At 36.4% G+C, this 71,878-nt stretch overlaps 5 protein-coding genes across 8 annotated transcripts; 2 read left to right on the top strand and 3 right to left on the bottom strand.

Moving 5' to 3' along the window:
* Positions 1 to 2,740: 2,740 nt before the first annotated feature.
* On the top strand, positions 2,741 to 6,718 carry LOC104611921 (uncharacterized). The gene is made up of 2 exons (XM_010279205.3): positions 2,741 to 4,219; positions 6,161 to 6,718. The coding sequence occupies exons 1-2, from the start codon at positions 3,754 to 3,756 to the stop codon at positions 6,208 to 6,210; spliced, it is 516 nt and encodes a 171-aa protein (XP_010277507.1). The 5' UTR covers positions 2,741 to 3,753; the 3' UTR covers positions 6,211 to 6,718.
* A 5,116-nt stretch (positions 6,719 to 11,834) lies between these two features.
* On the bottom strand, positions 11,835 to 15,128 carry LOC104611970 (uncharacterized). Of its 2 annotated transcripts, XM_088896505.1 has the most exons (3): positions 14,980 to 15,128; positions 12,455 to 14,317; positions 11,835 to 12,375 (listed from the first exon to the last, which is right to left on the bottom strand). In XM_088896505.1, the coding sequence occupies exons 2-3, from the start codon at positions 14,229 to 14,231 to the stop codon at positions 12,062 to 12,064; spliced, it is 2,091 nt and encodes a 696-aa protein (XP_088752631.1). In that variant the 5' UTR covers positions 14,232 to 14,317; positions 14,980 to 15,128; the 3' UTR covers positions 11,835 to 12,061. The 2 variants fall into 2 exon arrangements, with proteins under 2 accessions (XP_088752631.1, XP_010277579.1); XM_010279277.2 differs by having other exon boundaries at positions 12,455 to 15,091.
* An 11,052-nt stretch (positions 15,129 to 26,180) lies between these two features.
* LOC104611922 (protein NETWORKED 2D-like) lies at positions 26,181 to 31,459 on the top strand. Of its 2 annotated transcripts, none has more exons than XM_088890590.1 (2): positions 26,181 to 26,599; positions 27,995 to 31,459. In XM_088890590.1, the coding sequence occupies exons 1-2, from the start codon at positions 26,538 to 26,540 to the stop codon at positions 31,263 to 31,265; spliced, it is 3,333 nt and encodes a 1,110-aa protein (XP_088746716.1). In that variant the 5' UTR covers positions 26,181 to 26,537; the 3' UTR covers positions 31,266 to 31,459. The 2 variants fall into 2 exon arrangements, with proteins under 2 accessions (XP_088746716.1, XP_010277508.1); XM_010279206.3 differs by having other exon boundaries at positions 26,185 to 26,599; positions 28,006 to 31,459.
* A 1,244-nt stretch (positions 31,460 to 32,703) lies between these two features.
* LOC104611923 (nicotinamidase 1-like) lies at positions 32,704 to 35,352 on the bottom strand. 2 transcript variants are annotated; one of them, XM_010279207.2, is made up of 6 exons: positions 35,199 to 35,352; positions 34,766 to 34,913; positions 34,172 to 34,355; positions 33,948 to 34,081; positions 33,629 to 33,814; positions 32,704 to 32,957 (listed from the first exon to the last, which is right to left on the bottom strand). In XM_010279207.2, the coding sequence occupies exons 2-6, from the start codon at positions 34,904 to 34,906 to the stop codon at positions 32,865 to 32,867; spliced, it is 738 nt and encodes a 245-aa protein (XP_010277509.1). In that variant the 5' UTR covers positions 34,907 to 34,913; positions 35,199 to 35,352; the 3' UTR covers positions 32,704 to 32,864. The 2 variants fall into 2 exon arrangements, with proteins under 2 accessions (XP_010277509.1, XP_010277511.1); XM_010279209.3 differs by lacking the exon at positions 35,199 to 35,352 and adding an exon at positions 35,060 to 35,183.
* Positions 35,353 to 36,867: 1,515 nt separating this feature from the next.
* On the bottom strand, positions 36,868 to 68,508 carry LOC104611924 (Homeodomain-like superfamily protein). Its single transcript, XM_010279210.2, has 6 exons — positions 67,799 to 68,508; positions 67,311 to 67,503; positions 64,769 to 64,855; positions 58,537 to 58,920; positions 38,697 to 38,844; positions 36,868 to 38,149 (listed from the first exon to the last, which is right to left on the bottom strand). Exons 1-6 carry the CDS (start codon positions 67,867 to 67,869, stop codon positions 36,996 to 36,998), a joined length of 2,037 nt encoding a protein of 678 aa, XP_010277512.1. The 5' UTR covers positions 67,870 to 68,508; the 3' UTR covers positions 36,868 to 36,995.
* Positions 68,509 to 71,878: the final 3,370 nt, after the last annotated feature.

Genomic DNA, 71,878 nt, shown 5'->3' with positions numbered 1-71,878 from the left:
TAATTAAATAATATTGTAAATAAATAATTCTCAAATACTTTAAATATCAAACAATTAATAGCTAGATTATATTTTATATATTATTTCAAAAACAAAAAAGGTTAAATAATGACATCATTTTATAAATTTAAAAAATTATCCAAAACACAAAAATTATTGTAATAGATTTAATAATATTTTTTAATAAGAATATATAATATAAATAGTTTAAAAAATTACCAAATAATATTTTAAATAACTTATTTTTAAATGTTCTAAATATAAAAAAATTATTATGAAATTATATTTTAAACATTATTTAAAAACACAAAATATATTAAATAATGAAATTATGTTATAACTTTAAAAATTTATCAAAGAAAAAATTAATTATAATAGATTTAATAATATTCGACAATGAGTATTTAAAATATAAATAATTGATAAAATTTAAATATTATTAAAATAGTGAAGGTAGATTAAATAACTTAAAGGTATTGAAGCTTTATTAGTTATTTATTGTATTTTCACTATAAATTTTAAATAATTATTAGAGATTAAACTCTTGTTATTTGTTAGAGATTGGACTATCAATTTAACTGAAATTATGAGTGTTCACTAGGTGGTTTAGATCGGTTGCAGATTGTTTGGCCAGCCAAACTGATTTGGTCAAGTTGGGGAGTTGGTTACTAAATGACCAACTCGAGTTGTATTGGTAAATGTCCTAAAAACCAACCTGAAGACCAACCTGCTTTTGCATATGGATTGTGGTCACCGGTCCAACCATCCTGGTCAAACAGGTTTGACCATTCCACGTCTACACTATATATTTAAATAAGTATATATTTATATACATATATTTATGTGTATATATGTACGTATGTGTGCAAATACATATTTTATATATAAATAGTGTATAATTGTGTTTAACATATAATATATGTATTATTTTATATTTTAATTTGATTTTATAAAAAATGTTAAAAATTGAATTTAAGGACAAAAAATGGTCTTTTCGCAAAAATAGCAAGGCAAGGCACCTACAACACCTTAGGACACATAGATCTTGAAAAGTTATGTAAAATAAAAAAAATCACTTCATTCAAATATCGGAGTGCAAAGTTATGGCCTCCGGAAGTTTGCACATGCATTAGGTATGCAACCTATAACCCAGTGACCGGGTCAAATGGGTCAATAGTTGAACCCTCCAGGTTGGGCTGTTTTTTACCAAGTCAACGATTTTTGACCAAAGGGCAGTTTTCAAGGTCGGGTGGCAATTCAAATGGTTCAACCTGTCGGGTCAATGGCAGGTTGAAAACATTGGTATCGATTTTGGCTGGTTTTCAATTTGATTGGTCGGTTCAAAAGATTTAAACTTAAAAAATCAGATTACATTTAAAAAATATGATGATATTATTGAAAGAATAATTTAAAATTTTAAGTTTACAATATAAAATATTTTAGACTAAGAAATGTGGAAATTTTCTTACTTTTATATTAAAAAATTATATTTTAAATGTAAAATATATATATATATATATATATATATATTTATAATTGGTTTGGTTCAATTTTGATTGATTTATAAATGGCCAAACCAAAACTAATCTAATTTGGTTGGGTTGGGAAATTGCTGAACCAAATTTGGCCAAAAATACTAAAAAATAACCAACTCGGATCAAGTTAGATCAATTGCATCAATTAGATGAACATCCTTAAATGAAATCAGTCTGATGAACACTTTAAAAATATTAAAAATAATATATAAAATATAAATAATTATTAATTATTTAAAATTAAATTATAAAACAATTATCTATTCTTATCTATTTCTATTATTTAACTTTCGTTTAACATAATTCCTGCATCGCACGAGTCCTCCCTAATTTACAATAATAAATCTAGGGCAATATAAATGAATATTGTTCTCTCTTTAAAAGGAGTTTTGACGATAAATGCCATCACGAAAGGGAGGTTATGTGACTAATCCCGTCCTTCTATTAAGCAATAAATGAGATCACATCTGTGCCCCCACAGAGGGCGCCCCACATGCACATCTCAGCGTGCATTGTGACCATCTCCCAAAATTGTCAATGGGAGATGTTTTCAATACACGGCTGAGATATGCTATAGGGCGTTTGGAGCGGAGATGTGAATTCGCAATAAATTTACCTTTTTAAACACATATAATAAGTTAATTAAATCCTCATACAAAAATTTTAAATATACGGTAATATCAAGCTATCTCAAGTGGGTCCCAACTGCCAACTGTCAACTGCCGTTAATCTGGGCCCCGTGCACAATATTCTAAATATACGGTATGAGATGGATTTGTAAAGCTCAGGATTTACCCAAAAGGAGCACTAGGTTCTTACTGAGTGGAAGGCAGATAAGATTGTCACCCAGGGAAAAAAAAAAAGAGGAACTCTGGGAACCAAAAACTAACGGCCGATGTACCGTACTATACACGTGGCATTTACTTGCACCGCACACACGCAATGATTGGGCACGGGTAACCCCACGTCAGCAAATCCTCGTGGCAGATATAATTTCCTTCTTTTTCCTTTTATTTTCTCCCAATAATCCAAATAAATAAATTCCGTATGAAATAAAATGTCCAGTATTGGAGAATCGTGGAACTATCAGAGGGTTCCAAATGTCAGATGTGGAGTACGAACGATGTCAGCCGTTCGATGTGCCTTGATGAAAATACAAAATAACAGGGCCTATAAATAATATTTAGTCAAGTCGACGAGCTGTCAACTGATAGAAAAGATCAGAGATAGAACAGGTTCAACAGAAACCAGAGAGCGAGAGGAAGGGGGAAAGGAGCAAAACTAGGGTTTCGACTTTCGATCTCTCTGTGATTGTATACTTTTCGGATAAATGTTACTATTCTGTTTGGTGATTTCGAGGACGAGATCACCATTGCGCCTTGGAGGAACTCTCCGTTAGTCCCGGTTTCAGCTTGAACATCGCCGGGTTCAAGCATTCATTTTTTGCTTCGATCTTCGCATCTCGTTCGAAGTTCTTTGGAACGAGCCAAAGAGGAAGTAGCGTGTTTTGCTACCTGGATTTGGGCAGTTTTTAGGGAGGGAATGATTTGAGGACCTCAAGGGTTCCGTTTCTAAGAAGAAACGCGAAAGTTTTGATTTTTTATATTTATGGGTTGTCTTTACGAGTTCGTTCCGAGGATTTTAGGATTGTCTTGATCAGTAGCATCGAGAGAACTAGTTTTCGTATCTCTTTCCTGGTTTGTTGAAGGATATTCGTGTTTGAGCTCTTCCTTGGTTTCTTCCATTCAGTTCTGTTCAATATATTTTTAGCTTTTGAGGTTCTTTTTACGGTGAAGCTGCGTTTGCTTATTTTGAGAAAAAAAGGTAGGTCTTTATTAGTTCTAACGAGTTGGATTTATAGACTTTTTAGGCCGATATTTTTTTGGGGGATCGGATAAATCCTTAGAAACTCTTATTGTTTCATTTATGATGGTTTGATTATTTCGCTTTTTGGTTTAGAGTTTTCTAAATACAGGTTTTTTTGCTGCTCTACGGTCATCTCTGTTTTTTCCATCCATCTTGTCTATTCCTGCCTCGATTTATATGTTAGATCATCCCATTTGTTCATTAGTTGTTTCCACCTAATTTGTTTGCTTCAAACAAGCTGGAATTATTTACATTCTTTCTCAATAAATCCTTGTTCTCGGGCTTCCCGTTCCGAATCGCTTCATAGCTTTGCCAGTTTTTTGTTTTCTTTGCACCCCACTGGCTCCGTAAAATGGCTGTAGCCTTCACTCGGTTTTCTTGGTGGTTGTGGGGTGGGAAGGATCATGAGCCCACTGTATCTTCTGGCTCTTCTCTGAATTCTTCATCTGATTTGGGGATGCGGGAACCGGATTCGGTGAAGTTCCCCTCTGTTATGGGCGGAAAGATACCATCCACACCGAGGAGGACTAAACGGAAATGGCACAGCCGAGAAGAACGGAGAATTGACAGGGAATATGACGTGGTTTTGGTTCCATCCGATGGTGGATGCTTGTCGGGATCTGAATCAGACGATTCAGACTGGTCTATTGGGTGGTTGGAGCCACATGCCCCTGATTTCCTGAGTGACGATGAAGCAGAGAGCAGCTTTGCTGTCCTTGTTCCCTGCTATGGACGTGGTCGTAGTAAGGAGATAGTGGACAATTCAAAGAATCAGATTTTGGGTGCTCTGGTGAACCTTCCTAACGGGTATTCTGCTGGTAAGAGGCCTTCTGCTTGGACTTTGGAATCCTTAATTCTTTACCCTCTTAATTTGGTTTGATGCAACTCCTGTAGTTTTCAATCATTTTTTCTTTTTCCTGTTGTCACTGCTGTCTCCACTTTTGAGGCTTTATACAGAGTAAATATTTCTTGCTTTGTTATTTTCTTTTTATAAAGCATGAGCATGAAATATTAATTCTAGATTTGGATTTGATTTGGTTAATAAACCACTGGAGTTGTTCTCTTGTTTTGGCGGGCCTTTGTGCTGTCAATTCTGGTGACTGTTCATTAAGAAGGGGGGGGGGGGGTATCAACAGTAACCAAAATTTTACATCCTAAATGCATATTGAAGTCTGATATTACTTCAGATCTTTGCGGAGTTATCCACAGGCCATGCAAAGTAAGGGGCAAAAGAAGCTCATATGCTTTTTAATTCCACCTTCCTTTGTCATCATCTTTGTTTGTATTTTGTTTTCGTTTTTAGCACTTTCTCTGGCTTGCGATCCCAGTTTTTGGGTTCTTCTATTGTGTCCTTGTTTTCTATGTTTTTGCTATAGAAATAGGAACGTAGAAGTAAATCTTGATTCTTTTATTATTTCTTTCTTTGGTTTTTCCATGGGCATTCATCACTTGCAAAATCCTTTCTGTGATCCCAGTTCTTGGGCCCCTCTCTGTGTCCTGTTGTTCCTATCTTTTAACTATAGAAATAGGAATCACCATCATCATCTAAGCTTTATCCCAACTATATGGGGTCGGCTAAATGGGCATTGTTCCTATCTTTTCCATGGGCATTCACCATTTGGCAAAAACCTTTCTTTTCTCACTGTTCTTTTTCCATGGGCATTGGTACTTTTAAGAGATCCATGGATTATTTCTCTCGCAAATTTTTGTTGGACCTTGCAGCTATTTTCAGTCATTTTAACTCCCTTTTTTTTGGTTGGGGAGGAAAGGGATAGGGTCAGAGCAGGGTGCACGTGAAGTCCACTGATTTTACCATGGAGAGACTGCAGATATGTGGGTTTGATCCTGTGCCTCCATATTATGGAGGGATGCCAAGTGACCATCTCAGCTACTGGGTCATCGGCATTTAAATTCCCTAGTTTCAATTCCTTCCATGGTTTGTATCATTATTGTTATGAGGTGTTGCTATCTTTTTGCTTTTCTACTTATTTTAGTTTTGATCTGTACCCTTATCTATTGTTGTATTTAGTGTTGTAGAGGGGGGGGGGGGTTAGTTTTGGAAAAAGATGAGTTCTATTGTATCGAAATTCTACATTCAATGCCTTCTCCACTAGATTGGTTGGCTAGCAACCAGCTATTTGTGGCATTTCTACAATTCTTTTTCTTATCAAATTCCTTTTATGTAGCTCTTGAAATGGGATCATCTTCCCACACTAAAGTGTTCCTTGGTTACTAGTTCTACTAAACAATAAGTATTCTTACATGTGGCAAATTACTGTGGAGCTTAAAAGCAGAATCCAAGCTCCTTTCTTCATGGAAAAAATTGTCCTAGAACACCTATCTGTGCAAAATAAGCCAATTTTATAGGTAACAATTATATTCAAAAACTAAAACTTTGAACAGCTAACTTAATTATGAAAACTACCAATCTAAGGTGGTGAATCCTGGGATTGAACATGTTACCAATCCAATAGGCTTCCTATGATGGATGTGGTGTGGATTGGCCGTAAGATCCCTACACATGGCAGGAATGGGTGGGTTCGTGAGAGAAGCTCCCTATTTGACCCCACTAGTGAACCTTTTTTCCATATCTTATTTTCGTGATTAATGTATCCTTGGAGATTTTCTTTTTTCCTGTGCTTATTTATTATTACCGCTGAATGGTTTCTAAATCTTACTGCTGCATGAACTATGGACTTGTCTTCAACCGTTTTATTTGCAGATGCTAAGTCATGCCTTGCATCTTGGTTTATTTGCAGATGGCAAAAAGTATATAGAACAGTGGCTTTCTTCCCTACAAAACAACTGAGATCAAGGGATATCAGATTGGCCCTATGCTTCTGCTGCTGCTACTACCACTATTTAGCTTGAGGACTATCTTGTTTAGATGAAAGAAAATATATAAAAAGAGGAGCAGAAAGTAGTAAAGAACGGGGAGAGTAGCTTATCAGATCAGCTGGTTTTGTGAATGGAAGCTTGGGAGGATGCCCAGTGCCCACCGAAGGGGGGGAAAAAGGAAGATTGGAAGGATCAGCTTTTGTGGAGACAGCAATTCACGAGGGCATGAAAACGGAAACAAAGTGGCGAACATGGGAGAGTCTCTCAGGGCATCACGCCCCAATTTCCTCATTTGATGTCTTCTGCTCCTGCATCCTGCCTTGCTCTCTTTTCAAAAGGGGGGACATAAATGGTGAAAGGATGTTTTCTTTTTCTTTTTTTCTGTATATACATGCAAATTCTTTAATGTAAATAGCCATGTTGTACATATGAAAACTTATTATTACTGTAAATAATACAAACTTCTTTTTTGTTTATGACATCGAAGGTCAAGCTGTTTAAGTTTAAGTTAACTATTAGTTTGTTTTATCTGCCTGCCTGAAGGGACTTGAAATCTTTTAGTACATGTTAGTAGAAGCTCATCTGCAAGTTGTCAGTCATGGCTAGGAGCCAAGAGCTAACAGATATAGATAGATATGCATGATAAGTTATTAAAAGTAAAATGGAGGATAAGAAGTGCAAGGGGAAAGAGGTAGAACTTTTAACTTAATTGACTAGTTAAGGATTCATTCACAGATGACTAACTTGTAGTCCAACTCGTTCATCATCTTCTAATATATGTTTGAAAGTTGGAAATGACCACCCGTATGGAGAAACTTTTTCTATTATTTTGTTTGAGAATTGAGTTTCACCGTTAATGGGGTAAATCTGAATTGCGAAATTAATCATAGTTGATGACGTATTGGGACCGAAAGTCTTTTATGGAATATCTTTTTAATTTAGTTAGGAAACCGAATTACAAAGGTTAGTATGATCTCACATCATTGTTATAGGTAACCATGGGCAATTAAATCATAAGGGCTATGCTGAGTATTCAGCCAAGCTGGTTCAATTGTTTTGAGGCGCTCCAGATAGGCTATATACAGCTTGAAAAATTACCTGACTGATGTCTATTTCGGAAAAAAAAAGGCTTTTATTGTTTGCCCACTTAGCCCCTAATTTGTCTTTTTAATTAAAAGAAAATTAATTGTAATTATTCTTTTACCATACACCCATGCTAACAATTCATGCACTAAGCTTTAAAACAGCATAAGCTGCTTTCTCAAACAGCCAAAGTCTGGGTTCTTCGGATTTTTTTTTTTTTTTTTAACTATACATAGATTAAAAGGCTGTCTGTGTATAGCCTAACTCAGAAAGTCAGAATCCACTGTGCCTCAGCTCTCCCAAATGAGCATCAATGGCCTAATTGATAGGGCTTCTATATTGATTGAGCTGTATCGACTGAGCCACTTTGGAGAAGTTACTAAACATAGCTTCGCGCGAAAGCCCTCCCAAACGGGCACTAAATGTAACGCCTGTTGGGTTTAAAAGGATAATCATGTGGTGTTAGGTGTTGGGCTCAACATCTTAGTTCCATCATGTCCTTGGTCATATATGTTAATGACGATTTTCTCCATTTTTTGTTCAATAATGCATACAAATGCCACCTGGTAGTAGAGTATAAAGCTGAAATCTGAAGGTGCATCTCCAACTAGCAGTTGGAATGTGCCTTTCATGACTCTGTGCTTAGAAAAAACTGTTGCTTTCTCAATGGTTAATACCATGAGATCAAGACAATTCTACCTCTGAAACAAAGGCTTCGTTTTGTATTCTTATGAAACAAACGGTTTTGGTTGTGATGGGTGAAAAAACAGTTCCTACACTAGAATCTATCTTTTTTACATTGACTAAATTTGTATTTATTATTTTTGGATACAAACTTTACTCTCATTTTGAATGCAAATGCATATACATGTCATTTTCAATACACATGTTTCTACAAGATGCTTCCAAATACTGAACTAGAGTGCATATATGTAATTATGGCTGCGCTTGGAAACGATGTAAATAAGTGTGAATGCAAATATGTAGAATGTAAAATGGTTCATATAAATTGCAAAGTTTGATTAGAATACAAACACAAACCTTCTTACCAAACAGATTTTTAGCTGCTATGAATACAAACACAAATTCTAATAAAACATTTGCCTTTTTTTTTTTATCAAAAGCCCACTTGAATGCAAGTTTACTTCTCTTTCATTGATATACTTTTACATCTTACTATCAATGTAAATATGCATTGGAAAATATGTTTTCTGCCATTTATCAATATATAAATGTAATGTTGCCAAACACAGGCAAAAGTGAACCAGAGTGCAAATTTACTCTATACTGGGATTTACACTCCATTTGTATCGTTTCCAAACCCAGCCTATATGTTTGCACTTTTTATAAAGGAAGCCAAAAGTTTTTATTGACCAATACTGGCTGATAGGTGACAGAATTTTTAACCTTGCTTGCAAGTAAAAACACTATAAACTTTGTTGTATTTTTATCAAAAAGGTGAGTTGTTAGGATTGGATGAAAAGTACTTTTAATGTTATCATTAATTACACTTGAATTAATTTGTATGAATTTGCTCCTGATCTAATTGAACTCAGTCTTGGCTCTAGGTTAGCAGTGTTGGAGAAAATGGGGTCACTGTAACTTTGGAGGAGAAGCTCTGAGCCGCATCTGAAGACACTGTTTTTAGAACGTTATTTGCCCCCACTCAATTTTATTGACTTTGTTATTGGGTTATAGGCAAATTCGTTCCCAGGATACAACAAAGCCTTGGGCGAGAATCTGCAACCAGCAAAGTTGAAGAGTCTTCAAAGAAACCTTCTGTGAGACTGTAGCAGACCGAACTGAGAGAGAGAGAGAGAGAGAGTGAATTTCGAAATTGTGTTTTGGAGTCTGATTCATGCTCCTTAAATAATTTGTGAAGAGGTATGAATAAAAGGTAGGTGATGGTTTAGAGAAGGCACCTTGAACAGTTACAATTTGCATTGTGACTGTTTAAAAAGTAGTTAACAGTTAGTGACTGTTAACTTTGAATTGTGCCTCTTGATCACACCAGATCGAATCGTGACCGTTGATCTCATCAACGGTGATCAACGGTTAGCAACGCACCAAAACCAAAGCCTGCGCCACACCCGCGTGTAAACCGACTGAGTTTACTTACTGCAAATGCAATATCAGGTCTGGTACAAAGCATAGCATACATCAAGCTTCCTACTGCACTAGTATACTCAAGTTGTGCAATTGCACTACTAGTATTTTCTACTAGCTTTATACTAGAATCATATGGCGTGCTATATTCTTTAAACCCTAAATGCTTAAATTTCTCAACTACTTTCTTAATATAATCTTTCATCTTTCATATAAGTATTTTAAAGTGCGCCTCATTGCGCCACACACATGCGTGCGCGCGCATTGCGCGATATCAAATCTCCATATTCTCCTCTACTAATTCTAAGGAGTGTAAATCAGCTCCTATTGAAATACTGAAAACAAAACTTATAATTATCCAATGTGTGACAAATTCAAAACTGGGTTTTATAAGAGAAAAACATATTTTCAATCAAGTGTGCAGGTGCAATTTCTCATGTAATTGATCAATCAAACTCATTGGATTTAATCTCTTATGAGATTAAAATCCAACAAGAAGTCTCTAGCTTAGCTTCATCATTAATGAGGGATTCTTTCAAAGGTTTATATAAATACATATAAAAACTAGCTAGTCACCCAATCGGCTTTAGAGAGGTGTGGATCTTTTAAGACTCCAATTTTTCTTAAAGAATAAGCTTCCAATCTTTATTAGAGGTTTTAGGGGTGGTAATTCGTGTTTTTGTGCCTTGTTCATGTCGAATCAATATAGAGAATTAGAGATATTCAAATTTATGGATGGACATGAATATGACATGATTAATTTAATCATGCCAAAATTTTAAATGCAAACACAATTTGTTTATCACACGGGTAATGTGAATTAACACAATTAATCTGTTTAAATTAAAAAATAACAAAATTTATATAGTAAAAAAAACATTCAATCATCCATTATCTAAACAAATTCATAAAAACCATTTAATGTTATCCTCACTTACTATAATAGTATTTCATCCAAATATAAACATATGATTTACTTGAAACTTTGGGTTATAACTAATTACTTTTGACTTACGTGGGTTAATCCAAAATTGGCACATTCATTAATTGTGTTAATTTGTTAAATGGATTGACATAATTTTTGACATGAACACAATTAACACAAACTCAAACCCACTAATTTTGTGTCGTGTTTGATTCGTATTCATATATAGTGTCAAATATTGCTAGTGATTCAAATGATCAACACTTTCAAATTATATACACGCACAAAGGTCTCTACTTGTTGAAATCTTGGGTAAACTTTAGATTAGGCTCAGTTAGGAAAGAGTACAGATACAAATATGTACAGGGAAAATACATACAAAATAATACAAAAATACATGATTTTGCACTCTACATATTTGTATTTGTACTCCTTCCAAACTGAGCCTTATCGGGTAGTGAGAAATGACAGTTAGCCCCCCAAGTTTTCATTTTCCACAAACACCCCCTCAATTTTCATATTCTGACACTTCACCCCTATTCCGCTGATAGAATTTATGGAAAAGATAGAATTACTAAACTGCCCATTTGAGATTACTGTATTTTCAAACCATGTCCAAGAAATCCTCGCTTCCAGTTTCACATAGGAGTGTCAATGCACCAGTTTTGGGTTGGACCCCATCCAAATCAAAATCAATTTGGACGGATTTGGACCTGCCAATAAGACACATTGAATTGGATTAATTCAGACTTAATGGTCCAAAGTATACTGGATTAGATTGAACCTGTCCATCCTTAATAAATTTATATTGGATTGAGTCGGATTGAACCAATATCCAGCCCGTTGATAGAAGATAAGAATACATGTGTCGATGGATGATGTTTGGGTTGGGACCAATCTAAATTAAAACCAATTTGAACAGATTGGACATCCAAACGTTGAATTTGACCAGTCTAAAATGGTCCAAAGTATTCATCGGATTGAATTGGACCTTATCCGGTTCAATTGACACCCCTGCTTCCAAACCATCAATTCCCACCGACGGAAGCATTTGCCTCTATTAACCTCATTAATTTAATACATATGGCACTACAAGATACCCATTCAAGTCAAGTCGGTATGATGGTGGAGAGAACTATTCCTGCATTTCATATCAGCTTATCATTTACCTGTATTCAGATCACATGGCAGTCTACTAAAGCATTAACAAAAGCATCTAAAGTTCAATTCTAATGGACCTAGAAAAAGGAATTAATCCATACAACTGACTGGTACTTGAAATGTTTACAAAAATGTTGTTTCCCATAAATATTTTTGATTTCCATCCACAAAAGATGGCTGAAGCATTGAGAAGTTGTGTTATCCTGCTTTAGTTTCTGAATCAAAGCAAGCAAATAAGAAGACTTCTCCAGGAATGGAATGAAAGGAATCATATATATACAGTTGGTAGCAATGGGGCTTGTAGAGACAGAGTACTGAAATAGATAGAATTGTTATTACTATTGTCTTCTTTTCATTAATAGAGTTCATGAAAGCATGAGTAAAATGAAGAAAACTAGAACTTAAATCAGCAATGAGTTACAAAAGAAAACAAGTTTGGTGCATACATTATGTTTTCATGGTAGATGGAAGTAATTTACCCATCGTTGATGAATGTTTGGGACGTAGCTGACAGCTACTCTTACCATTAAGTAAATCCCCATTGCACTTATCTGCATTTGGCATTGAACAGCATTTTCTGCACATTCTTCATATTTGGCCTCACTTCTGGTGAGACACTAATACAAGCTAGAGCAATCTTTAGGACTGATAGCATTTGACCTCGAACTCTAGCTGATGTTTTGCTGATATTAGGATCAAGGATCTTATCCCAGGTCTCACGTTGTGTTGAATTACTCAATACCCACCTAGCCAACTCAATCCCTTCGTTAACTGCTGGTTTTCCAGTCAGCAACTCCAGAAGGACAACACCAAAGTTGTAGACATTCCCAGGCATTGTCACCCTCTTTGTGTAGGCATACTCTGAAAACCATGACAGAATTAGTCAAACAAACAATGAAAACAAGTGATGAAGGTAATAAAATGTTAAAGAGTGCTTCACCTGGAGGAATGTACCCAACAGAACAATTATCTGTTGAAAGACTCCCCATGCTGTTTGAAGGATCAATAACATGACATAGCTCAATATCCCCAATCTGGGGCTCCAGGCATTTCAGTAGGATGTTTTTAGTTGAAAGGTCAAGCATGAGAATCGGCCCAGGAGTGGCACAACTATGGAGATAACCCAGACCCTGAGCTACACCAATAGCTATGCTGTAACGGCTTGCCCAATCCAAAAAACTTCCCGAGCTTCCATGAAGAAGATTGAAGAGAGTTTCCTTCTGAAAATATTCATAGATGAGATAAGCACAATTATCAGTCAAAACAAAGGCCAGAGGGATCATGATATTTGAGTTTCTTAGCCTCCCTAGGACCTCTAGCTTTTCTTCAAACATTTCACGTCTCCCCAGTTGGGATAAGAATCCACTCCAGTTGAGCTTTTTCACATAATAACTTGTCCCATTAGGCATAATGGCCCTATAATAGGTACAGAATCTGCTCTTCAACAAGATGTTGGCAGGACTAACAACTGCTCCCATGGCTGCACTGAAGTCAATACATGATCTGTGAATCACACTTGTTGTCATCATATGATAGCTGATTACCCGGGGGAAGGGGAATTGGTTTTCAGGTATTGGGCTCTCATAATGGATTCTATAGCAGCGTCTTGCGACTAATATAAGAATCACTCCAATAATCCCAACAGCAACTACAGCACTGCCAACTGCAACAACAATTATGACTGTATCTGAATTTCTTCTCGTCTGCGAAGTATGGGTAGGGCTCAAGTTTGTTGGGTTCAAAGGTGTTGGAGTTGTTATTAAATCCTTATTTCCAGTAGTGTTGAGCAAGATCCCTGGTTGAGTAAAATTTGGACAGGTTCCTGAGAGATTATTATTGGAAAGCAACAACTTTGAAAGACTCCCTAGATGAGTCAGATATATTGGGATCTCACCAGAAAAGTTGTTGTTTGACAGATCTAGAACCTCTAAACCATGTAGTCGGTTAAGAGTTACAGGGATGGGTCCTTCAAAGAGGTTGCTGCTGAGGTTGAGTGTTTGTAGGTGGTCATTTTGCATCATTGGAATATTCCCATTTATCCTGTTGTTTCCCAGCTGGAGTTCCAGCAGATGTTCCAGAACCCCGACTGAATCAGGTATTGAACCACTGAACTTGTTGTCATTTAAGATGAATCTTTCGAGTCTCTTAGAGCTAGAAACTACTGATGGGATTGAACCAAAAAATGAATTTTTGCTTATGTTCAATTCCAACAAGTTCTGTAACCCGGAGAATTGATCAGGAATTTCTCCAACCAGGCTGTTGGATTGTAGCTTAAGAACCTCAAGATGTTGAAGATTACCCAATTCTTTTGGAAATGGACCTATCAGCTTATTGTGTGCAAGGTTCAACAACAATAAACTATTGCAGCTTCCCAATTCTGGGGGAATTGCCCCACTTAATGTATTATTGTCGAGCTCAAGATAGGTTAATTTCCTGAGTGATCCACCAGCTAAAGAAGGGATGCTTCCATTGAGAAAATTGCTCCCTAGTCGCAATCTGGTCAGACTATGGGAAACATTTGTTGGAATTGCCCCCTCTAGCGAATTGTAAGATAGATCAACAAACTGCAAATTTGGAGGTGACAGAAAATCTGAGGGAATCGACCCATTTAACCCATTATAGCTAAGGTCCAATTGCCTCACATACCTTGAAATTCCATGAGGAATTGTACCTGAAAACCGGTTTTGATTTGCACCAAGCCACCGTAGGGTCTCCATTCTAGATATATTCTCAGGAATAACTCCACTCAGATTATTGTCAGACAGGAGGAGCGTTTCCAACCTGGAGAGCTTCCCTATCCTATCTGTAACAGGCCCAGAAAGCTTATTAATACTGAGATCAAGTAAAGTAAGATTTCTGTAATCCATAAGTTTCTTAGGTATTCCACCAATGAATTTATTGGAAGAGAGCTGCAATTCCTCCAAAACCATGGAATTACCAAGGTTGGTTGGAAGAAACCCAGTAAATGTATTTTTGCTTAGGTTCAGGCTTCTGAGTCCAATCAATCCATCAAACTGAGAAGTAATATTTCCTCCCAACGAATTAGAAGACAAGTCCAAGGTCTGCAACCCACCAAAACCATCAAAAGAAGGTAATATACCAGACAAAGAGTTGCTACTAAAATTCAATGCCTTTAAGCCAGTAAGCCTTCTGCAATTTCTGAGAAACTCTTGTGGGATGGAGCTCAGAAGATTGTTGGAGACATCAAGAAGCTGTAGAGAATAAATCTGACATACACCATTTGGGAAATCAGAAGTGGAAAGGCTCAAAGCAGATAGGGAAATATGGGTTATGGACCTATTGTCTTTGGTACAAGTGACTCGCTTCCATGAGCAAGGGTCTTGGTTTTCTTCATTAAACAGAGTGGAGAGATTGGCTATGGCTTTCCTCTGGGTTGGAGGGAGTTGACACAACACAATAGTAAAGTATGAGAAAATGAGGAGCACAGAAGACCCATGAACGTACCTGCTCATCTTATAGCCTAACTTGCTCTACTCCACGTATCGACACAACAGAGAAGAAGAAGAAAAAGCATATGAAGGAGGGCAAAAATGTATTGGGACTTGTGGTCTTTAATTTGTTGGAATTTGGATACGTTATAGAATTGAAGGTGTCGTTGACCGGACAAATATAGTTGACTGACTGACTAACACTGAGTTCGTTATCTTCCTTATCTGTCTGCCAAAGGACTTTGACGATCGTTGCGTTTTTGCTGGGCACCAAGACTTTGTGAGTTCCACCGCTTGACTCCCACTAACTGAAAGGTTCTGTTTAGGCTGCGTTTGGTTGCATTGCAATCTTATTTGCACTAGTACAAATGTAAATGTATAAGAGTGTAAATGAAAAGAATGCAAATTCTGGTTTAATTTTGTTTTGGATTTTATTTTATTCTGTTCCAGGTCTTATCTTACTTCTTTTGTATTGCAATTAAGCAAAATAAGATAAAATTTGAAATAAAAATAAATCAAAATTGCACCCAAATCATTTACATCAGTGCAAATATATTTATAACCAAATATGGCCTTAGGCTCAGTTTGGAAATAGTGCAAATACAAATATGTACAGGTAAAGCTTTGTATTTTGTATGTATTTACACGTTACATTTGCATTTGTACTCTTCCCAAACTGAGCCCTATAGTAATTCTTTACTTGTAAATAAAAATAATTAATTATTAAATTTATAATAATGGTAAAAGCCTAATTTTATTTCGGTAGAGAAATATGTTTGAAAAAATGAAATGATAATTATTCAACTTTTAATCAACAAGTTCAAAGTTCAAATTTCAATGGATAAAATGGATACAAAGGACACAATTATTATTTCAAACAAGTGATCGAATTATGTCAAATAGAACTTTTATGAATCACTCATATATTTTACAGACTCTACTTCAAAATTAATTTAACTATACTTGCAAAAAGGCTTTTATCTTTTTGAAGTTTTAAGTTCTCAAGTCAAAAAGGATGTAAATAAATTAGAACAGGTCATATCATATGTTCTCTCAAATTGATCATGATATTAAACAATTAAGTTTTTTCTTTAATATATACAAGCTTTAACAAATGTATGAAACAACCATCTCCAAACTCTAGTTATAGATAAAAAATAATCTCTCCTTGTAGGGCTGTTAATGGGTCAGGTCCAACCCGACAGACCCAAACCGATTGGGTCAGTTTTAGTTTTAGGTACTAGAATCAACAAGTCATTTTAGATCTTGATATAGGGTTCCCATTAATATCAGTTCGGAACCAGTTCCACCTAGTGTCGAATCGATTCAGACCAAATCTGATATATATATATATATATATACTAGTAAAAGTGTATGCGTATTGCACGTGGCAATGTCAAATGATAATGACGATGATAGTCAGCAACTATATGACCTTATTGGTTGAACCATTAACCTAGTTAACCAAGAAAATGGACTATGATTAAGACATTAATTCATTTTTTTTCTTCATATTTTAGCCATTTCCATCTTTACTAACAATAATACAATAATTCTTATTTCTTCAAACATATTTTTGTTTAATATGAAGAATATATAATATTAATGCATGTTCAAATTTTTCTATAAAATTTATAAAAAATATATTTTTTATTTATTATTATTTAATTTATGAGATAATAAAAATCACTTATTTACCAAGAGGAAATGCAATTTCAATATATTGTTTGAATATTGGTTTTTAATATTGTGGTCAAATCAATTATTTATATAAGTGTATCATTTATATATAATATATATGTTATTTATTATTTGTTTATAAATATATTATTTATATTGCATTTTTGTAAACTTCTTATATGATGAAAATGGTTGAAAAAATCCTTATATTTTGTTTTTTTATTTTAACTATTATATTTTCTTTTCGTTTTAATAATTTATTATTAATTTTTTAATTAAATCGGATCATATCAGATTCGGATATCCCACATCTTGATCAGATTCAGATTCGAATCAGTATTTATGAGATCTGATCAGATGTTCAAATCGAATCAAATTCGAATATACCCTGATTCAAATCTGATCCAATCCATTTGCATCCCTACCAAACCACTTTCCTATAATGACCTAGCTAATTAAACCATTGAACCATTTGACATGATGAGTGAGATCATGTGTTAGACATTAATGCTCTTTATTTTTTACCCTAATTCAAATATGATCTAATTTGTTTGCATCCCTACCAAACCACTTGCCTACAATGACCTAGCTAATTAAATTATTGAACCATTTGATGTGGTTAGTTGGGTCATGTGTTAGTTCCTAATAGATTTTTGAAATGTCATGTGTTCCCACTTATAATTGATGACAATGCTATTTTTGTATTATTTTATATAACTCTCTTTAACACTTGATGGTTTTTATCTAGTTTGAGAGTATTCTACCATCTCTCTCCCACTTTTTCCCTACAATATTCCTTTCCTCGAGAATGCATGACATCCCTCACTTATATCAACCATCATTTCTTTCTCATCTCTTCCTCTCTTAGTTTAGAAGAATCCATAGGCTTTTTATCCTTATTACTTGCAATGTTTTGGAAAAGTTGTTGTTTGAATTAGTTATGTGGTTTATTTGATTTGCTTTTCATTGCAACGACAGTAATGTTTCCATTTTCTTTTTTTTTCAGGTTTTCATTCTTTTTAGGGTGTTCCTTGAAGTATTCTTCAAGTTTGGGTTACAATGGTGGTTTGATTTGAGTTTAGGGTTTTAGTTGTTTTTCATTTTACTTGTCTTTTTACCATTTAACTTGATCTCCTTTGCTATTTGTTTTGTCTTTTTTTGTTCACATGCTTCTTTGTCTATTTTGTAGGTTTCCCTTTTGTTCATTCTATGTTTGCAAGATTCCCTTTCATTCTCTGGTATAGATGGAGTTCAAGGGTGGCTCCTGTGACCATAGAGCATGTGGGTAATTTCTTCATTCTATGTTTGTAGGTTTCTCTTTTGTTTGTGGTACAAATGTAGTTCAAGGGTGGGAACTGATTAGTGATGGGCCTAGAAAACAAGTATGCTTCTTCCTTATGTTTGCTCGGTTTCATGAATGTGTTTTTTAGGGTTCTTCCTTTGTTTGTCTTCCTTATGCATTTCTATTCAAGTTGATTTGACGCATGTGTTTCTCTTGGTGTTTTGTAGGTCTCCTCTTGTTTCTGCATTTTTATTCAAGTTCATATGTTTGTCTGATTTAAGATTGTCGATTAGGATAGATGGTTTTTCGTATGTTATTTTTCTTTTCCAAATTACTTTGTTTTTTCCCAGCTTGATAATAGCTATGATTATAACCCTAGCAAGTGCACTAGTTATCAAGTAGTATAAAAATATCGTTTCCATGAGGATTTAACAAAATAAGTATTAGAACTACAACATTCCCTAATTATTTGGACAATCGAATTTCAGATTTAAGAGTAAAGGCTACTGAAAGACAAAAAAAAAACAAGAGTAAGAGTACCAATGTTGCAGTATGCAACGATTGATTGAATTCGCTAGGACCTTTGGTCCGCCTAACCATTCCAATGAATAGTAATAGATGAGATTATCCAAGATAATTTGTCATTACCATAAGCTGAAGTCTTTCCAATTTTATTTAATATTCTCTCTTGAGATATACTAAAACTACTTCTATCAGGTAACCCTTCGATCTCTCGACTAGAGTTCTCAAGGTAGAAGTGCATTAAGTTCAAGGAAAAATTATTACATTCAGATGAATCATGTGTATATACCCCTATATACCATTCAATTCACACCATGAATTATGTGGTCTGCTATATGAATTCCTCTCTCGATTCATTCACATAAACCTAATCAATTAAGAGATGGTCACTCCTAATAGCATTAAGCAAGATAACTCATAGACTATATGGAAATCACGATCTTGGATAAATCAGAATAAAAATATATTCATTGTTATGATTAGGCTTTCCATAGTCCTACCTACAAATAAATCAGTTCATACTAGAGGAAATAAAATAAACAAGAGGAAAGAAAGAACTCATGGTGTCGCCCTTAGAGCTGAGGTCTCCTCTTCTCCTTGCCGCCACCTTCTTCTTGCAGTCTTCTTGCTTTCTTGATTGATTGCTCCTCTGCTTCTTGATCCCTCTCTAGTCCGCCCCCCATCCCTTTATATAGCTTAAAGGGGAGGGGGTGGTCTCCAACTCCTTCTTGGAGTTTATCTTTCAAAAATAGAAAGTCCTAGTCTAATCCTACTCTTATCTCTTTATCTTTCTAAGATTACATCACAAATTTAAATATGGTAGGACTCTTCTCAGTTTCTTGTTCTTGCATTCGTATTAGGCTTCCTCTCCAAATTAGGCTGCTGCAAAGCTTTTCTGCAAGTTGGGCTTCAGCTGTGAATTGGGCCTTCCTACGAATTTTCCCCGACTTCGGGCCCGGATTTTACTTCGATGCTGGCCGAATCTGTGAAATCCCAAAACATGAAAGTTGTAGCTTCCTCTCTAATCTTTCCAGTGAGTCTTGAATCAGCCTAATCGGATATCAGATATGAGAGTTAGGCCCAGATTACTGAACAGTGCCGAAACTGTGAAAAATCATCCGATTTGCTTTGCTTTTCTCCTAATGCCTTATTTCATGCTCTGAACCGAAATACAAGAAATATGAGTCCAAATAAGTACTAATTCAGTATAAAAGACTGAATATTTGGGGATAAAAATATGATAATTTTTATTCTCATCACTTGATGTGATCTATTTCTCTTTTTTTTATGTTTATTTTTTTACAAGAACTCCCTCTGTTTTGCAATTTAAGTATTATTGACTATTGAGGTTGTCTTCATTGTGCCTACTCTATTGTAATTCTGTATTTTCTTTTTCCTTTTTATTTCGATAGTTTCTGGAGGTGTTGAGGTTTGATTTTGTTTCTTCTATATTTGTTTGCAATTGGAATGGAGATTGGTGTGAGATGGTGGTGCTCTTCTCTATTTTATTTTTTATTTAGAATACAATGAGTAACTATTAGGGAGGGAGAACCAGAATTCTCCTTTATCAATCGGTCTATTCTCCTTCAACTTTTATCTTGACTTCTCAACTTTTCTTCCCACAAGAATCACATCATGATGAACGAACTACGAAGACTGCAACTAGAGTCTAACGATGATATGTAGGAATGTACAAGTTTTGACCAAAGGGAAGACTTTGCAAGATTAGTTGGCTTCTTTCTTCACAATCATATTCTATTGGGTGTAGCCATGTAGGTTGTAGCTGACTAGCCGTATGATGGGGACTTGAGGTCAGTACTTCGGATCTAATGTGTTTGGACTCGAAGCCAATCACATTTCAACACGTCACTAGGTGCTAAATTGGAGTAAACCTGAGTTGGATCCTGAGTGTGGGCTGTCAGTGTACCTTTATTTGTATGGCATTGTTATTTTTAAATGTATAATTAATTTTATTTGCTGTCTTTCAAATATCTTATCTGTGAATAAAAATTAATAAATGAAAAAATAATTAAAATAGTTTTGACTACAAAGATAGTGTGATAAAAAACTTGAATCATTTTTATCATTTTAGTGAAACTATTAAATTTTTTCCCTTTCAAAGCAAATAATTTACATTTGACTTTCACAATTCCACTAGGCCTGTAAATAAAAATTAATAAATGAAAAATGAGTTAAAATAGTTTTGACTACAAAGATAGTGATAAAAACTTAGATCATTTTTATAATTTTACTGAAACTATTAAAAATTTTTCCCTCACCCTTTTAAAGCAAATAGTTTACATTGAACTTTCACAATTCCACTAGCCTCTGCAACACAGGGGCCCCTCTGCTAGTTTATCATTAATGAAAATAATTCTCATTAATCACACTTTTTTAAATGATGAATATATAATATTATAGAATATGCACAAAATTATTGACAAATTTCTACATTTTCTAGAATTTTATGTATTTTCTTATTTATTAATAACATCCATTTGACATGGATCGTTTAATCACTAACCCACCACTTGGATTGAAAAACCATTTTGCTTTTTCGATTGATTTTAAATCATGTATTCCATTTTCTCATAGATAAAAGTATTTCTTATTTTCACATTTATTTTTGTTTAATATGGTGAATATATATATATATATATATATATATATATATATATATATATATGTGTGTGTGTGTGTGTGTGTGTGTGTGTGTGTGTGTATGTATGTATGTATGTATTTAATATTCGTTACTTAGTTATGACATCATAGATTGACCCATTTGTCCCGGAATGTAAGATTATTGACCTATCTACCATCTAGATATGGAAATGGTTTCATTTTCAAAGTGCTTTTAAATTTTGTATTTCATTTATATCATTGATAAAATAATTATTATTTATCATACTTATTTTTGTTTATATTATTAGTATATAATATTATAGGTGTGCCCAAATTTGTTACATATTTTTGTACTATTCTATTTAAAAAAAAAATTATTTTTAACCTATTTGACCTAAAAGGTTGAACCACTAACCCACCCCCTAGATAGGAAGATGATTTAATTTCCTATCGGTTTTAAATTGTATAGTTGATGTCCATCATTAATAAAATTATGTTTATTTTATCATATTTATGTTTTAATATGACAAATACATAATAATAGAAACTTGTCCAATTTTTTTCAAAATTTCTTTTTTTTTCTATGTTTTTTGTATTTTTTATATTTCTAAACTTATTTTATTTACTTATGACAACATGAAATTATCCATTTGCAAATGGTTGAAGTACTTACCCACGACCTAGATGGAAAATATGATTTCATTTTTAGGTTTATTTTAGAAATATAAAATTTCATTCTACTAGTAATTATTGTGTATGAATTTGTTAGTGGAATTTAATGATGATAAACAAAAGTATTTTTTATATTTATAAATTTGTATTATTTATTTATGACATCATGGAATTGTCCATTTGACACAAATGGTTGAACTAATTACCTATCCCTAGATGAAAAATATGATTTCATTTCTATGTTTATTTTAAAAATATAAAATTCCATTATGTTAATAATTAGTATGGAATTATGATTTATTAGTGGAATTTAATGATGATAAATAAAAGCATAAATGTTGGATACAATGAGAGATAATGTGATTTATTTAATGATTTAAATGTGAGGCTTAATGAGAGGTAATTGAATGTACTTAATGGTATTCTTTTAATTACATTTTCTTCCCTTTCAATGGAGATGGACTAAATTCAAGAGGAGGGGTATTTCAATAAAGAAAATTTTCAAAAGCTAATACCTCCTCATTTGCACTTTTGTAAGTAGTATATATATTTATTATAACCGGATTTGTCAGGTCAGACCTGATTGTCTCAAGAACCTATTGATTCAGTTCTAGGTCCAAAAATTACAGACCCTATTGGGTTTGGGTCTGGGTCAAATGTTGGGTCGGTTCCAGTTATCGCTGGTTCCAATCTAGGTCCAACCCGTTGACAGCCCTAATGACATAGAAGGTGTTTCCCGTGAGCATCTAAAGCAGCCAACTTGAATTTTTTTTAATTGTTTTGTTTTGTTTTACCCCTAAAATAGTATCTGATTCTCAGCTTATAGATCATCACCCCTGACCTTGCTTTCTGTACACTGGTTTCACAAACTAAATCTTGGTCTCGAATATATGAAATTGGCCCCTTCACTTCATTGTGGTTGTGAGCAGAGGGGAATCATGGTTGCCTTGGTCTTTCTAGTGTTTAATCTTGTTGTAGGAAATGGTGAATCAAAATGGTGTACAAATACAAGTTCCTTAATTCAGACTCTTGGCTTTGTATTCTAAGATATGTGGTTGGGAATTGATTCTTAGGCTCGTTCACTTTTAGGGAAGTTACTTATCCAGTAACTGTAATATGACAATTACTATTTTAATCATAAAAAATCTTTATTAAAAGTGACAATTTTGTCCTACCTAAATATTGTCAACTTTTCCCCCCAGGTAGGAAGGTTATCCACTTAGGGGATGGGTATCACTTAATCGGGTAAGTGATACTTAGGGAAAATAAATTTTCCATGGACCTCACATAAATCTGAAAAAAGAACATGGATTTCTTGGTTTTTAGTAATTCCATTGACCAACTTTCCCCCTCTCAAAATCCAAAAAATGAACAGATCCTTTTGGATATGAACATAGCTTTGTTTTTAGTATCAATGTTCTTGAACTGTTGTTGACCCGGATGGTTAGACCGTTTGGCCCAAGGACCGTCCAGGCAACCGGTTCCGTTTTACCCCAAACCCAATCTCTGGCCAAAAACCATTGAATTGGTCAATGACTCATTGACCCAGGTGGTCAAACCACCAACCCATTTGACCTGTTCAATGATTTTTTTCCTTTTTATTATTTTAATAATTGTTTTTAAATTCAATTGGAATGGAGTATGAAGAGCCAGAGTCTCGATGAATCTCTTGGATATTCCGTGGCCTAGGGCATTGATGTTAGGAACAACAACTGGGTGGGTTTGGGGCAGAGCACCCCCTCCCCATCACTACCCCATCCCTGGTGGTGGGGTGGGTTTAGGATGAAGAATTCCCAAAATTTCCTCATCCAAACAACCACCTAAAATGCATCTAATTTGGGGGTATTTAGAAATAAAATTATAGGAATTTAAGATTATTTTAATATTATAAAAATTTCATGATATTTTAAAAATGGAATTATGGGATCCTAGGGTTTTAGGAATTTGGGGAAAATTCAAGAATATTTTAAAAATGGATGATTCTCCTATGAATTTTATAGGATTTGTCATATTCTCAGAGACTTATAGTTTTTCTTTCTTTCTTTCTTTTTTTTTTTTTGGCAACGCCTTTCATAGACTCACATTTGGTTACTTGGGCATCCATGATCTATTCTTAGGGTTTTAAAAGAACCGAAGTTGCTGGGTTTTCATAAATTGGAGGTGATACCAGATTCAGGGAATGTAGCCAATTGCTTAATCCCAACTATAAATGCTTAAACATCATCCAATTATTATAATGATAAATGACTAGCATACACTTGTTATCTATAGAAAGATTTATAACCATTTTTAGCAGTTTAGTACTCATGTTATTTAACAAATCCATTGAATATGAATTGTTTTTCTTGTTGTAAATTTTAAAAATAAATTAAAACCATCTGGTTTCAAAATAAATTGGTTCTCAAGGCTTAGTTTGGAAGGAGTATGAATATAAATATGTAGAGTACAAAACCTTGAATTTTGTATATATACTCTTTTCAAACTGAGCCTAAACAAAAATGTGGAAAACATGTTCTTTTTTATTTTCAAAACGAAAAAAAAAGCATATTCTTGATTTGAAAAATATATTTTCATCTAATGATATCTCTTCATCTTTCATAGCCTAAGGCCTGGCCCAATTCCAGGCCAATCCAAGTCCAGACTGAGGCAAACGCTCTAACACAACTGCTAAGTTTGGACAGGTTCTAGGACTGAATAATGGATGGTTAGTCTTTATGTAAGTTATTAAGTTGCATTGCATTCAAATCGAATCCTTGGGATAAAATTGAACACTGGAAAATGAATTGATGTGAAACAAGTTAGCTGTGTACGCAAAATAAGCATACTTATATATAGATGTTTTATATTGGAAAATTTAAAATTATGAACAGATGACATTAGTTGTGAAAAGTGAAAACCATTAACACAAAGATCTGGTTTATGACTAAATGGACCTTGGATTAACATGTGACCAATCCAGTGGGTTCCCCTTATCTAATTGATGGTGCAGATTGGCTTCTATATGACCTTAAATAGCTGGGTTCACGGATTCACAGACAGAAGCTTTCCGACTTGACCCATTTATATATAAAGGACCGGGCTAGAATCCAGATGGGCTGGGTTGAAGCAACATAAAGGCTAAAGCCTCAACCCATGCCAAATCCAAGCTTTATCCACATCTCTGCTAGGACTACCCAACTAACTACCAATTGAACCACCACTCAGTTGTGGGTGGGACAATTGAGCCTCTCTCTCTCTCTCTCTCTCATTTGGTGGGGAACATCTTAACTTAACGTTGAAGAAGCCCTCAATGTCCTTTCGACTTTTGTGAAATCACTCTGTTGAGTCATCATTCTACTCCTATTATAAAAGAAAAAAAGGAAAGATATTTGCTCCTCTCTCTCTCTCTCTCTCGTTTGGAGGTGGGGAAGGCACTGCTAGTACCTTTCCTTTTTCTTTTATAATTGGAGTAAAATGATGACTCAAGTGATTTGGCAAAAGCCAAAAGGACATTGAGGGCTTCTTCATTAAGATGCCTTCCGCACCTTCAAATCAGAGAGAGAGAGAGAGAGAGAGGCAATAAAACAACATGCCAGATTCAATTTCATGCAGTAAATAGTGGGTGCCGTAACTTTTTGTTTGAAAATTTGAAGAATTAGCAAGGGTAAAAGAGACTTTTGATAATTCTGTTAGACATAATTTTGACCCCGGAGGACTTGGTCCAATTTGAAAAGAGAGAAGAGGATTCAATAATTACAAGGGGAGATTTAAGTCTTTTATCCGGGCTCCATTTAGGGGCCATTGGGTAACAGCTGAAATTGCCGAATTAAAAAACTTCTCATTTTATCTTTTAATTGTTAAAATAATTAAATAATAAAATTTTCAAGGATATAATAATCAACCCAAAATCTTATTCATTAGAAGACAAAACGACAAGCTTTTCAATTCAGCATTTTTCAGCTGTTGTCAAACCTGTTCCTCTTGACCAGCCATGCACATGCTGAATTTTATGGGTGTACCCAGACCCGATCCAACAATAGCCAATCCGGTCGGGTGATGTTGAAGCAAACGGATCGGATCCTTCCCAATCCAATATCCAAGGCGCAATGAGTAAAAATCTGTAAATGCAGACTGCCGAGGCGAAGGATGAGGGAGAAAATATCCTTTCCTTATTTCTAAAGTGCCCCTCACGTTAGAATTACTTTTTATTTCTTTATTCCTAAAGTGCCCCTCACGTTAGAATTACTTTTTATTTCTTTATTCCTAAAGTGCCCCTCATGTGCTCCAGAACTACTTTTTTTTTATAACAGAAATACCTGTCATTCATCGGTGACTTTGGTCAAGGACGACTGGCCTCTATCATTATCATCGATACAACGTAAATAATAATAAAAAGAAGAAAATGGGATCGTCGGCGAGTCGGTGACTTTATGAGAAACTTTTTTGTCAGAAAGAAGAAAAAGAGGAAAACATGCTTTCCTTTATATTTCCTACTACTGCCACCCTGGCAAAATAATTATTAGCCACGTGGACCATCTTAGGTGGTACTTCACTGCTTCCCAAAGGAAACCAGGTATCCCTAGTCTGTAAGCCCAGACTTTCCCTTCCATACGCCAGTAAGTGTTAGTCCAGAGTCCATACTCCAGAGAATCCCATGCTTAAAGCCCAAATGAGTTGTTGATGACGGAGATCTCAGAAAGCTGTCCACAGAAACCCAACCCTTCTTTTTCATTATAGTTCATGTCAACAACCTCACAGTCTTTAGATCTTCTGTAGAGAGAGATGATGTTGCAGAGAGCTGCAAGCAATGCATATTCATGGTGGTGGGCGAGCCACATCAGGACAAAGCAGTCAAAATGGCTCGAACAGAACCTTCAAGGTATTATCCTGGTCTGCCAGACAATTGGTTTTGATTGATTTGGTTAATCTGCTATCTGTAATTCAATTTAGATCACATTCAGACACGAACTGTTTGTATTATAAGTTCCAGGTGTTTCACAGTTGCCAGTTATTGGTTTTCTTTCTTCATTGCAAATGAAGCTCTTTAATCAAATCTGAATGGAATTTTTCTTCTTGTCCACCAAAAAGAGAGAATGCATATATACCAGGAATAAGTTTCTTCCCATGATTTTGATGCCGGTTATTGAAAATTGGTTGATTTGGAGATATTGGTCTTGGTGTTTTCTCTTCTTTTATTCATCTACAAATTTCAAATGGATCACTAACTAGTGAACTTGGACTCTCTGCTATATCTCAAAAGAATTTCCATGTGTTTTTTTTCTCATACAATGCTAGTTTTTAGACTGGAAATTGATTTTGGTTAATCAGAATCCCCAAAGAAACTCATTCACATGAATGGCCAGTGAGCGGAAAACAAAAACTTGGGAATGAAAACAGGAGATGAGAATCATATCCCTCAACTAATAAGACTTGTCCCAACTATATGAGTTCAGCTACACAAATCCTGTTCTGTCATTCCATTCAGTATTGTCAGGGACAGGACGGTAGAACTCGTGACCTGGTGACTCAATGAACTTATCTGGGTCCCGCTTAATTGATGGTTCCATCCGATTTAACCAGTAAAATCATGGTCCAGTGCGCATTCCAGTTTTCTGTTTGGTCCAACTCTAACATCGGTTTCACTCTATTTATTTCTATATCCATTGTTAAATTATGGACCCTGAATCATTTCTCACTACTTCAATCCATGTCATTTTTGCTTGCCCCTAGCTCTTCTGGCCTTTCGATTTGCAACAGATCATTCTAATTAATGTTGTGGAAAGTCTTTCTGTATGTAACCAAATCATCTTGGTCTATGCTCCCTCATTTTCTTATTGGGTGTACTAAGTTTAATATGAGTGTTCATTTTTTATCCCATCCTTTCTAGTTTTCTCCCTCTTTCTCCTCAACATTAACATTGCTACGATACTAATTTTCTAGACATGTTTCTGAACTCTCCAACACTCCATCCCATACAACATTGTTTACTTCAAAGTTTTGCCTTTAGCCTAAGTTGTATTCTCCTATCACAATGGACTCTACGTGCATCCCTTCATTTTGCCCATCTTGTTAATTCTATGAATGACATCATCAATCTCTTCCTTGTTATGGATTATTGGAGCAAGGTGATGAAAGAAAACCAGAGTATCAGACCATTATATACAAAGAAAAAATGGTAACATGGATACCTGGCAATTGACTTATTTACATAATATATATGACTCCACGACATATAAGTGATGCTAATTTATATCACCAATTTTTAAATTTGGAGAATATTGGCAGATATGGAGGAGAAGGTGAAATACATTGTTAAACTCATCGAAGAGGATGGAGACTCTTTTGCAAAGAGGGCAGAGATGTATTACAGAAAGAGACCTGAACTCATAAAATTTGTGGAAGAATCTTATCGGGCATACAGAGCCTTAGCTGAGAGGTATGACCACATATCTGGAGAGCTGCAAAATGCCAACAACACTATTGCAACTGTTTTTCCTGAGCAAGTTCAGTTTGCAATGGATGAAGAAGATGAGGATGAATATCTGAAAATATCCAATTCATCACTAAATCCCACTAAACTACCCATGGATTTACCTGAAGCCCCAAAACCAAATATTCCAAAGGTTCCTATGATTCCAAAGAAAGAGCAAAACAGCCCACCCACATTGCTTGCAAAGAAATCACAGCCTAAGAAGACAACTGCATCTACTACTATCACTAGTAGTCCTCGAATGAGCAAAGCTGAGGCACTAGAAGAAGTGGATAGACTCCAAAAAGGAATCTTGGCCCTACAGACTGAGAAAGAGTTCTTTAAGAGCTCATATGAGAGAAGTCATACCAAGTATTGGGAAATTGAGAAGCAGATAACAGAGATGCAGGAGGAGATTTGTAGCTTACAAGATGAATTTAATATTGGAACAGTCATTGAGGATGATGAGGCTCGAACTCTGATGGCTGCTACAGCTCTGAAATCATGCCAGGAGACCTTGATCCAGTTGCAGGAGAAACAAGAGCGATCAGCTGAAGAAGCAAAAATAGAATGCCAACGGGTCAAGGATGCCCATGAAAAGTTGAAAACCCTCAGGTGTGAATTTCTCGGTGATCAGATTGACCAGAAAATACTTTCTGATGAAAAAGAATCTATTAGTTTAAATCCAAACCTGAACTTGGCGCAAGAAGAAATCAGTTTGAAACAGGATAGGCTTGAATTGGGGTCAATATGTAACAAGATCATGGACCATTTTGAGGTGAAACCTGGTACATCCCTCACTATGTCAGAATTGGTAGAAAAGATTGATGAACTGGCAAATAAAGTCATCAACTTGGAAGTTGCAGTTTCATGTCAGACTGCTTTGATCATGAGATTAAAGTCAGAAACTGATGAACTTCAGGCACATCTCAGGACCTTGGAAGAGGATAAGTCTACTCTGATCAAAGGTTCAAATAATTTGATAGACAGACTAAGAGAATTGGATTCCCAGTTGCAAGGAATACGGGATCTCAACCGGAATGTTGAAGACCAAAACAACAACCTCAAGAAACATTTTACTGAGTTACACTGTGACCTCAATCATCTTTCTAAAAAGCTGCAGAGTGTGAAGCCTGACGAGGAGGTTGAAATGGCTAGTTCGTTCAAAGAAGTTGGAACTTTTCCCAATGATCAATCAACTAAAAGCTTGGAAGAACAAGAAAAAGTTGTAACTCCTGCTCATGGTTTGATCAATTTAGGGAACAGGATGGAAGTGGAAGAGATGAAAGATGAGGTTCAAAATTCCAGTCACCAAGATGAAGATGTAGTTCAACCAAATTTGATCACCATCACTAGTGATATTTCAGAAAAACATAGTGATGAAAAAGAGCAGGGCAAAGTTGAGAAGCAGGACCCATCACAAACAGAAAACATTGTTGTCAATGTTGAATCACAAGAAGGGGACATTCGGCATGATGATCAACCAAACTGTCAGCAGTTGAAAAGGGTCATTGAACAAAGTGTGAAGCCTGACGAGGAAGTTGAAATGACTAGTTCATTCAAAGAAGTAGGCACTTTTCCCAATGACCAATCAACCAAAAGCTTGGAAGAACAAGAAAAAGTTGTAATTCCTGCTCATGGTTTGGTCAATCTACAGAACAGGATGGAAGTGGAAGAGAAGAAAGATGGGGTTCAAAATTCCAGTTACCAAGATGAGTATGTAGTTCAACCAAAGTTGAACACCATCACTAGTGATATTTTAGAAAAACATAGTGATGAAAAAGAACAGGGCAAAGTTGAGAAGAAGGATCCATCCCAAGCAGAAGATATTGTTGTTGATGTTAAATCACAAGAAGGCAGCATTCAGCATGATGTTCAACCAAACTGGCAGCAGTTGTTCTTAAATGGATTAGAAGATAGAGAAAAGATTCTATTGACGGAGTACACTTCAATTCTTCAAAACTATAAGGAATTAAAGAAGAAGCTATCTGAAGTAGAGAAGAAAAACCGAGATAGTCAGTTTGAAACAATGGTGCAACTAAGAGAACTAAAAACTGCTAATGCCATGAAGGATGAGGAAATCAAATCTTTGCATCAGAAACTAAGTTTTCTGCAAACAAGTTCTGATAAAAACTCAAATATCGACCCCAACGATTTTGATGATTCAAAGCTGGAAATGCCCCATGATGCCATGACAGGAGGAGCCACCTCCCAGTTTACCAATATTCCAACTGTGACTCCAGACCACCAGCCTACAATTGGCAGATCCATTGCAACCAAAACTGCAAAAATCCAGACGACACAAGATGAAGAAGATGATGACGATGATGAAATCAAAGTGATTTTTGTTAATGAACCTCACACTGTTTCAGCCATTGAAGAGAAATTCCGAATGGACGTTGATAAACTCTTGGAGGAGAACCTGGAGTTCTGGTTGAGGTTCAGCACATCATTCCATAAGATACAGAAGTTCCAGACCATAATACAGGATCTACAAGCTGAGTTCTCAAAGTTGAAGGAAAACAAAAGAAAAGAGGGCAATACAGAGAGGTCTCTAAAATCAGATGCCCGGCCTATATACAAACACTTGAGAGAAATACAAACTGAATTGACAGTCTGGTTGGAACAGAATGCACTATTAAAAGATGAATTACAGTATAGATTCTCATCTCTGTGCAACATGCAAGAAGAAATATCAAGAGTTTCCAAGGCATGTTCTGAAGCTGAAGAAGTTGAGTTTACCAGCTATCAAGCTGCCAAGTTCCAAGGGGAGGTTCTGAACATGCAACAAGAGAACAATAAAGTTGCAGAAGAACTGCAAGCAGGTCTAGATCATGTGAGAGGACTACGGTTTGAAATTGAGAAAACTCTGTCAAAGTTGAATGAGGAATTTGATCTGTCAGGATCAAAAAACCATCATTCACACATTAAGCATACAACTAGTCGGCCTCGAGTTCCTTTGCGCTCATTCATTTTTGGCGACAAACCAAAAAAGCAGAAGCCATCAATATTCTCATGCATGAATCCAGCATTGCGTAAACAACACAGTAATCTGAGAACCGGACTTCCTATATAAATTGAATTTATTCCAGGTTCTTTATTCTACTAGTTCATTTTATTTTATTCTTTGAGAGAGTATCCTTTTTTCTTGTTTCTGATAGTTTGAAGTTTGAAAAGTTCTAAGATGGACGGAACTTGGAGAGTGTTTTCTTAACTGCTTTTTTTCATATGGGAAATGTAATTCTCTACTTTTAGTTGATTTTTCTGATGAGTATATGAATCTTTTGATCATATGCCATGCCATCTCATTCCCTGTTTTTAATTAACAAGATAAACAGAAATCCCTCGAAGGAAATATCATGATTTTTCATATTTTTCCTCTTAATTTATTTTTTGTTTCAATCCAAAACAAATATAAACTAACCTATTATTTTGAACCTCACTATGATATCAGATACTATTTTGTTAAGAGAGCTTATCTCTCCCTTTACAGACTCCAATTTGGACTAGGATGACCCAAAACAACTCCTCATTGTTTTAAAACTAAGACAAATCCGTAACTAACCCATTAGGACAAGTCTAATAAGATTTTTCAAATCCTACTAAAACTAACTACTTTGAAGACTCTGGAAATTACTAAACATAGTAATTACGTGAGTTACTATAATAGTAAGTCCAAGAGTTACCATAAATAGTAATTTTGAAACAGTGGTAAAACTCTAAAACGTCATTATTAAGACAGAAACAACTTGAAAATAAAAGAACTAAAAAGAGTACCAATATGGAAATATCCTATAACTCAATTTCCAAAATTGGTATAGGAATTGGAGAATTGGTTTGTTTCCCCATGAATTCTCCACTTGCTTCTACATCTGCATCATACAAGCTTGTTAATAAACGATAGCACCAGAAATTTTTCATGGAGGAACTCATAAATGCCAAAAGAGCAGAGAAGGAGATGTGGCAAAAGAATCTTCCATCTGCCATCATCCTAGTAAATGCCCATTTGAATGGTAGCCTGCTTATTTTGCTGGCAGTTTCCCTGAATCTTTTCATACAATATCTTTAATCCTTTTACACAGCTTATATATGTTTATGACTACTTGCAAATCTTAATTATGCTGCCATAAAGCCTTCTGATGCTCAAAGAAGCTAATGACTGAGGCAAGTTGTTGTTTTTCATTTGGATTTATTTTTGGGGAATGGGAAAAAAGATATCCCATGCAGGACAGTTTAGCCAAAGACATGCAGTTGGTTGAGAAGAATACTTGGTCATGCTGACCTCACTGTTGCATATTTTCATTGATATGCCCCCCCGGCTTTCCCTTCCAGAAGGAGATTATTTGCATAGCTGGAGGACGGAAAGAATAAATACATAGTTATGAAATGGACCTATGCCGGGAATGGAAGCTAATTGCATAGAAATACTTAAATGCATGGAAGATATTCTTTCTATCACCTATCTGAATTATTAATTAATAGGCCAGTTATGAACTGAGATAATTGGCATCTTGTTGCGGATGATTGCTCTTATTATTACTCCAACAAAGTATCCTACATACATTTTGTGAAGTCTCAAACAAAGATTTAGATTTAATTGGCTTACATCACCTCAGTTATCCCTGGATACCAGAAGAGGTATAAAAGAAAATTGACAGCTAAACCTGGCAGTATATCATGGCTTTTCATGTGGACCTACTAACACTTCCCATGCTATCTTGGCTCCTCTTCCCTTAGCCATGTAAAGGCCAATGTGATGCATAAGCTCCTGCCAAAAAAACAGGGGAGAAGAGGAAAAGGGTTTATGTTTCTATACATATACAACATCACCTAATTAACATGGGAAAAATGAATCACATCCTCGAACTTTCTATTAGAAGAACTGCAGTAAAAACTGAGTCTGAAAAACAACTTGGATTGCATTGAAGAGTTAATAGAAAGGAAGGAAGAAACAAGGAGACAAGATAGTAAGTTTACTTTTTCCTTCTGTATCCTTAAGTTTTCCTTTATGCTTTCTGTCCTTTTTGGGATCCAAAGCTCAGAATAAGACTTTAGTTTTTTATTATTATTAGGAAAAGGTAATGTACTGTACTATATTAAATCATAATAGAATATGTAAAGCATTTCCTTTACACATAATTGAAGTATTGAATAAATTCTGAAAGTATGACAGTACAACCATTATATTAATTCAATAATTATGAATGGAGATGATTTTGGTTGTTGTAGAGTTGACAGTAGAAACAGGAGAATGAACAACCATATCCTTAAAAAAAAACAAAGCAATCCACAGCATAATGTGTCAACAGAATAAACAGTCAGACGCTTTATGACTGAGGTGAAAGCACATATCATGACCACTAGAAATGAACAAACGTAGACATTCTACAAGATTGTCACAAGCATACTCCAAGATCATTTATTGAGACTTGAAAGTACCTGTGGATGAGCTACAACTTCATTATTGCTTTTTGCAACATGAGATGGAATATCATATGTTGCACAACCACGGGAGTACACCACCACATCCTCTAGAGGGGCAAGAAAACCACGATTTCTTGCAGATAATGCAGTGGCCACAAAATCTAGCACACAGATATCCGTGCATATCCCTACTACAAGTATCTTCACAAACACAAAGTTAGTTAGCTACCAGAACCCTTTTTCTCCACTAATTTGCTATCACAGAATAAATAAAATTATAAACAGACTATGCTTCAGATTATAAGGAAGAAGTTCTAGTTGCAGAAACACTTACAACTTTGATCTTGTTGGTTCCCACCCAATCCACAAAAACATTTGAGCCATCTTTCTCAATTGAACCAAGAAACCCATTAATGCAATCCTTGCGTCTAATTGTTACATTTGTTTCCTTTTCCAACCGTTGCAGAGCTGCAGCTTGGACAAACACTACATCTTTACTCCTTAACATTCAGCTGGTTGACATATCAGAAAAATGTGAATAGGAAGACAAATAAGCACCTGGGACTAGCTCTGATTCTTCTGTTCCAATCAAACAATGAGGAGGATATGGGTGCTCGGGTTTATCAGGATGATGAGAATCAAGGAAAGCCAGAACAGGCCATTTATTCTCGCAGAACACTTTGGCCAACTTCACCGACTCCTCCACCATTCCAGAGATCTGTTTGTCGGTCTCTTTTGGAGCCTGTAAACAAGCATAAAGCCACAAAACCAAAAAGTCGAAAACTGAACCAACAATCATTGTAGACCAAATGAAAAAGTTGGGTCCTTCTTTAACATTTCTTCTTTTTCTCAACAGTAACATTATCCAGGCTCTTAAAGAAGTTAGCTAGAGCTGCACCACAACTGTGAGTTTGTGAGTTCGATCTCATCTCACCAATACGGGGGAGAAAAATCAGGAAACAGAACCACAAAGAAAAGAAAGAGGACAAAAACCCAAAAGTGTTTCTTCATGTTGTATGCAAACAGAATTTGCTTGGGTAGCTAAATATACAGAAGAAAAAAAAAAACAACTAAGAAGGAAAACAAAAGAAAAAGAAAAACTCAAAGGAGCCCCACAAAAAGCAATAACAATGTGGGGATAGATATTGTTACCAAATTCCCAGCTCCAACAGTACAGAAACCATTGACGATATCCACGAGAACAAGACCAGTCACAACATCGTCAGACAGAACCAGAGTTTCCTGCTCAACGGGAAGCTCATTCTTCAGGAGATCAGACGTCTGCAGTACCATCTCCTTCCTTTAAATTGTAGACAAGAAAATAACAAACCCAATTAAATGAAGCAATGGAAATGGAGATGGGTAAATAACAGATGCAGATGAAGTAAGAACTTCTAAATATATTAAAGACAGAGTGGACAGTATCCAAATCAAGGAGGTTAATACCAACTCTCTCTCTCTCTCTCTCTCTCTCTCTCCGTAGGAAAATAGACAAATTAATTATCCCAGCCTTTACAAGAAATCAGGTTTGGCCATCGTTTGTAAAGTTTGAAACAAAAAACTAAGCAAGTGATGATTGACGAACCGATTCCAGATCCAACAGAGTGATTCCTTTCTGTCAAACAGTTTAGAACTCAAGAATCACCTCCTAATTTGTTCTCTGTTCTTTTTGATGAAGTTGATTTTCTCTTTATGGTCCCCTGAATCCTGATAAATACGAGCTCAGAGTCTCCGTCTCTCTGACTACAATTTGAATGGATATCTGCTCCTTACAAATCGCTCCTCACAACAACATCCCACCGTGTACTGGGAACATCTCCCATATAACAAATACAATTACGGGAGATATTCCCATGTGCGGCCAGGACGTGTGGTGTGGAGCAGATCCGGACTCCTTCCAGGCAGATTCCGTTTTGAGTTTTAGAGTTTTTGAGTTTTGACTTTGACCGGTTGACCCCCAACCTATTTTATCCCCTAAAGGCTAAATGCTTAAAAGAAAGACTGAAAGAGCTATAAAAAAACGGTACCAAAACTACTCATTTGGTTGGTAGATTCTAATCCGACGTCAGAGGAGGGCCCTTATTGAAATTCAAGCATTCCTGATTCCTTTTAATAAAGGCGTGTTGAGTAGGTGAAGGAAAGGAGTGAAATAGGATATATTAGTATATTCTAATCTGACGTCAGAAGACTACCCCATGCGTGGGACCCATTTTAAAAATCAAGTTTACAATACAACACTAATCAACAAAAAGACAGGGATTGTAACATGATATCTCCTCCCCTTTTTTATTCTTTTTCGATTTTTTCAGATTTTCTTGTCATTTCATATTTATATAATGTTTATAATTGATAAATTTAATATTTATATTTATATCAAAATTAAAAATAATTAAGTTTCTATAATATATATATTTTTTATTTTGTAATCATTTGAAATATAACAAGAGATGAACTAAAAAAAATACAAGATAATTATGGATTAAATCTGAAATCCAACATAATAATAAGATAAAAATGTGAATTTAAAAGATTAAATCATCAAGAACCTGTGGGAGTGTGTGTGGTTTACATCATCTATCTCATACGTATAGACTACAGATTGCCTTTAAAATTCAAATCTCAGATCAAAGAATTGTTAGCCACACACTCGTAAATCTGCAATTATCTCCCTGTGATATTTTTATGTTGGCCGTGTTCTTGTTCTTGGTTTTTTGTTCCCTTTTTTCGACAGACAAAATAAACCAAGACCCCATCTTTGCCACGTGGTTAAGTAATTCCTCAGAAAAAGCATATAATAATTTTTTTAATTTAAAATAATAAAACATGGCTATTTGGCTAAGCTTCTTTTCAAAAATATTACAAATGAAGTAAAAAAGAATAAAACATGTCTAATTTGGTTTCCTTAAGCCTCTCCTCAAAAATAACCCAGGCCCAATATGGTTTCTTGATACAAATAAATAAATAAATCAAGACTTTGTTGCAACCCATATAAATCCGTGGACCTATGCAGCACTGGACCACGAAGAGGAGCGACCGAGACCGTGATATCACAAGATCCCAACTCCAAATGCTTGTAAGGGTGTGACCCAACCAACCAGTCAACCGGTTATTTTCTTATTTTTTTTCCTTTCTTGACCTGTCCAAGCAGATTTTCAGCTAAGCAAATGATTCAAAATTCAACCCCTTTGTTTTATTCGGTTTTAGGTTGAAGAAGCAGCAGCTCTCAATTGAGATAGAAATCAGGATAATGGAGATGGACAATAATGCAAACAAGGAAATTGAATTGAACTATAATTATATTTTCCAAACTATGATTCGTTTCAACCACCCTAATCTTAAACATCAACGCGTACACCATTCCTAACTTCTCAACATGATTCCCTCACACCCTCGCCCTATGGCTAATTGGATACTTCTCATCGGATGGCTTATGGCCTACCATCTCTGGGCTTATATCAGTCTGCTCTTTACTATCCTCAATTGTCGTCACACTCTTCGTATTTATCTGTTTCTCATGGACACTCTGCTTCTCACCACTCGTATCATCCATTGATCGACTGTCGGGTCCTCCCACCACTGCTGAGCATACCATCTTTTCACTAGAATTTTGGCTCTCATCATTCTGGGTGTTGACAACAGCTGTTCGTCCATTCCCACCTGCCTCCATTTTTGTTGAATCCCCCTCATTTTCAACCACTGATGTTTCATTTTCACGTTTCGCCTCCAACTTTGGTAGAGCTGCTTCATCATATTGAACGGGTTCCTTGGGCACATTGGCAGAGCCAAATGCTTTCGTCTCTTCCCCAGACTTTAACTCTTCCCTGGGCATGAGTCCAGCACCATTTGAGATCTTTCCCTCATCAGCACCACATGGAGTCACACCTAAAGAAGACACCGATGTCTGTTGGGCTGATAAATTTGATGAGGTGGTAAGACTGACCGGAGGAGGTTGACCTGTGACTACTGCAGATCTCACAGAATTGCCAAATGCTTGTTGAGTACCACCAGGACGAGGGGCACTTTGCATCATTCCGGAATAGGTTGGCGGCTGTGGTGATGCAAGGCCAGTACAAATATAGTGCACATTAGGATGAGGCCCTGCATGGCTAGTAGTCAATGGTTTTGTATTACCTCCAACTGATGCTTTCATCAAAGAACCTCCTCCAGGTCTAATATGAACAGCATTCTTTGACTGAGCAGCTTTAAGTAGTGAGGCAGCAGTTGAAGGGTTGGCAATGCGAGCCCCAGCAGCAACTGCTGCAGCTTGTACCATAGGGTTTGGACCCAACGTTGATTTGACAGGAGTTGATGATTTCTTTGTGGTTGCCCGAGATCTTGGTGCTGCATTTGATGTTGCTGTCCGAGACGCTGCCACTGTCTGGTTGGCAGACTGTTGAGATTGATGCACCTGGGAGAAACTACTACCAACTGCAGGCTTTATGCTGGATTCAGACGGTGTAGTTGAAGTGAGTGAAGCTTCTATTGGGGTTGCAGGTTGTGTAGAGGAAGTGGATGGGAGGGTTGAAAGTGTTGCAGCTGTTTTAATTTCAGACAAAGGTTAATCAGCATCATATCCAATAAAGTTGATCAAATAGGTATTAAGTCAAAAATAAAATCCAATTTGAACAATAATCAGCTCAAGAATTTGGCAATTTACTGAATGTAATAAATTACTAAATATATTTTCTCCCATTTGGAAATAAATTTTTTAACCCTGACTATTCAACCAAGAGACCACCATATTATGATTTTTGCAGAGTATGCATAAGTAGCATAAACATTTGATGACAATGTCACTCAAATATAGGCTTGAAAATGAGCAATTAGACATCTGGTTGGCAATCAAGAAGTTCGTCAGTTAGGATTTCCTAGTTACTAAACCTTTTTCAGGCTAGGATCCACCGAATAGACAACCCAGAGACAGAAGAATCCATATCGTTTGCATGTATGAACCGTACAGTATGGACCGCGTATCACAGTGGGATGGGGGGTGTTGTCTATCCCACCAGAAGAACATAAAACATAGTTTGAATGTGAAGCATAACACAATGGGAATAAAGAAATGAAAAAAGACAATCAGTACCAGTTGAGCAAGCAGCCGAAATGCCATCGAGAGCTAGGGAAACAGCCCGACGAGCAGCCAACTGTGCCTCAGAGAGTTGTGTACTCGTTGAGTTGCCAACTCCTCCCAGATTTAAGTTGGCCTGGCGCTTCCTTATGATAGCCCACCTCTGCAGATATCAGAACATGCCAAAGTACAATTAATAGAGAAGAAAGAAAAAGGTGTACCATACCATTTTATAAACAATGCAAAGAGATGTGCACCTAGGAAACAAATGAATAATTCTATTGACATCAAAATTGTAATCCAACCAATCATTGTGTTCATTCTGAATCAGGTTTAAAGAAAAACAAAGATGAAAATTATCTGTTAAACTGAAAAAAAAAAAAAAATCCGTTGCCGGGATTTGAACCCCGGTCATCTGGGCCAGACCCAGATATCCTGACCAGACTAGATGACAACGGAGCAGCATGGTATAGCCATAACTTCGCCTTGATGAAAGTAGACAACTCATTGTTGTTTTATCCTTCTTCATACTGATGAAGTCACCAAAATGAATCAAGACAATACCGCTCTACCCTCAAAGGCATTCACTGTTCAGCATTCTAAACTGTACTTTTTGCATCATAAGAACCATAATTACATGACATTAACTCGTAATGAACAAGAATTACGTCTCTGTCTAACATGCATCTGCCAATTATAGGATGTTGAACACAAAGAAGACAAAGGTGTGCTTCTTGCTTTCAGTAGAGTAGTGGTTCCAGTGCACAAGTTACAAGTAACCAAAAGACACAACCAACCCTAGTCCTTGTAAGACAGAAAACAATTCAGCATGAGTGGAATTATCATTTCCAATTGAACCAGACCAGGAATTGGCGGGAGCCTCATGCACTGGGCTGCCCTTTTTAATTGAACCAGTGCAAATTGTTAAAGATCTCACCTAAAGAGTTTCTGAATATCCCTAGAATTCCTGAGTTTCAAGAGTTACCATTACCAAAGCTACACCCATCAAGATGAGCTTCACTTGCCCCTCTTGGCCCAGCTAATAGAAATCAAGTTAACATTCAGGTAAAGGATTTAATAAACCAGGATTGTACAGGGATAGAGCTAAAATTCTGGACCTGTTTCCTCGACAGTTGGCTCAGGATATTTTTGATACCCCATCTTCAGATAAAATCATTTGGCATGGATCTCAAAGAGGAAGTTTTCTGTCAAACAATTTTCTGTCTGAATAGAACCCTTGGATACAAATATTCGGCAATGTTTGAAGAAAATCTAGAAATTAAGAATTTTTCCTCGTATAGAATTATTATTATGGAGATTGTGCAGGGGTTTCATTGTTAAAAGAATGCTTTTTTCTTAGCAGAGGATTGGCTATAGAGAATTTATGGTTTTGTGGATTCAAAGAGAAATCATCAATTCATGTCTTTTTTTATTGCCCTTTTGCTCAGGCAATTCTTTTTGCGAGCCCATGGTGTTTAACCATCCCAGATGATCATTCTAGAATTATTCTGGATTTAATCCTTTTTATTCTACCTTCTATTCAAAATAAATCTGATGGTATGGGAATTTTGAGCTCATTAGTTATAGGTTCTTATTACATCCAATGGCAAGAAATTATTTGTTATTCAATAACAAATCTCATCTTGTGCATGGGTGTTAGATAACACATGTAAACGTTTTTTTTTTTCTTTTGATAGATAACACAGGTAAAATTTTAAACCCTCCCAAAATGCAAAGACAAATTTCAGAATATCTCAGTCTTTAAATCATTCTCCTAATTATAACTTATTGGATTCTGTAAGTATTCCTAGAGGTACTTATCTGATTCACTGTGATGCAGGTTTGTTGAAGAATAATGTTGATTTGTTTGGTCGTGTTTGTGTTATTAAGAATGATTGCTTTCTGGTGGCAACAGGTGGATCTCTGGGACAGGTCTAAGATGTGGTGCAAGCAGGATTGGGAACAACCCTTCAGGCTTTATCTTTTGCAAAGAATCACCAGTGGAGTATGTGGATGTGGTAGTGCAATCAACCTCTTTTGAAGTAGACACTATTCGTGGTCATGATAGCAGGGTGCCTTGGTTATGTCTTCCCCTTTTGGACCTAGTTAACGACTTTTTTGAATCTTTTAAATGTGTTTATATGTCTAGATCTGTAGATGTTGTGGCTCATGCCATAGCTAATGATACAAATTTTTTGTTCACTTCTGAGTGCTGGTGGGACACTCCCCCTCCCTGGTGAACAGTTTGTAAATATTTCATCTGTTTAATATAATTAATATTTACCTAGCCAAAAAAAGGATAAGCTTCATTGTATGAAACACAGACAGTTCCCAACCTTGATGGATAATGGTTCAATGTTCATATTATGCAAGAAGAGGATATAAGTCATCCCCTCAAGAAAGGTATTAATTCTTCTCTTGTTTGTAGCCAAAGCACCATTCTTGATTAGATCAAATCTATCATTCCTTCTACGTGTAGAGAGACTGGGCCAAATGGGCCCTAGCCCGTTACTATCTTATTGATTAGTTCTTTCTTGTAATTTGTTCTTAATGGGCCTTTAATTCTATTTATGTTTTCTAAGTATGCTGATGAGGTAGACACCCACTTAAGAGCAGACTTGTAATTTATGTAATCTTAGTAAGATTAATAAAAGAATAGAGTGGAGAAAGAGGAGATTATTAAACTCCTTCTTTCTCCCTTCTCCATTCTTCCTTCTTCTTCTTCCCTTCCTCTTCTGCTATAATCTGAAATATTTTTACTATTTTTTATTGATCTGAATCACATCTCTACGGATTGTAGTTTTCTTTGAAGATTCTGGAACTCTTCTCTTCCTGTACTGTCTATAGAGTAGCTGCTCTGAGACACCTCCACATAATCTTGCCTCTTCTCCTTAGGAGGGCAAGCAAAATGGGTTTTAAACAAGCTTTCAACATCCTTCAGGGGTAACCGCATTTACACCAAATATATTGACAAAACTGCAGCACTAAATAAAGAGGGAAAAACCAAATTCCAGATAAAAGGACAGGAAATTATTAAATGATAGGGATCTTCATCATTCATCTTACAGAGTGCATCTATGGGGATGCAAAGACCAAGTGGGACTTCTCCTTGGGACTCTGGATTATCTCATAAACCAATTTTCAAAATTTCAACAGAAACACTCAAGGCTTTCTGTGTGTGTGTGTGTGTGCATGCCTATAATTGGGGGGTAAGAAGACCATGAAGAAAGAAGTACAAGAGAAGGATACACTAGGGCCAAAAGCCCAAATTCTTGTCAATTTCTCCATTAAGCAGAAGTATCCCATTTGGGAGATCAAGTAACCTAACCACTTCTTTTGATTGACCTTAATCTTCTTCTAAAACCAAATTTCCAAGAAAAAACGGCAAAGGAACTTGGGTTTTTGGCCAAATTCTTTTCATTTTCTCTATCCAGGAGAAGTACCCCATGTGGGGGAGATCAAGTAATCAAATAACTTCTTTTGGTTCTCAAACCTTTAACCCTCTTCTAAAACCAAAATTTCAAGAGCAAACAGCCAAGGAATTGGAAGCCCAGAAGGCAATGGGTGAATTTTAAAGGACAGATAAGGGAAACAGTGAAGGAAAAGATTGACACAAAAGAGTGTCTCCCCACCAAAGGCTGTCCAGAATTTAATACCACAACAGGTTGAGTAGTATCCAAAGAACCGCAGGAAAAAAAGACTCCAGTAGAGAAATTATTGATTTCCATGGAGAGATCCAAGTTGTGGTCCTTGCAAGTCCATTTGCATGTAATTTCCAGTTTAGAAATTCTTGATGACAGAGTACTGGCTACCCTGTTAATGTGAAATTTCGTGTTTAGAAACCCTAAATATGATCCCAACACTAATTAACTTAACCTTCCACCCCAATTTGACTTAATTCACGTTCCTTAACATCCTACTATGCTACCTTCTCATGCGTATAAACCTTATTCCTAAAAATTCCCAAACTTTGCCCAATAAAATTGTAATAACGTTTCTATGGCCTAACTGAACTGTCAAACCCAAAGCAACTTATATAAAACTAGATTTCTCTTCCTAAACATTCTATCACAATCCTAAATGTTCACTTTGTACTAAGTCCATCAATCTTAACTCTAAATAATCTCCAAAAATCCAGAACCCTACTCCTAATCACCTTTCCTACCTGCCCTATGCCAGAATGGTAATTGTGTTAGTTCTTCTTAGCTGTTATCTGCCAGTGTCCTGTCTTCAAATAAGTTGGTAAAAGTAACTTGAAGATATTAATTGGCAATAATGTAAGACTAGGTAGATCACTCAAGAACAAAAGCAACAGCCATGCTGCCTTCAAAAAATAAAATAGTGACACAGAGCACAAAAGCCCAAACACCCCTTGGTAAGGATGATCAAGTTGACCAAATCCAAGCATCCTTCCACTTTAGTACCACTTCTTGTTTTTAGAACAATGAGATCTCCAAAGTTTTGGTTATCCTCCCTAGCAGATTGCCCAACCAGATCAAAGAGAGAAGCAAGTAATTCTAGAATATTTCTGAAAGATCTACCAGCACAGTTATAAAATAGCAATTTTCTTGATTTGACTTAAAAAATGAATCTTGCAAGTAGTAAAATTGCAAACCCACACAATGAGGAAAACTTATAGTGAAATGGACAATGGTAGAAACACCTAATTTTGGAATTTGAAGATCTCTTGATCATCTTGTGGAGGAGCTTTTCATGTAGCAATAAAAATTGCTATAACGTTTGGTTGCTTTCTCATTTTTAGGGGTGGCAATTTTAGACCCAACCCACTAAATCCGCCCACCCATCCATTTATTTAGCAGGTTGGAAATGGATTGAATCTACTGTTAGGTTAACATAAATGGGTTGGGTCAGGTCAGATTGTGGGTACCCATCAGATTACCTGCATATGAATGATACAAGTTAAAGTTGCCTAGCCATTTTCTCATTAATTGATTTATCAAAAAAAAATTGTTAATTACCATTGTCCCTTCATTTAAATTCAAATAACTCACTGACTTAATTAATAATTAACTGTTATGATTAATTCTCAATCCATAATTTTTTATAAATAATTATCAATCCATAATTAATACGTTAACTTATGATTAATTGCTGGAAATAATTATTAACTCAAACTAGTTATTTTGCAAGGTGGATTTTGAGAAGGCAATACAATTATGTTAACTGGCAATTTTTGGATTAAGTACTAAGGAGGAATTTTGCCTTATTGATAAAAAAAATAAAGGATGAATTTTTGCTCTAGATGGAGGAATTGGATGGAGGTGTGTGTTTCTCAGTTTTGGTGAATGGAGTGGCTTGCAGGTGGTTTAAGAGATCTATAGGACCAAGGCAAGGGCACCTGTCATCCCCTTCCCTGTTCATTTGCCTGACAGAACAGAAATTCCCAGTAGAATGATGAAAATGGCCACTTTGGGGGGATTTATAGAAGGTTTTGCAGTCGGAAATGAAAGAGTGGAAGTATAAATGTTTCATTATGCCAATGACAAACTTGTATTTTGGTGATGCATTGCATGAACAACTTCTATATGTTATGGCAGTACTCAGATGGTTTGAAGTTGTCAAGATTTCAGCTAAACATGCACAAGATTATGCTGGTTGCTGTGGGGGAGGTCCAGGAGCTAGATAATTGGGCAGAAAACAGAAGAGCGGGGGTGCAGAGTGGAAAACTGACATTGAAATATTTGGGCATGCCTGTGGGAGACGATGTAATTCTAAACCAATATGGGAGCCAATAGTGGAAGGAATTGAAAACAGGTTGACCTCTTGGAAAGTTAAATATCTCTTACATAGGTAAAATCACTTTATTAAAAAGTGTGTTGTCTTCTATCCCCTTGTATTTTCTTTCAATGTCCCAGCTGGAATGGCATCTCTCATTGAAAAGATAATAAGAAAATTCTGTTGGAGAGAGTGGAAGGAAGCAAAGAAATATAACTTGTTTAGTTGAAATAATGGAAATTGATTTGTATAGGGCTGGAGGAACTAAAAAAAGGGAGGAGTCACAGAGAGCTGTTGCAGCCAAAATGAGTGCGAGCGGGGTAAAGATCTATTTCAGACATTGGATGGAAAGGATGTAGAGAAGGAAGAGGATGCTTATTGTATCAGGAAGAGGGGAAAAAAGGAAAAAAGAAGAAAAAAAGAACTTAAGTGGAAAGGCTAATCTCGGACATTGAGGAAGATTTAGAATTTAGTGGTAGAGGGGATAGGAGGAAGGGCCTAAAATAAGGAGACAAAGGCTTCTTCATGGGTGTTTTGCTATTTTTGTCTTGATGAAAATTATTAGCTGGAACGTAGGTCTAGGGAGTGCAAAAAAAGAGAAGGGTGATCAAAGACCTACTCCGAAGGGGAAAAAACCCAACATTGTGCTTTTACAAGAATCCAAACTGATGGAATTAGATGGGAAATGGGTTAGGAGTTTTCTAGAGGTCTTGTAACACTATGGAGAGAGCAGTGTTTTAAAAGCGCATGGCGCAAGGGCCAATTTGTGCTTGAGGCACAAGGCGCAAAGCAAGGCACACGCCTTTTTAAGAAAGGCGTAAAATTACAAAAAAAAAAGCTAAAGCATAAAAAAAAAGTCAGAAAATTCAAAAAATATTAAACATAATGTTAAGTGGTGTTTTTTCTAAATTAATAAATTTCTTCATTCATCAAAAAAAAAATATAAACTTAAATTTTAAAATAAATGTTTTAAAAAACCTAGTATCTAAAATTAAAATACATAAACATATCATGTAAAGCGTATTCAAATGAAAATTTAAAAATAAAAGCAAACATATTGCATTGCTTGAAGTAGCTAATGTGATGTAAAACATATTGCATTATTGATTCTCTGAGTCACCTTTGTACCACGCCCCTCAAGGCAAGCCCGAACAAGTCTATGTTAGGGTCTGAAATTCTTATTTCTCACATAAAAATAATGATTTTATTACTTTCATTGCCCTTTAAGAAGATATTTTATTGCAATGGATGAATGAACAACATTAGCAAATAGGGGGTGCACTTAGGACCTGGGCTGAAGTGCATCAGGCACACGCCTAGGCACCCCAGGCGTGTGCCTAGGACCTAGGTGAGGCGCATACCCCAAAATGCGCCTCGCTTGTGCGCCTAGGCACGCCTTTTAAATCACTAGGAGGGAGGACGTCGTTGAAGCAGTGAAAGAATTGATAGGAAGATTCTCCATTTCCATTAAGTTCAAGAATGTAAAGGATGTGTGTGTATGGGTTCTAACCAATGTTTATCGCCCTAACTCCTATAGAGAGAAATGAAATGTGGGAAGAATTATATGCAATCAAGGGGTTATGGGATGGTCCTTGGTGCCTGGGTGGGGATTTTAACGTCATTAGATTCTCTAAAGAAACCAGTAATCCCCAACAGGTAATCACAACAAGCATGAGGAAATTTAATGGTTTTATTGAAGATTGTGAGTTGAAGGAAATACCTCTGTTGCAAACCAGTTATACTTGGTCCAACCTTCAGGAAACCCCTTTATGTTCAAAGTTAGACAGGTTTTTATTTAATGTAGCCAGGGAGAACAGTTTGGAAAACTTGGTTGCTAGAGCATTTACCTAGGGTCACCTCTGGTCACAGTCCTATCTAGATAGGCACTAAGTCTTTTCCTACTGGACCCAAATCTTTTAGATTTGAAAATATGTGGCTTGCCCATCCAGATTTTGTGAAAAAAGTGAAGGAGTGGTGAGGTAAAGAGGTGAGGGAGGAAACATGGAAGGGGGTCAAGTTTCATAAGAAGTTAAAGAGGTTGAGAGTCAAAATAAAAGAGTGGAATGGAGATCAAGTTGGCAAAATTGAGGAGTAAAAAATGAGCATAATCTCTCGAATAGAAAACTTGGATGTAAAAGACTCCCAAAATGGTTTGAGTGAGGATGACATAGTGTTATGGAGACAATTGAAAAGGGATCTGGAAGAAGTGTTATTGAGGGAAGAAATCAGTTGGAGACAAACATCTAAACATAAGTGGATTAAGGAAGGCGATGGGAACACTAGATTTTTCTATGACTTGGCAAATGGGAGACGAAGAAAGAATTTTGTGACCAAGTTAGAGATAGAAGAGGAGGTGATTACCAACCAGGATAACATAGCCAAAAAACATGTGGACCACTTCAAATCGATCTTAGAAGACCTTTGAGTGAGAGAGCAGTCGTAGGAGGGGTGGAATGGCCAAGACTTAAGGACGGAATGGCAAGGTGATTGGAAAGGAATTTCAAGGAAGAAGAGATTAAGAAAGTTGTCTATCTATCCAAGGCTCCAGGTCCAGATGGCTTTCCAATGGTTTTTTATCAAGATTGTTGGGAGGTGCTAAAAGAAGATTTAGTTGAAGTCTTTAAGGAATTTGCAAACAATCATTTAATAAGCCCTGGAATCAATGCCACTTTTTTGGCCTTGATCCCTAAGAAGATTGATGCCAACCACCCAAAGATTTTAGGCCTATTAGTCTGGTGACAAGCATCTTTAAAATTCTAGCTACAGTGCTTTCTTTGAGGATCAAAACAGTTCTCCCTTCTATCATCAGTGAAACTCAATGGGCCTTTATTCAAGGGCGACAATTAACAAATCATATTCTAATTATGAATGAGTGTGTAGAGGAAATGAAAAGGTCTAGCCAAAGAGGTTTTGTTTGTAAATTGGATCTTGAAAACGCCTATGACTTGGTGGACTGGAGTTTTTATTAGAAGTGGTGAGGAACTGTGGATTTGGGGATAAGTGGTGTAGTTGGATATTTGGGTGTATTAGTACCTGTCACTACTCTTTTCAGGTAAATGGTGTGGTGAAAGATTTTTTTCCAGCTTGCAAGGGCGTCAGGAAGGGGATCCACTCTCTCCCTTCCTTTTTGCCTTGGTAACTAATGTGTTTAGTAGGATCATTACTAAGGCCGATAGAGAAGATGCCATTAGGGATTGGAGAATAGGGAGACACCAAATCCTAGTCACCCACCTTCAGTTTGCAAATGACCTAATGATCTTTTGTGAAGGAGGTTTTAACAAGAAGGTAGCAAACCTTAAGGAGATAATCAAAGGATTTGAAAGGGTTTCTAGTTTGAAAATAAATTTGGAGAAGAGTTGCATATCAGGTATAAACTTGGAGGTTGGGGAGATTGAAGTTATTGCGGAGTGTCTTGAGTGTTCATCTCTTCTTGGCCAATCTCCTACTTAGGGCTTCCATTAGGGGCAAATCCTCGAGAAAGCAGATTTTGGACCCCAATGCTAGAAAAGTTGGAGAAGAAATTAGCTTCATGGAAGAAGAATTACATCTCTTTGGGAGGAAGAATCACCTTAATAAGAGCTACTTTGTCTAACTTACCTACTTACTTTCTGTTTGTTTTTAGGATACCACCTAGGGAAGCTAGGAAGTTGGAGAAGTTGATGAGAGACTTCCTGTGGGAACCGAAACAAGAAAAAAAAAGGATCATTTGGTTAAATGGAAAATTGTTTGCAAAAGTAAAGAAGAGTGGGTTTGGGACTTGGGAGGGTGATTAAAAAAATCAAGCTCTATTAGGGAAATGGTTGTGGCAATGGCCATTGGAAAGTGAGAGGCTATGGCATGAGATGGTGAGAAACATTCATGGGAGTTCTGAGAATGGATGGGATGTTGGTGTATCAAGGCAAGCTAACCTGGCAACACATTGGAAGGCCATTCACAACACCCTTCCTCAATTTCTCGATTTTATCAGGTATGATGTTTGTTCTGGCAATGTTGTTCGCTTTTGAGATGATATTTAGGTAGGAGACACCCCTCTAAAGGACCTTTTTCCCTTTGCTATTTTTTGTTTCTTTGTATAAAAAAGAGGTGGTCTCAAAATTTGTCTCACCCTCGAGAACACCCTTCGCTCCTAATTGGGATTTTGGGTTTCTTAGGGGACAAAGGGATGATGAAATTGAATCTCTATCTGACTTGCTATGTTGCCTTTACTTGTGCTTCTTATTTCAAATCCATTTCTCAGTCTTCTGCTCAACAACCCTTTTCATCAAAGGAAATTTGGTGTAGGCCAGTTCCCCCAAAGATTATGGCGTTTTGTTGGGAAGTATTCAATGGAAAAGTAAACACTCTAGATAACCTACAAAAGAGAAGACCTTTCCTCTGTATTTCTCCCAACTGGTGTATCCTCTACAGAGCTCACGAGGAGGATTGTTACCATCCACTAATATCTTGTCCATTTTCTGCAGACCTTTAGGCTTGGCTACTTTTGTTGTTTGGGAGTAATTGGAGCTTACCAACAGAAGTCTGCATGATCTTTGACCATTCTACTTTCTCATGGCATACGAAAAGAGGGAGGCTTATGTGGAGATGCGCTCACGCTGCCCTGATCTGGACTCTTTAGGAAGAAAGGAATGCTAGAATTTTTCAAGAAAAGGAAAGTAGCAGTCAGGAACTAGAAGACTATGTGTTGCATAGGGCAATCCTTTGGCTGAAGACTTTGGAAATCTTTTATCAATTCACTTTTAATGACTTTTGGAGAAACTAGTCAATAGTAGCAAGGTGATCACACTTAAAAGACAAGTTAATTACAAGCCAGTCTCCACGATTTGAAGGCTCATTGAAGTTAAACTTTGATGGAAGTAGCATGGGTAATCCATGATTATCCAGAATGAGGGGTATTCTAAGAAATGAGAATGGAGAGATTGTCTTGCTTTACTCGGGTCCTTTAGGAGTTGGAGATTCTATCAGGGCAGAGCTATTAGCTGTTGTACAAGGGGCACAATTTGCAAACCAGGGGGTATAGAATCTAATAATTGAAGGGGATTCGAAGGTGGTGGTGGGCTGGTTGAAAAATCATGAAGATGCTATATGGTGCTACAAGAACAAAATGGATAAATTCAATTGGTTGACAAGGAATGTGTTGGTCTCTTTACAGTGGGTGGAGAGATCAGCAAATACTTTGTCCGATGTGTTAGCCAAGCAAAGGGTAAATAGGGAAGAATTGTTTTGGGCTCAGTTGTGATTCCTGTATTGTTTTCCTAGTTTAATTGCAAGATTCTAGGAGGGGCTGCAGCTCGCGCCTCTCCCTTGGATATTGTATGAAATCACAACTCTAAATCTGTTTTTGAATTAATAAAATTTTACTATTACTCATCAAAAAAATAAGGTGTGTAAGACAAGTTGCCAAGGAGGTTTGGGTGTGGGAACTGGGAAGGGTGAAAAATATAAAGATTGCTCAATTGGGAAAGTGGTTTTGGAGATTTGGTGAGAATCAAGGAGGACTATTAGACTATAAAGGAGGGTGTCAGTGACTAAATATGGATCTAGAAACCTGGGGTGGGACCCAGGGGTACCAAAATCCCATGGATGTTCAGTTTGGGAGGTTATTAGGAAAAATTTGATCTATTCTCAAAGGGTGCAAGATTCAATGCTGGACATGGGCTTGGCATGAAATTCTGGAGGGATTTCTAGTGTCAAAATAGGGCATAGATGGATAGCTTCCCTATTCTTTTTGAGATGGCTGCTGACAAAGAAGCTCAAATGCCAGATTGTATGCAGATGCTGAATGGAAATGCCATTTGGGTTTCCCTCAATTTAGAAAAAATTTGAATGGGGAAGTATGGTGGAAATGCTACATAAACTACAAAACACTAAGTGGACATTAGGAGAAATGATATTAGAACTTGGAAATGAGAGAAACCTGAAAATTTCACAGTCAAATCATTTTACAGTTCCATTACCAGATATCAGGACATGTCAATCCCTGTTAAGACGTTTGGTGCAAGAATGTTCCTACAAAGATATATTTTCTTTTTTCTGTGGACTGCTAATTTGAACAGAATTTTAACAAAGGACAACTTGCTAAGGAAGAGTGTGATGCTGGACTCTACTGTGTTCTCTGTGATGAGCAACTAGAATCAATAAATCATCTATAGCTTCACTGCAACTTCTCATTCAATATTTGGTCTAAAATCTGGAATCTGTTTGAGGTGAAAAGTCACTGTGCAGTAACAGTGGTGGAGTTCGTAAAGAGCTGGAAGATTAGTGGTTTAACTAAGAGGGGAAAATGGCTTGGAATATCATTCCTGCCGTGGTTTCTTGGTGCATATAGCAGGAGAGAAATGCAAGGATCAAGAGCAAAAGCGGTTCTATAAACTCAAGTTATGTTTGGATAAGCTTTTGCTTTTGTGTTATGTGAGAGTACAAAAGCACAAAGTATCTTTCATGCTTTTACTTTGTGCTTTTGTAGTTTGGTAATTATTGCTATCAAAACATGCTTTTGAGATTAAAAGCATAAATAAGTTTTTGGTTATGCCATGTTGTTACCACGCTGGACATGATGAATTCCATGTGTCAACTTGTTATTTATTAACATTTATAATATAAAAATGTCACATGACCCATAAGTGTGCCATGTGGTACAAATTAGCACCATGTGGCATATATTTTGCCATGTGTCACTAATTTGATCAAAAAAATATGTGCACATCAAACTTGGCATGTATTTTTCCATGTGTCACTAATGTGACATGGCATATATTTTGCCATATTTACAAATTTGCCATGTGCCATATATTATGGTATGTGTCATATATTTATGGGCATCATGGTATATATCTTGCCATGTGTTGCTAATTTTGCTACATGACATATATATTGTCATATTCATAAATTTGCCACATGTCATATATTTTGCCAAGTGGCATATATTATGCCACATTATATATTTATAGGCATCGTGACATGTAGCCGTATGTTGAAAATTTTTCCACATGGCACATATTTGGCCATATTCATAAATTTGCCTTGTGGCATATATTTATGGGCATCATGACTGATAGTTGTGTCATGTGAGACATATGGCCCAAATATGCTTTCGAAGAATGAAGTATTAAAGTATGACTTTGTGCTTTTTGTTGCACAAGTATAACAAGTATTTCTGCTTCAGGTGTTTTTGCTTTAAACACACTTTACCAAACTCCGAAGCATAATTTTTGCTGTTGGAACACATAAGTACTTCTGGCTTTGCTATAAACAAAATGTTCAGACAAATTACAGCTACTAATTTGTACATGATAATCTTTTTGACAAACAGGGTCTGGGGGTATAGTGTTGTATGGGCAGTTATTGACTTATTGTATAATCCTTGTATACAGCAACATGTTGTGCATGTTTTTTTAAATAATGATACTATACGTTATCTTTTCTCAAAATTATTAACTAAAACTACTACTACCTAGCATCAAGATACAAGGATAACCCCCTTGTACAATGAGATTCTGTATAAGGGAAAACTGAAGTGGCCCAATTACAAAAAGGCCAATACCAACAAAAAAAATCTTACAAATTCCTGACAAAGAGAAACCCCAATCAAAAAAAGAATGTGTTTTTGAACAGAGTGATTTTCCAACCAAGAGAACACCATCCCAATGCTTTTTGAAAACCACTCAAAAATTCTGCTATTTCTTTCACACCAGACCGCCCTGAAGACCAAACGGGATTTCCTGCTCACTACTAAGGGTGTCAATGGACCGGTTTTGGATTGGACACTGTCCAATCCAAAATCAATTTGGACAGATTGGACGGACCAACAAGACATTGGATTGGACCAATCCAGTCCAAAATATTTATTAGATTGAATTGGACCTGGTCCGTCCATAATAAATTTATATTGGATTGAGTTGGATCAAGCCAATATCTGGTCCATTAATATAAGATAAGAATATAGGTGTCAATGGACCGGGTTTGGGTTGAAATCAATCTAAATTAAAACGAATTTGAACAGATTGAACAGTCCAGACATTGGATTGAATCGGTCCAAAATGGTCCAAAATACATTGGATTGGATTGGGCCTGATCCATTTGTAATGGATTCACATTGGACTGGATTGCATTGGACAAAATCCAGTCCAATTGACACCCCTACTCACTACTCTGTACCCACACTCTACCTGCCGTGAATTGCAGTCACACATCTCTATTATGTAATTCCCAGAAGACTGCTGTAGGGATGATGCTCCAAGCTACCCTGCCAGCCTTGCTTAACCCCCTTCGCAACCAAGAACCAATGAATCCCATCACATCAGCCAGAAAGCACATTTTAACCCCTAACATAACCAACAATCATCCCCAAATCCAGTTCACAAGGCAGCTGTGGTTTCCACACTTCTATTACACATGATGCAACTTTAATCCGTCACCGCTATACCTCTTCTGACTAAGTTATCCGTTGTCAGAATCTTTTCAAGAACTGCAGACCAAACAGAGAAACTTAGATGACACTCCTCTTCTGATTGTCAGAATCTTATCAAGAACTGCAGACCAAACAAAGAAATTTAGATGATTTCTGATCCACATCCATTCACTTGGGAAGTTCAAGGCATCCTCCCTTGTCAAACTGTTGTAAAAAGATTTAAAAAAAATTCCTCAGATTTCTCAAAAGTCCACTTCCTTTTGTATTCCCATGCACAATTCGTCCCTGAGATATACAAAACCCATACCTGATCTGCATTAGCTCAAGCCCCACCCAATCAAATGGTTTAGCAGTCCAATTGTCCAATTTATAGGGAAATTGACAGGACGGGCCGGTCTGAACATCTGGTTAAACATGACAGACATTTGGTCAATCCAAGTTATCCAACCAACTAATGTACAAAGGTGTTGACAAAGTCAAGTGGTCCAATCTAGTCAGTTTCCCAGACTGCTAACAGGTCCAATTTGCCAGTTCAACCATGGGTTGAAACACACCTCAAGACACCCCATCTGTCTTATTAGGGCTGTCAACAGGTTGGGTCTGGTTCGGGACAGCCTGTATCAGTCCCGTCCAGATTATTAATTGGGACAAAACATAGGGCCAAAACTTTCTCGGTAACAATCAGGTAACAGGTCTTACCCAATTAGTCCTTATTATACTGCCAGTAATAATTATTTAAATAAATAACAACCTAAAACTTGGTTTTGGATAATATAATCTCAATAACAATGACATAGAATAATAAATTATTTATATGTAAATACATCAAGTGTTTAAAATCAAAATTGTCTTATATATTATCTATCAAATTTACACTTTTACACGTAAAGCATAATAACAATTACAAAACTAGGAAACCTTTATATATTATTAACAAAATAATCGGTTCAGATCTAAGTCAGTTCAAAACAAGCAAGAACTAGAACCAACTCAATTATTAATCAGGACAAAACCACAGAACCAGAACCGATATAATCAGTTAGGTCAGTTTGGATCTGTCAGGTAGAACCAACCCATTGACATCCCTATTATCTATCCTCTTTCTCTTTGAATTTAATGTTATTTCATTAATTCCTATAGTCCTCCATTTAAATTCAAATGCATTAACTATAACTATTCAGTCTAAGTAATTATTAATCCAAATTATCAAAATCCCCATGTAAAAATTTACTTATTAAGTGATGTGATTTGAACCTAAAAAAGTTGATTTCAACATTCAAGTTGCTTTCATAAAACTACAGTTGTTACAAGGTTGATGGGTTGGGCAGGTTGAGCTGGGTCAAGGCAGGTTTGGGTTGAATCCAACCCATTCAGTTTTATTTAAACGGATCATTGACAAGATGGTGGGTTAGATGCTTTAGGTTGAAGCTCAACCCAATTTCCACCCCTGCTCACTTTGGTCTTTCATGTACATTTCTTGTGTTCATTAAAATACCTTATCTTCTTCAAGCAAAAGAAATAAAAAAAAAAAACTTTTGTATGTTTTGACAAGATGGGAATTCATTTGTACATGAAGCATGCTGAAGAAATAAGTCATAAGTGTGGGGTTCCATACCCACACTCAAACTCTAGTGTGTGTGGTTCCACACCCACACCTACTTTCCTAATTGTTTTTATTTTCTTTTAAGATTGGGCCAGCTGGCCTTTTCATGTTTATCTATATTATATTTTGTCTTACTAGGATTAGGACTTGAGTATTTCTGTCCTATTATTGTAAGGAATTAAAGGTTATAAATAAGAAAGAATTTGGGGCGGCAGATATAAATCATCGAACCCCTTTCTTCTCTCTTCTCTTCTTCTTCTTCTCCTGTACTCTTCTTTTCTCTTCTTCTCTTTTCTGAATTACAGTAGAACAGAAATCTACTTGCTTTATTCAAGTTGGTATCAGAGCCTGGGAGGCGAAAGAAACTAGGTTTTTTATGTAAGCCTGATATGGTCGACTACATGAGAAACCATTAGATCAAGACCTCTGCAGAAGTTGCCTGGTTCTTGGAGGTTACTGCAGTGCTGAAAACTGCCCAAGAAAGATTCTTGGAGAATTACTCAGTGACCAGGAAGAATCAGAGATCAGACTCGATCAAGGTTAGGATTTCAAACCTGAGAAGACAATCAGAATTCTTTTTCTGAGAAAGAATTCAGATTCGATCAGAGTTCTTTTTCTGAAGTGGACGATCAAAGTTCCATTTTCTGAAGTGGACGACCAGGATTTCAAACCAAAGAGCTTTTTTTTCCTGAGAAAGGTACAATCTTTAAGCTAATTCGACCTTAGATAGAAGTTATCAAGAATTCTTTTTACAGCAGCATAATAAATCTGAGAATACCTTGTTGTTTTGAGAATACCTTGCTGTCGACTCCTTGGCATTAAACCCTTCGATCCCTTTTTTGAGGAATCAGGATCTGTTCTTTACCGATATTAATCTAGGGCTCTGATTTTACAAAAGTTACAGTTTTGAGAGAAAACTGTCGACTGAAATTAAGTTCAAGGTACCTATTCTTTGCTGAAGATCAACTTCTGGATTGCTTTTCTGTTCCTCTCTTAGTGTTTCAGCAAAAAAAGGACTTTTCTTCTTGAAGTTTTGTGACCATTTTTCAATCTACATAGTATGGAAAGGGTTGGAAGTGAAGTAAATGCTCAAGGGGAAGTTTTTGGGACTTGTAATATGACTGAAAATATGTTCCAGATAATCACTGTTAGGTTTGATGAAACAAATTACTTGGAATGGGCCCAATCGGCAATAATGGCCATTGGGGGCAGAGGAAAATTAGGGTATGTAACCGGAGACACAAAAGAATCAGCTAAGGAGGATATATCTCACCCAAGATGGGTTTAAGAGAACTACTTGGTAATGACCTGGCTATGCAACTCTATACAGCCCCACATCAACTGAAATTATCTCTAGGCTAAAACAGCCAAGGAGATTTGGGACAGCATTAAGGAGACCTATTCCCAACCCCTCAATGTTGCTAGAGCATATGAGATAAAATGTGAGGTGAAAAACCTCAAGCAAGGAGAGAGGCCAGTCGAAGTATACTTTTCTACCCTAAAATCCATTTGGCATGAGATTAATCACTTAGAAACCATTGAATGGGAAAGCCAGAAGGATGCAGCAACACATAGAAAACTGCTTGAAATAAACAGGGTTTTCGAATTCTTAGCCGGCCTAAACTCAGATTTTGACATTACAAGACAGCAACTTCTCACTAGGGAGAGTGTGACCCTATCTCAGGCCTACTCATTAGTCCACAATGAAGAGAGTAGGAGGAAGGTAATGCTATCCTTCCAGCCCACAGAAGCAGCCTTGTTAGCAACAAAATTCAAAGCTGGAGGACAAAAGGAAAAAGAGGTTAAGAAGGAAGACAAAAAAAGATATTTTTTGTGATCATTGCAAGAAGACCAAACACACTAGGGAGACATGTTGGAAGTTGGATCCGCACCTAATGCCAACTAGACTCAAAAACAAGAAAGGAAGTGCTAATACAGCAACTAATATTGGATAACACAACCTCCTCCAGCACAAGGACCACATCCTTGGATGCCTTGGCAGCTGTCCGAGCTGCACTGACACAGTTAGAAAAGGAAGCTGGTATTTTTGGATCTTCAACTACTACACCAGCTCAGTCTACTTCAGCCCTTGCTCATACAGGTACAAGAGTTACTGCATGCCATGCTTCCATCCCAAGTAATACTAGACCTTCCTGGGTAATAGATTCAAGTGCTTCAAACCATATGATCAGTATATCTACTTTATTCAACACCTATTGTTTATCCTCTGGGAGAGACAAAGTTTCCATTGTTGATGACTCTCTTGTATCAATTTCTGTCAAGGGAGACATCAAATTATCAGATACCATCACCCTATCCTCAGTTTTGCATGTTCCTAAGTTTAGTGCTAACTTACTTTTAGTTAGTAGTATTACTATAAATCAAAACTGTTCGGTAACCTTTTTCCCTGATTGGTGTATTTTTCAGGATCTGGAAATGAAGGTGATTGGGACTGGCCGTGAGATGAATGTAGTCTACCTACTTGATCATTCATAGGGGGAGCAGAGGAAAGTAGGGAAATTATTTGTTTCACAGTCTTATAGTAAGATTATACTTTGGCACAACTGCTTAGGTCATTTGTCTTTTGGGTCTTTGAAGAATCTTTTTCCAAACTTGTTTGAGTCAGTACAAGTGTCTAAGTTAAAATGTGAAAGCAATGTATTAAAACGTGAAGGCGTGACGCAAGGCGTTCCACTACCTAGAGGCGTTAAGCGTAGTTCAAAACACAAGAGGCATAAGCCTCCCAAACAAGTAAGCCTCCTTGAGAGGAGGGGGGTTAGGAGGAGGATGAAGGAGAAAGGGGGATCTCATTTTTTCTTTATTTTTAATAAAAATCTTTTATATTAAGAAGAATAAAAATGCATAACATTAGTTGAATGTTCTGGATTTATTGGAAGATAAGTGTAAAAAGTGAACTCCTTAAGGACATGGCTATGTACCAAAGGCTGATTGGAAAACTTCTTTATCTCTGCCTAACTCGGCCAGATATTTCTTATGATGTTAGTATTGTCAGTCAATACATGCATTCTCCCAGGACCACCCACCTCCTTGTAGTAGAAAGGATTCTTTCCTACTTAAAGAGATGTCCAGGGAGAGGTATACTCTTCAAGAATAATGGTCATATGAAACTAGAAGTGTACACAGATGTGGATTGGGCTGGATGTGTTGATGACAGTAGATCTACCTCTGGATATTGTGCATTTGTGGGGGGAAACCTTGTTTCCTGGAGAAGTAAGAAACATAATGTTGTTGCTCACTCCAGTGCAAAAGCAGAATACAGATCTATGGCTAATGGTGTCGCAGAAGTGTTATGGCTGAAATCCTTGCTTAGTGAGTTGGAGATTGATTATGAGCAGCCTCCAATGCTATATTGTGATAATCAAACTGCAATTAATATTGCCCACAACCCAATACAGCATGATAGGACTAAGCATATTGAGGTTGACAGACATCTTATCCGAGAGCGAGTTGCATCTCAAGAAGTATGCCTTTCTTACATTGCCTCAGACATGCAGTTAGTTGATCTCTTCACCAAAGCAGTCACAAAAATCAAATTGGAGATAGATTTACGCAAGTTGGGCATGGCAAATATCTACTCCCAACTTAAGGGGGAGTGAAGAAATAAGTCACAAGTGTGGGGTTCCATACCCACACTCAAGCTCTAGTGTGTGTGGTTCCATACCCACACCTAGTTTCTTAATTGTTTTTATTTTTCTTTTAAGATTGGGCCGACTGGCCTTTTTGTGTTTATCTATATTATATTTTGTCTTACTAGGATTAGGACTTAAGTATTTCTGTCCTATTACTGTAAGGAATTAAAGGTTATAAATAAGAAAGAATTTGGGGTGGCAGATATCAATCACCAAACCCCTTTCTTCTCTCTTCTCCTCTCTTCTCTTCTTCTTCTTCTCCTGTACTCTTCTTCTCTTTTCTGAATTACAGTAGAACAGAAATCTACTTGCTTTATTCAAGTCATGCATCATAGGGTTGTGATCCAGCAACTAACGACTAGATTCCGACATTAAACTGCATATATGTATGAATTTATCAACCCAAAGAAAAGAAAATAACCTAATGAAGCTGCAGATTAGTGGATTAAACAATAAAACCTGAGATAGCTGTGAAGCAGTTCTGTCACCCTTGTAGTCTCCTTTGAGGATGTTTGACCAATTCCCTTCCCCAAATTTCTGCACAGCAGCAATCAGTTCCATATCCTCCTCTGCAGTCCATAGTTTCCTTTTCCTTCGTGCAGGCAGCCCACCACTTGTAGATCCACCTCCATCCAATCCCTCTACAGATGTTGTTGTTGGCAAAGGTTGTTTCTGGACTGAAACTGGAATAGTAATGTTTGTCCCTTGTGAAGAAGAAGCCAGTTGTTTCTCTGATGGAGTACGAAATGCCTGACCATTGGGTATATTTATGGTCAATGGAGCCTCTACAGTTGAGTGGTTGAGAAGACCAGAATCACTTGGCAAACCGGAAGCAATGAGTACCTGGCCAGAGGAAAGGCAATGCAATATAAAATAAATAAATAAATAAAACAATAGCAGTAACAAACAAACGAAAGAAGAGTCCTGATGTACACTTCCTTTCTCTCAGTATAATATGGATAAAGGAGCAGCACCCATGAATAGACAGTCACTAAGAATGACCTCAGGCACGACTGCTATAAATAAAGCATGGATAAATGATCAGCATGAATCCAACTGATCTGGACTATAAACTAGTACAAAGTAAGGTAGCATTTTCAATTGCATGGTTGCTTGGGCTACAAAATTGATCTGAGAGCCTCAGACAATATGACGCAAATCAGCTGCAATTACACATCACATTCACATTATGGATATTTTTTCAAAAGATAACATGTAAATGTATCTATTAAATAATTTATATCAAAATATATATACAAGCCCCTTGTACAAATAATCTATGTGCAGTAAAACCACAGGGCAAACTATGATTCCCTAAAGATCAACAGACAGAAAAGAGTGGCCAGACTTTTTCTTTATGAAAAAGGTTAAATATTGTATTAATCAAAGAAAAGAGACAATACAAAACAATATCTCGATCACAGCAAGCTGCTATTTCTACAAGCCTAGGCTGTACACCCAACAATAATTATAATAAAGAATGTCAGTGATGAAAAAATAACCATATTGGGTGCCTCTGAAACATCTATGTATTGCCACCTGTCACCAAGTACACTCTGCCCCATTGGGCCTCTACAACTGAGTCCTCCAAGTTCAATTTGACTTACAAAATTCTAGGACTTCTTTCCCTCCACAGTCCACACCAGAGCCAAAGGAACAACACCCCACACACCACTTTTCATTTTCTTCTTAAACAATCCAGCTGCCAGCTTTTCATGAAGTTTTCCTCATTCTCGGGAAAGCATAGCTGAACCCCAAAAAAACGTCCAGCATCCTCGCCCCCAGACTTCCCACAGAATTACAATGCAAGAACAAGTGATCCACTGATTCCATTCTCTTTCGCACATTATATAAACCTCATTATCTGTCACAAAACCCCTTCTTAGCAAGTTGACAGTGGCCAAATGCTTATTCAAAGATGCAGTTCATAGCAGAAAAGCCATTTTTCCTGAAGCAGCTGTGCACCAAATCCTAGCCCAAGGAAATTGGGCCTCTCCCTGATCAATCAGGCTATTATAAAATGATTTGATTGAGAATATACCATTCTTTCTCCGCCTCCAAACTCTCTTATCAGCCAATGATCTGCTTCGGATCACTGCTTCTATCTTGCACAACAAGCTTGTATATTGATTAAAAATAGGATTCCAAGCACCTCTCTCACTGTGACATTCATACATATCATCAACAAAGCTTCTTTATTGTGGACCATCTCAAACAAAAAGGGAAACAAAATCTGCAATGTTTTGATCCACACACCAAGAATACTTCCATCACCAATTTTATATCTAATGCCTTTCAAGAAACCAAATTTAGTTTGTTGGATTCCATTCCAAAGGGAGCAACCATAGCTATTATTAATATCACCTAGGTCCCAATTCCCATCTCCAGAGCTATGATTATCCATAATAATCTGCCTCCACAAGCTGTCCACTCTCAAAACAGTTTTAATAAGAGTAATCTTTCCACCTTTCAATAAATATTTGAATTTCCACCCCGCCAATTTTTTATTGACCCTTTCCACCACCAGCTCTCAAACAGCTTTGGAAACACATTGCTCTCCTAATGGCAGACCAAGGTATTTTGTAGGAAGCTTTTTAACCTTGGAACCAACAGATTCAGTCAACATCTCCACATCCACCCCTTCTCCCACAGCACATAGTTCACTCTTTCTCAATATTAACTTTCAGACCAGATATAGCTTCAAACCATTTCAAATAAATCTCAAATTTAACACTTATTCCTGATCAACCTTATAAAAAAAGTGTCATCAGATATGCGCTCCCTCCCTTTTACCCAACCTACATGCTTCAAGCAATCACCAATCCACCACTCTATTAGCTCCTACTAGGGGTGATCATGGGCCAGGCCGGGCCGGGCCAGGCTTTGCACTTATGATAAAGGCTATAGCTTAGGCCTGGGCCCAGCCCGGCCCGGGGTTCCAGGCCCGAAACATAAGCCCTAGCCCAGGTCTACACGGGCCCGGGCCGGGCCAGGCCTGATTCTGGGTCAATGTCTTTCATATATAAAACATTACATATCTATAATATTTTATATTAAATGACATAGCATGCATATAAACTTATTTTCTACATTATATAATATAAAATATTACATATAATATAAATTATACATGTCATGTTATAATATTTATATATAAAAAATAAATAGTATAATGTAAAATAACATGTACACATTATACACGGGCCCGGGCCGGGCTTGAAGTATTAAGCCCAAGCCTGGTCCTAAAATTTGCTAACAGCCCCCTCACCATCAAATCTTTCCACTGCCATCACCGGCATCCCCTCATCTTCCATACAAAACAACAATGGCTTGTTTGCTTCCTTTGGCATTGACTCCGCCCACAATGATACAATCAGTAGCCTTTCCCCATCAATCACTCTCACCTTTAGAGGAATACCTTTCCAAAGTACTTTAATCATGATCCATTCCACCATCTATTTGGCTTTCACCAAGTTGTCTGTCTCAAAAGAGGAGCCAATCACTGCATCAACAGGACTCTTTTCATTTCAAACACTCTAGCATTTCTTTCTAACCAGATTGCCCAAATAATTGCCAAATGAAAAACTAACCACTAGCCAACAGATTCTATCTTTCTTGTTCATGCCTCTGATGTATCATTCTTTAAGAAGGTCAGGAACAGATGCTCACTAGAACCCAAGAAGCCAAATAGCCTGTTAAATGTGCTTATTCACATTATGAATTATGAATAACGAATACAGGTTGGAAAAAAGTAATACACAATGCATGCTTAGTTTTGCAATCGAATACTATAGTAACCTTGTAGTTGATATTAATGAAAATTAACCTCACAAATGGTTTGTCATGGGATATTGTACTTTTAGGGGTGGAAATTTTGTGTCATCAAGGAGCAAGAAGCAATCTATTGTTGCTCAACCTAGTGTTGTAAGTAGCATAAAGCAATAGGTCATGGTTCATCCAATCTGCTTTGGTTGAAAGACTTACTTGGTGATTTGGGTATTAAAGTTTCAGGTCCTATGAAGCTATTGTGATAATAAGGCAACTAAACACAAATTATGATCCAGTGTAACATGATAGAATTAAGCAAATTGAACTCAACATGCATTTTCATAGAGAGTAGCTTCCCAAGAGATGTGTCTTCATACTAAATATGAACTTGCTATTTTATTAAAAAAAATAAAGCATGTTTAAATCAAGTTTAAGTGCAATTGAATCTATGCTCCACTTGGGTGGATGGGTGGGAGGGGGAACGGTATAGAGTGATAAGTAACTAGAGAAATACAGTGAATAAGGTCAGTCAGACCTAAGATTTTTTTATCAGCAAGAAATTTGAAACTTACATTAAAATGAGAATCTGGATATTACAATGACAGGGTGTATCCACCCATAAGAATTAATTCCAATCCCAGCGAAGTTACAAAATTTACAATGGTGCCCAAAACAGTTGTTGCCTATATACCCTTTGCTTTGCTAGAGTATCAGCCATCCCATTTGTTGTTAGCCTAACCCACTTGAATCTCCCTCTACTTCCAAGTGCTGAAATCTTAGGTCAGTCAGCCCTAAGATTTCTTCTCTAGCCTAATGCTTCTTGCTTCTTCTCCTCCTCTAACTACTCCAGGTCCTTTAATTCCTAGCATATTGCTTTTCCAGTCAGAAAAACAGATAAGCATTTACATTAACAGGATGTACGAGTATATCAAGGAAAATACAAGGAATATCCCATAAATCATGTGCCAGGGAATCAACCAGTGAGTTTGCTGATCTAGGCACCCAACAGATTTCTGCCTGTAGTCTTAGACATAGTGATCTTGATTCCCTTATTTTGTCCACCCTTCAGCCCAGTGTTTTAAAAGCGCAAGGCACAAGGGACATTTTGCGCCTGAGGTGCAAGGCACAAGGTGAGGCGTGCGCCTTTTTGAGGCAAGGTACACAATTAAAAAAAAAAGGCTAAAGATTAAAAAAAAAATTGCAAAAAGTTCAAAAAAATCAAAAAATTATAAAACATAATATTAATAAAAATATAAAGTTAAGTTTTAAAATAAATGTTTTAAAACTATTATCTAAAATTAAAATACATAAATATAATATGTAAAGCATATTCAAATGAGAATTTAAAAATGAAATCAAACATATAAAACATTTTCAAGCATATAAAACCCACAATCTCTTTTTTTCTCAATTGCATCAAGTAGCTAATGTGACATATTACATTCCTAATTCTACGAGCCGCCTTTGTGCCACGCCCCTCGAGTCCAGCCCAAACAAGTCCATGTTAGGGTCTTAAATTCTTAGAATTCACACAAAAAAATTATAATCTTCAAGAATCTCCTATTTGGCAATGCTGTTGATTCATTCATCTTAAAAAAATATCTTCTTAAAAGCAATTAAACTATAAAATTATAATTTTTTGTGTGAAATCTAAGAATTTAAGACCCTAACATGGACTTGTGTGGGCTGGCCTCAAGGGGCGTGGCGGTCAGACACAAAAATAAAAGGAAACAGCGGAAAATTTTCAAAAGGCGCATGCCTGGGCTAAGGCACTATCCCCTGCTTTTGTATGCTCTCTCTCAATTCATTAATTACTTAGACATCTAATAATGTTTTAGACTCCTAGCATAGTTGTCAAGGCGACACCTAGGCGCCCACCCAGAGACTTAAGCGGGCACCTACATACATCTAAGAAACTTTTTTTTTAATTTATTATTTTGATATTTTATTGGATGTTTTATTATTTTAAAATAAAACTGGTCACATGCTATCATTTTATTATTAAGACAACAATACAACTAGTGCTTTTTCTTTTGTTTATACATAAGGGAGGAGAACTGAAGACTTCATGCCCCAACCCAACTCCATCGCACCTCAGCTTCAGCAGGTAAGTTCTTCTTCCAGCCCAGCTTCAGTCATTTTTTGCTTTTTTTCAAAAAAACCGGGGCTCCACCCCTATACTCCTCCCTTGCTCCACAGCTCCACTCATTCTTCCGCCCCTGACTGTTCTCAATCGATAATCTCAGTCCCTTTTTTTCCGAAAAAAACAGGGGCCTATACTCCTCCCTGCCCCTAATCCCCTATACTTCTTCTTCTTCCGCCCCTATACTCCTCTCCTCCCTTCCTAGTTCCTGCACTTATTTTTTTTTCAGTTAATAGTTAGTGTACATGCTTGCTAGTTAGTGTACATGATTGCTAGTTATATGAAATTTATACTCATTGGAATGATTTATAGTGTTAATAGTTAGTGTACATGCTTGCTAGTTAGCACACAAAACCAATAAAATAGCTTAGAAAAGCATAGATAAAGTAAAAACTCAAGAAAACTAACATTTTAAAATTCCAACGCCTAGGTGCCTGGGCGCCCTATGGTCGCAAAGCCTTGCCTTGGCGCCTTGAAAACTATGACTCCTAGTACTTTAATAATACTAAGTTTCAGAAATAAATTTTAGCTTTTACTGATTGGCGTCAACTCTTCTTGCCAAGTCAAAGTACTTTGGCATGCTTTACCAGTAACCTCCTTAACTACACTGACCACTACTCCAGACTGATAAGGTGAGAAAATATAATTTCACAAGGAAAAGAAATGCTTAATTTTTGGAATTAAACAGAATGCAAATATGTCATAATAGCCAAAGGATTGAAGGCAGAAGCAATATCTTCCTGAGGCAAAGATGTACCATTTAGAGATGGCGTTTCCTACCTTCACACAGGCTGCAGCTTCTGTTGAGGCTTCACTGCCAACAGGAGGGAATGCTTCTAATTCAAGTTCTAAATCACTATCATCATCCTGAAAGCAGAATATAAAAATTATTTGATTGCTTTACACCGCTCAGAAAAAACCAACTACACCCCATCATATAAATTGATCTGGTAAAAGGAAGTAAAATATAAGCAGTCTCTGTTGTATCTTATAGACCTTAAAAATAGAATATATATGGGGCAATTTTCGTTTTGAAAGCTAATTAGAAATGGAAAAAAATCACCCCATCAAGAACTATGGGATTTGGTTGCACTATCAAAGCCAAACAGGTTATTACAACATGTACAAGGAATACAGACACCAATCTTAATGATGCTGCTGAACAGATTACAGATGTACAACGAGATGGCTTCCTGCCACATGGCAAGGCACCCATGCATTCAAATCATCCAGGCAGCCACCATCCCTGCCCCATTCTGCAAGAGGGAGAATATAAAGCAGTTCCAAAATGCAAAAATCAAGTTCCTCTTGACATTCAAGAAGGTTAGGCCTCCAACAAGGAAGCTGAAGACTGCATACAAAGCAACAGGCCCAATTTATTTATGGAATTTTGGGCATAGATAGTGGTTACTCCTTGACAATACCTCTTTGGATTAGTTGAACAAGAGAATATAAGATTAGGTTTAGAAATTTTGTTGTTCGAAATATTCCAATCACCAGATCTGGTAAGAGATTTTCTTTTGAGATAAATAAAATATAAAAGTTTATTAAATAAAAGAGATTAAAATTGGTAAAGGTGATGGGAGATTACTGACCAAAGAAAAGAAAAAGATACATAAAGAAATTCTCCCAATCAAGTCCAAACAACACCAAAAAACAGCCCTAAAAGAATTCTTAGAACCCCTTCAAGTTCAGGAAGGATCAAGCCTATAAAGAATCAAAGTTTGATAGAAGCAAATTGATGCTGAGATGTACTGCTTTTTTTACAGTGCATTTCTGATTAGTAGTTGGTTTGTCAACTAGACAACCATCTTTCTGAGATGTACTGCTTTTTTTCAGTTTTAATGAAATTTCCTTTTTTTTATCCTTCAAAAAAAAATTTTGTTTCACTTATTTCAATCACATATAATTTGTACAACCAAAAAAAAATATTGCTGACAATAGAAAGGGCCACTACGCATTGTTGGTCCCATCTACCCAGGATCTTGCAACTTGCAAGAAGTGAGCTGGATATGGATCTAACCTTTGGCATTTATTTGCAAAAGTGGGCATTCCCATACTCAAATCCACATTCTCACACCTGTCAGCCAAAGTTTTTACCATCGTACCAAGCAATGGACCCTTTTTCAAAATTTGTGTTGACAATATGGATCAATATTCATTAAATCTAGAGTGGTAACATCTTGTGCCTCCTCGTATGGTGAATGTACACATCCTTTCTTATTAATAAAATCATTATTCATTTATCAAAAAAATATATTCATAAAATCTGGAAGGAACCAGAATAACTTGAAATTGGCCCCTCTTGCCGCTTGAATGTCTACCAAACCAGTAGAAAATCTCAGACTGCCATGGTTAGAGAGTATTCCTAGCACCACAAAAAGAGAGGAGAAGGTAATGGTGCCGCATGCTAGTTTGCACTGGAAAACATTTTGAACACTTGTGTGTTTTCAAATGGATCCCGACCAAAATCCCTAATTTTGACCATAAAAACTAAAAGAGATTAGCTAAAACAAAGAATCAGAGTCCAATGAAATCAATAAGGCATGTATATTTGATGAAACATGTGTGTGTGTATGTGAGAGAGAGAGAGAGAGATTCAGGTCAATGTGGATGGGTAATGACAAGATTTGATTGCTGGAAGCATGAGAAAGAACAAGTTGGGAAAGATAGATTAGATTAAGGATAATTATTTCTTTCATAACTTCGCATATAAGTACAGATTAGATATATGTCCAACGATTTCCAGGTTCAGTAAAAAGGTTGGTTTTATAACTAGCATGGAAGTTAGTCTTTTCTATAGCCAACCTATTGTTGCACTCTGACAATATTTACATTAATGTTGAAGTTTTTGCATTTCACCTTTTTCGTTCTTTAAGGTTGTTATTTAATTCACCTTTATACTATAAAAAAGGAATTTGGAAAGCTAATCTAGCTATTGTTGCACAATTCAACTGCAAACAATTCAGGAATATCACACTAGAATCAGAATTTTACCACATTAATTAAGCTCCCATTATACTATGTTCAAACTTCAAACATGATACATTTACTCATATGTGAAATCCTAACAACATTGGAATTTGTATGCTCATTTTCTTAGGTAAGTGAAATATGAAACTCTGACTATGAAAGGAAACTTGGCTAGTTTGGTGAGGGCCTGACTTAACTGCAAATTATTTAAATGAATTCAAACATCGCGGCTTTTATGATAAAATCAAAACACAGCCACAAGATTCAATGTATGGAAGAATTCCAATGGGCATAAGTACATGTCTGATCGACCAACACAACAGTTATACTTATGAAGCATGCAACTAACCAATGGTTCAGCTCCATCTTCTATTTTTTCTGCCATTGGGTGACGGTAGGCCAAATGCCGCCAGAGCATCTGATACTCCCGCGCATTAGAAATCCCCGTCGTGGTCTTCTTGACCAATGCATCCCAATCGATCTTGGTGTCAGCAAACTGAGCAACTTCCTGAAGTAAAGCAAGTATTGTTGTTGCCGTATACCTAATGGGTGAAGAGAAGCACATCACTATCACCACATGATACCATGAAAGCATGAACCACATGAAAATTCAACTAAACCTCAAATATAGCAATGAGTTCGTATTCTTTCAACGGATTCCTTAACCAAATTTTACAAGGAGCCCAACTCCCTAAACATAATGACCCACTCGATGTGTCTTAATTCAAATGGAAAAATATATACAAGCATACATATACCACAACAGAATGAAACAACTGAACTATTATCCACGGTTTAAACTTAATAAAAGATATACAGAAACAAACAGAAGAAAACCTTTGTAAAAGCACGGAGATATCCTCTTCGCTGATGGAACCTTTCTTCTTTTTCTTCTTCTTTTCGGTCATGGTACCTCCAAACCCCTGTGCATTAAAGAAAACCAAAAACCCTAAACCCTAAATCATTGAAAATCAGAAATAGGACTTGGGGAGAAGATTTTTATGATATTGAGAAAAATAAAGGAGTATTTTGGAAGAGAAAGGGGGCAAGGACGAAGGGTATGAATTGAAGAAAAGAGAGGTTTAAGGAACTAAAAGACTGTTCGTATTCGAACGAAGGAATCGACGGTGGAAGAATGTTTCGAATTCGACCCCGCGCTTGAGTCAGTCAACTAGGTGAGGAGACCGGAGACCACAGAGAAAAATTGCTGAAAGCGAAGGAAATCTCGAGTCTGGACTCGATGCATTAAATCACGAAATTTTCTTGTTTAAATCACGAAATTACTGCCTTTATGAAGCAACAGGGGAAAGTGCTAGAGAAACTCGACCACTCGATCCAAGAGACAGCGACGGGGAAGAATGGTACATGGTGGCTGGTGGGACCCATGAAAGGTGGACCATAACTCAAAATGTAGCCATACGTCCCGCCATTTCCATGCAGGCGAAGCAATTTCAGATGCGTTTCAGATGCGTGCAATTTCAGATGCGTATTTTGCCATGTTAGTGCGACGAAGGCATCCCCCTCTCTCGTTATTATTTGGTTGATCGTTATAACAACGAGGGTGTTTGGTTTCGTTTAAGTTTATTATTGGTGGTGTCACATAAACGCCATTTCAGTATTTTCTCTCTCTTATTTTTTTACAATGGAATTTATTTTTTAAAGCTTTTACAAAAAGTGATAAGTACTGTTATGTTGAAGTGGTGTCTAGTTGTCATAAATTGTTGTAATTATTGTATTTTTCGATTTTATCAACAAATAAAATACAAATGTTTATTCAATAAACATAAAGGGAACTAAATACATACAATACGACGGTCTATTCATTTTACTTATTTGGGTAAATACATTATACATCTACCCAGACAACTGTTCCATGTGCTTTATCCAAATAAGTGAGATTCCGATATTCCATGTATGTGACAAGTTATTCGGGTAAAGAGAGCAATGGGAGGAAGAGAATGCTTATTGCCATGTGGATAAGTTGCCACCTTGCAAGAGGGTATCAATTACATGAATAATTGATACTCTTCAGTATCCTGGATTATTGTGGGACTCAATATAATAGCAAGTGAAAGTGAATATCATGATCAAGTTACCCCACTAAATACTGGCAAACTAAGCATAAAACCTATGGTTAATTTACAAAACTCCAAAGCATGGTCATTGTCTGAAAAAATCGCAATGATATACCAAACATCAACTATCATTTGCACTGGTTGTATAATAGTGCAAGCAAGTTGAGCACAAGGGGTTGACTATGATGTCAAAAAATGTGACAATTAAAAAAATTATAACCTATCAATCGGTTCCATAAAAAGTCATAAAAGTGGTAACCAATGAGATAGCTTTCACCAAAACTCCTTGGAGGTGATTTGACCAATGCCTGTTTAGTATTATACCTTTTTTGCATCTTTTTCTCCCCAAGTTTCCCTTACAACCAGCAAAGGGCCTTACAAACTAGCAGCTTCGTTAATAAGGAAGGCAATGTGCATGACTTTGGTAGTTAGGGTTATAAACTATTTGCATGTGGCTCTTATAAGCTAGATAAGCAAAAAAGATCGGCCAGTCTATAAAAACTTATTGCTTTGTATTTTAGTGAATAAGTTTTTATAGAGGTTATAGGCTCCTTAATAGCTTGAATATTTTATATCTAATTAGTTTCCCACTAAAAACAAAATGAATAAGTCATTCAATTCAACAACTTCAGTTGTTATCAAATGGCTATTTGGAGGGTGTTTGACAACATGGTTGGTTTTGTTTTGAAAACAAAAATAACTAAAACATCAGCAAAAATATATTGTTTTTGTTGATGTGGCAAAAATAAAACCAATTATATTGTCAAACACTCCTTAAGTTTACACTTTGTTTTATTTGCTTATAGTACATATGAAGTAAAATAAACCTTAAGGCTATGTTTGGTTTGAAGGAAAATGTAGGGAAAGGTAGGGAAACCTTTACAAACCTTGTATTGGTTTCCCTGTTTTTCCCTTCCTTTCCCTACCTTTTCCTCCAAACCAAACATAGCCTAAGTAAAGTGAAATAGATGAAACTAAAAGCAAGATGAATTAGACTTTACACTCCATTTATAATTTTCATTGTTACCCCCATGCATTTGTATTGAGGCAAAATGAATGGAATCCAATGTTGCATTTTGATTGCAATGCAACATTTGAAATGGGATAAATGCATAGGAATGCAACTAGGTCCAATGTGAAGTAACTTAAGTCTGGTTTTATTTTGCTCCAGACTTGACATTGTCTTATTTGTTTGTGAAAAGTAAAATGAGGTGTAAAATGGTGTGGTCCCACTCTCACCTTACACACGAGAGAATATGGTGGTAGGGGAGGATTATTTGTCTATGATGAGTGAGGTAGGAAGGAAAATGATGTGATCTCCACTTTATATGAGATAAATCAGATATGAAGAAACTGCAAAATTTTCATCAATTTTTGAAGTGTAAAATTTACACTACTAGTGAGTATAAATGAGACCAAACAAATGTACAAATGTTGTATCAGATAAGGGCAAATCATAGCTACAAACAACAAATGCAAAACTAAACTAGGTGCAAAATTTGTATCCCATTTTAGATTTGCACTACAACCAAACACGACCTTAGTAGCATATTCAAGGTAAATAAATACTTATCCTTTTGGCCCCATTCATCTTTCGAGAAATAGGAGGGGCAAAAGTTGGACAACTGGAAAGTGATTCCCATTGACCAACTTTACATTGTTCTTTTTTCAATAAGCTCTTGACCACATGGTAAAGTTAGTTTCCCTAGGGACTCCCAAGTGGGCAAATAGTTTTCCCAACTGGAAGGAAAATTTACAAAGCATAATGGGACAAGTTTGTCCTTCCTAACATTGGCTTGTTATGAGTAAGAAAAGTTATTATATAACTTATATGGGAATCAAATGAACATGGGTAAATGAACTTACTCGGGCAAGTGTTTCTCAAGAAACATTTACCTAGATAAGTGCATTTACCCGAGTAAGTGACCTTTTAGAAAACAAACAAGGCCTTTGTATTTTGTGACAATCTCGTGCATCTCTATACTATTATAAAGCTGATACTTGCTTTGATTATGGTGCAAATCATAAAAAAAATAAATTAAATTCTATAGTGTCGAACTTATAACTTTACCATTTACTTACACATGTGCATAACATGTATTCTTACACCAGTGTCAGAAACAAGGTGTTTATAATATTAGACAAAACATGTTATCAATCCATGCTTGTTGCTGGATTATCAATGTACGACAAAAGGCCATAACATAATCCAATTATTTCAAATTTAAATGTTAAAAAACTTGTATCTACTTAGTTGGTGGGTAGTGTGGTTGTGGTTTTATTTTCAATGTTTGACATTGAATTTCAGGAAATTGAAGTGTGTTGGCACATGATACAATGTATAATTATATAAGCCTTGTTTGGTTCACGGGAATAGGGGTCTGGAATCGGAATCGAAATGGGCTATTCCGATTCCAACTGTTTGGTTGAGTGAAATCGAAATCCCATTCCCATTCCTTCCAGAATGACATTCCCCATACGAGGGAATGGTCATTCCCTACCCATTCTTTGGGAATGAAATTTCATTCTTGCTTATTCCAATTCTCATTCCCATATTTGTCTGAACCAAACAGACTATGGGAATAGACCATTACGATTCCGATTCTGACCATTAACCAAGCGGACCCTTATTGTTATTTTGAACATATAGATGCCATTTGTCTCCACTAGACACAACATAGGACACCTAAAGTGGAAATCTCCTTTATTGAGGAAATAATTTTTTGAAGGTAGAGCAACATATGACACCTAAAGTGGGAACAACCCTACATTTTTTAAGTTTCCTCCAAGTACACTACTTGATTTTGGTGCCTAATTGGACCTCAAGAATGAATGTAGCAAA

The sequence above is a fragment of the Nelumbo nucifera genome, chromosome 1 (assembly GCF_055504915.1).
Source record: "Nelumbo nucifera cultivar China Antique chromosome 1, China Antique-T2T, whole genome shotgun sequence".
In the NCBI taxonomy this organism is placed as follows: domain Eukaryota; kingdom Viridiplantae; phylum Streptophyta; class Magnoliopsida; order Proteales; family Nelumbonaceae; genus Nelumbo; species Nelumbo nucifera.
This window is presented reverse-complemented; position numbering and strand designations above follow the sequence as displayed.

Coding starts and splice junctions, on each gene's coding strand:
- LOC104611921 (XM_010279205.3), top strand. CDS start 3,754: ATGGCTGTAGCCTTCACTCGGTTTTCTTGGTGGTTGTGGGGTGGGAAG. Junction 4,220..6,160: donor TCCTAACGGGTATTCTGCTG/GTAAGAGGCCTT, acceptor GTTTATTTGCAG/ATGGCAAAAAGTATATAGAA.
- LOC104611970 (XM_010279277.2), bottom strand. CDS start 14,987: ATGAGCAGGTACGTTCATGGGTCTTCTGTGCTCCTCATTTTCTCATAC. Junction 12,376..12,454: donor TGTTGGGTACATTCCTCCAG/GTGAAGCACTCT, acceptor CATGGTTTTCAG/AGTATGCCTACACAAAGAGG.
- LOC104611922 (XM_010279206.3), top strand. CDS start 26,503: ATGATGTTGCAGAGAGCTGCAAGCAATGCATATTCATGGTGGTGGGCG. Junction 26,600..28,005: donor GCTCGAACAGAACCTTCAAG/GTATTATCCTGG, acceptor GAATATTGGCAG/ATATGGAGGAGAAGGTGAAA.
- LOC104611923 (XM_010279207.2), bottom strand. CDS start 34,906: ATGGTACTGCAGACGTCTGATCTCCTGAAGAATGAGCTTCCCGTTGAG. Junction 34,082..34,171: donor AGAATCAGAGCTAGTCCCAG/GTGCTTATTTGT, acceptor TCCAAGCTGCAG/CTCTGCAACGGTTGGAAAAG. Junction 33,815..33,947: donor GAACCAACAAGATCAAAGTT/GTAAGTGTTTCT, acceptor GTGTTTGTGAAG/ATACTTGTAGTAGGGATATG.
- LOC104611924 (XM_010279210.2), bottom strand. CDS start 67,869: ATGACCGAAAAGAAGAAGAAAAAGAAGAAAGGTTCCATCAGCGAAGAG. Junction 64,856..67,310: donor AAGATGGAGCTGAACCATTG/GTTAGTTGCATG, acceptor TTCTGCTTTCAG/GATGATGATAGTGATTTAGA. Junction 58,921..64,768: donor AAGCTGCAGCCTGTGTGAAG/GTAGGAAACGCC, acceptor TCCTCTGGCCAG/GTACTCATTGCTTCCGGTTT.